Source organism: Anarhichas minor, unplaced genomic scaffold (assembly GCF_050575085.1).
Source record: "Anarhichas minor isolate MPS153535 unplaced genomic scaffold, ASM5057508v1 ptg000010l, whole genome shotgun sequence".
NCBI classification, from domain to species: domain Eukaryota; kingdom Metazoa; phylum Chordata; class Actinopteri; order Perciformes; family Anarhichadidae; genus Anarhichas; species Anarhichas minor.
In genome coordinates this window covers 18,851,300-18,923,388 of record NW_027466456.1, presented here as the reverse complement: position 1 = coordinate 18,923,388, position 72,089 = coordinate 18,851,300, and the positions used below count along the sequence as shown (strand labels likewise).

The 72,089-nt window shown below is 42.5% G+C and overlaps 3 protein-coding genes across 3 annotated transcripts in view; 1 reads left to right on the top strand and 2 right to left on the bottom strand.

Annotated features, from left to right (window-relative positions):
* LOC142947054 (insulin-like growth factor-binding protein 3) overlaps positions 1–13,386 on the top strand; it is a 15,046-nt gene extending 1,660 nt beyond the window's left edge. The window contains exons 2-4 of the mRNA XM_076088702.1: positions 2,176–2,423; positions 4,575–4,694; positions 13,261–13,386. Coding sequence (XP_075944817.1) covers positions 2,176–2,423; positions 4,575–4,694; positions 13,261–13,386 — 494 coding nt within the window. The remainder of the gene's footprint in view (positions 1–2,175; positions 2,424–4,574; positions 4,695–13,260) is intronic.
* Positions 13,387–16,822: 3,436 nt separating this feature from the next.
* Positions 16,823–19,918, bottom strand: igfbp1a (insulin-like growth factor binding protein 1a). The gene is made up of 4 exons (XM_076088701.1): positions 19,537–19,918; positions 19,226–19,395; positions 18,790–18,918; positions 16,823–18,474 (listed from the first exon to the last, which is right to left on the bottom strand). Exons 1-4 carry the CDS (start codon positions 19,916–19,918, stop codon positions 18,364–18,366), a joined length of 792 nt encoding a protein of 263 aa, XP_075944816.1. The 3' UTR covers positions 16,823–18,363.
* An 11,777-nt stretch (positions 19,919–31,695) lies between these two features.
* On the bottom strand, positions 31,696–69,049 carry adcy1a (adenylate cyclase 1a). Its single transcript, XM_076088700.1, has 20 exons — positions 68,435–69,049; positions 66,801–66,950; positions 64,476–64,594; positions 60,599–60,710; positions 54,930–55,057; positions 53,338–53,496; positions 51,612–51,753; positions 50,496–50,651; positions 46,263–46,457; positions 44,843–44,940; positions 44,558–44,642; positions 43,206–43,295; positions 41,174–41,430; positions 40,879–41,005; positions 39,795–39,911; positions 35,003–35,149; positions 34,431–34,529; positions 33,836–33,950; positions 32,498–32,622; positions 31,696–32,025 (listed from the first exon to the last, which is right to left on the bottom strand). The coding sequence occupies exons 1-20, from the start codon at positions 69,047–69,049 to the stop codon at positions 31,696–31,698; spliced, it is 3,366 nt and encodes a 1,121-aa protein (XP_075944815.1).
* Positions 69,050–72,089: the final 3,040 nt, after the last annotated feature.

Below are 72,089 nucleotides of genomic sequence, written 5' to 3'. Positions count from 1 at the left end.
TCTCATTCTGTCATTTTATATAAACTTATTTATATTTGCAGCATCTGTCTAACAGCAGTGAGACAGGTATAAATGCAGGCTTATTTCCAGTATCTCCACTGTTGGAGAGGGGGGGGGATGATCCTAAGCGCCCCTGTTGGTCAGAGTGTGTAAGTGCAGCCCAGTGGTTCCACCACCATCAGTCCCCATGGAGCTCCAGAGCAGCCTCTCCTCCCAGACATTTACAAGCTCTCCTCACCGCAGTTTGTGCTGTTTACCCCTGTCCCATTATACAAACAAATTGCGTAATGTGTTTATCTAAAACGCCCCAGACTTTCTTGAAAGGTTATATAAAAGTGTATATTGACAATAAAAATTAATGCTTGCTGGAATCTTAAATAAGGCCTCAATATTTCTGTCCCTGGTTATGGACATTTATGGACATTTTTGCAGGGTTCAGAAAAAACATGTGGAGGCTATATCAGGTCAAAGATCACTGTTGGTTTCTGGCGCTGTCTTGTTCCAGTTGATGTTGTTGTTGACATCCATGTTGTTATTCTAAGTTCTGGGGAGCCTGGGAGACTGCGGAGCCCAATCACGTCACTAATTGATCAGGTGGTCACGGAGAAAGGGTGGGCTGCCAGCCTGCCTGCCCACACGAGCTACACCCCTGCATGCCCGTCCGCCGCCCTCACCGCAGCTCTCAAACACAAAATCTGCTTTGAGTTAACGTTTTAAAACTGTTTGGGTGTGTGTGAGCCGCTGCATGTGTGTTCCCATCGTCCCTCTGCCTCCTCGGGACGTCTCCAAACTCAGTTAGCACTTCTAACTGTGGCCCCGTGGCTGACCGGGTGGCATATGGCGGGTAGTTTGGTTCTCTCCTATATTAGGGAGGAGTGTTTGGAGCCCCCTCCTCTATTCCTTTCGGTCAGATGTTGCCCACTCTGTCTTTAACGATTTGACTGGAATCTTTGCCAGCACCACAGGCTATTAATATATCTGCTCCCTCGTCTCCCACTTTACCTCTTACTGCCCTAACCTCTTCCTCTTTTAGCCCCAATACCCGTTTCCCCTTCCCTACACCGGCACTGCACAACATGTTCTTCTTTACAGCAAAGAGTCTTGCTTACACTCAGTGTGTCTCTGTGACTATCTCTTGGTCTGCATGCTGTGGAAATTTGTGGATATGAAATCGTCATGTTTCTGTTTATTACTTGGCTTCAGCTCTGGCTCCAAACAGCCCACAAGGCAATGAACTAACTTTGTTTCGTCTCTTTTAAACAGGCCTCTCTTAGGCAGTCAAGACTTCTCTGTTGGATTAAGAAAAGCAGACACTGCTGACATTAAAATGTTTCACCAGAGTACTTAAGTAAAATCCTAGCTGAGAAGTAAATTAAGGGAAAAATGTATGACAATATTTAGGAGCTGATTCCCTGTTTTTGCACCACATAGAGTTTTATGGTAAGATATCATTATAAGCTTTAAAGGGAAAATTTGCCACCTTTTATATGGATGTCAAATCCTTGTTAGTTAATGCAGTTCATTGAAGCAATCAATTCTTCAGTGCGTGCTATATTTACCGCAAAAGCTGTCATTTGACGTAGTTGGAGGCAAGGAAGAACAACATTGTTTTAATTGACTCGGAGGTTCAGCCGGCGGGGATCCTCCGGACGTCAGTAGCTCACGCACAAGCATACCGGCATTTAGGCAGTGCTGGCACGGCTCTACAAGCACGACAACTCAGCTTCCTCTGTTTAAATAGCGCTGAGGAATTTATTGCTTCAATTTGCTACATTTATGATTGGTCATCCACAAAACGGTTGCGCGGGGTAATTTTATGCTTTTACTCCATCAAGGCAACTTAGGACCAGGTCACTTGTCAAACCCAGACGATTAGCCTGCAGAGTCTGTTTTAAACACAGTTTCAGATTCATAAAACCTTTATTCTTTTTCAATTCAGGTCACATACGACAGATAAGTAGAGTGATTTTTATTATCTGGGTTTTCATTTCGATACGAAACACTTTTTTACTGCTATAAATGGTGCATAAACAGAGAATGAGCCACCAAATTTCATGATGTATGTATTATCTTCTACGAGTCGGATGTTAACCTCAGCATTGTTCAGTAAGAATGAAACATCTTAAACAGACCGTTTATGATCTGAAAACTGATGACTCACCTTTACCCCTTTAGAGAACGCTGGACATCAGGTAGAAGGCTGTGCCAACGTGACCGCGACGGTGCCAGTGTTGCCCGGTGTGACGACCGCGAAGGGCGGGCACAACCGGGGGTCGATGGACACCAGGCCTCCTCTGCACAACAAGCTGATCCAGAAAGATCAGAACAGGAAGACCCAGAGCTACAAGGTGGAATTGGTGTCAGGAGGAGCCAATATGGACATGCACAACTTCTCCCTGGAGAACAAGAGGGAGATTGAGTATGTAAGTTACACCCAGCGGCAATGAGAAGTCTGTAAAAATAGTTAAAACGGTAAAGGCAGAGGCATCAAGACAGCTGTATGACTGTGAAATTAAAAGAAATGACCAGCTGGATATTTTGTCTTGGCTTAAAGCCGTTAGCTTGCTAGCTATTTATTCCTCAAGCTTCTTTGTATTTTGTTTAAATTATTTACCATTGGACAAATTTGATATTGTTGGCCTTTCGAAGACAGACATCGTTAACAATGTCATTGAGCAACAAAACAATTTTAGCTTTTTATACAGGACATTTACCTTTGGACAAAGTAACATTTTAATCGAATGAAGTGGCCATTTGAAAACATGATGCTACCCAGGGAGAAGAATAGAACCAGAGAGGCTAAAATGTTCTTTTGCTAGCTAGTAAGTGCTAATGTTAGCTACCTTGTATTATGCACGCAATATTTATCTTATGACAAATTAAAACTTGAAAACAATAGTGTTTCAAAAATGTACATTATGAACCACACGTAACCGCTGAAAAGGAAAGTTTCACAAAGAGTGACTAAAAACTGCAAGTCAGCTATAGCGTTAACCGCGGCAAAGCTTTCATTTGAGGTATTCAGGCCTGTTCAGAGTGAAGTCTATCCATTAGTGCAGCGTCGTGGTTTTGTGTCTTGTCAGGATACTTTCACTGAGACATCACTGAAATTACATAAATTGACGATGTATTGCAAAGTAATTAGCTACATGTACAGAGCTGTGTCTTTGAATTACAAAATAAATGTAATTATTATCAGTTACTGTAAATTTCGGCTTCTAATCAAAAATGTTGGTGATTACAAAGGGATTGCATCCAAATATGTTCTTTTTTTGTAAAGTAATCAGGGGCATTGTAATTAAGGTGACACGGGTTCACAATTTCTCAAGGCCGCCTTACAACTATTGTTAGGTGCCCCTATAAACGTTGAAACAAACAAGCATACAAACATTTTCTATGCCATAAAACATTTTCAAAGCTTTTGTTAATATTAGCTTGGCCCATGTCTTTATTACTATCTCTTTATTATCTATTTTATTCTTAATTACCACCAACCTCTGTCGCTCGGCATCAGCACCATATGCCTTGGAGAGACAGCAGCCTGCAACTTATTCATTCAATTCCTACGAAATGACAAGAAGTCAGGGGAGAGAGATGGGGAACGACTTGCAACAAAGGTCCACCTTGGGCAAACTGCAGTAGACAATTTGAATTGTCACAGTAGAAAAAGCGCAGGTGCAAATAATAAAATGAATCAGCTGCTTTGATGTCAGGGTCCTGGTATTGATCATGCTGGCCTTTGTCACTCTCACTGGAGCACTTAAACAGAAAGGAGGAATCGCTAGTGTTATTAGTAACACCTGTGCTGTTCCTACTATGTCTGCTTGCCATTTGTTGGAATCGAAACACCTACAGACTGCGAGCTCTCCATGGCACATGGTTGCAGTTTGCAAGAATGCATATCACTGTCAACACGTGGTGTGTTTGCAGCCTCGAGCGTGTGCAGGAAAACACAAGACACAAACACTTCGGGGAATCTCTCAGCAAAACATTGCTTTGCAGAGCAATTTGTGGTTAAACACTCCACAGGCTTTTAGGTTATCTACTGTAATTTCAACGACATATTTTTGGTTGTATTCTGTCAAACATTTTGTGCGACAAGGTACCAATTTTCGGACCCAAGGTCTCATTTTCGGACCCTCAGTGGGATCATTCATCACAGCAACTGGATGCTGTTCAGACAAGCAAAAACATTTCAATTTTCCAAAAATAGCAAACTCAGTTTTAGGGACTTAAAAAAGCCGCGCAAGACATTCAAATGATTCAATTTTGATGTGATGTTGCAGCCATGAAATTTATGGCCATCCACGATTTTAATATATCTCTTTATGTAAGTATCAATTAGCCCAAAGGTTGTGTTTGACCAAGCAGAAACCAAAAATATGTTATCATACAGTGTACATGGGGGGGGGGGAGTTAATGGGACATTCAGGGCTCAGGAGGTTAACTTTTATAGACTCTTATGTTCACCATGAACTTATAACTGTAATTGCATGGACACTCCTCATGTTCCTCATGTCCGTGATTGTGTTGGGATGAGTGTGTAACACTGGCCGTGTTTATCGTGTTGCTAGGGCCCGTGTCGGCGGGAGATGGAGAGCATCCTGAGCGGACTTAAGATCAGCAATGTGCTCAATCCGAGGGGCTTCCGCATACCCAACTGTGACAGAAAGGGCTTCTACAAGAAAAAACAGGTGAATGACTCTCCACTCTGTTTCATCGCTCTCTTTCTGTCACACACCTAAACACACACACACCTGCGGACATGCAAAAAGACCCACCGCATGCCTGAACACTTCCAAAGAATCCTCTCCGACTCATCCCACCCACCCACACATGCCCAATCCCCCCCTTTTTTTTCATCTTTTTTTTTTTGCAGCTCGGGTTGCCTTGACAGCCACATCAACACTATATTATCAGAATGGCTAATAACCATGTATTACTCCGGTAAATGCACTGCAGCCGTCTGACTCATGCCTCACAGGAAATGAAGTCGGTCAGGTGTGTTTGTGGGTGTGTGGTGTGGGAGAGTGTGGGGGGTAGGGATGTAAGAATGTGGTCTGGGAGTGTGTGTGGCACGGTAGATGTGGCGGCAGGGGAGTGTATGTATGGTGCTTGTTTGATGGCGGTAGTTTTGGTGAGGGTGTGTAGGTGTGGGGTGCTGTTGGTGAGGTAAAGAAAAACAAACAGGCTACTCACTGGTTTAGTTTTTCTTGTCGGTGGTACAGCAGACTCAGGGCCACCCATAGCCTGCTCATTTGTAAGACGGGGGAAAAAAACAAGGAAGCTAAACTTCATTTGGAGTAGTCCGGCGGCTGATGTGCTGACCTTAAGGGGAGGGAGCGGTGAGGCGGGGAAGGCTGAGGATAGATGGGAGCTGCGGTGGGGCATTGTTGAGACACACGGCATGTCAAATAAATACCACCATCCCATTTCCTGAGGTTGGGAGCCTTATCGGAGGGATTGCACGGAGCTAGAGCCCGTTCTGAGAAATGCATGAGTCACCAAAAAAAAAAAAAAGCCACAAGAACCATGCGTCAGAGACCAACTCGAGCCATAACAGACACACACACATACACAATAAAATCATCCTCTCAGATTCCCACCTCACTCTTTCCCCAAAGTCTCCAAAGTGAGGTTTCATCGCTACTTTCATTAAAATCAGACACTTCGTCGTTCTTTTCCCGGATTCCATCAACAAATACCTACCAGGAAAGCGTCAGCTCTGGTCTAAGTGTATGTGTGTGTGTGTGTAAATGTGTGTGTGCAGCAGTGTGCCAGCCCTTTTCTCAGAGGGCCGGTGGGGTGCAGGGTGTTGTGTTAAATTCATCCGAGGGGATGTGCCTTCACGGTGTGTTGCAGAGATTTATGACCGGAAACACAGCGAAGAGGAGACCGTGTGAACCGTCTAGGGTGACAATACTGTGAAAAGAAGGGAGCAAGGGGGGGAGGAGGTGGGAGAGGGGTCGGGATGTGGGGGTGGGGGTGTGTGGGGGGGAATGGGTGAAGGACTAAGCAGAGGAAATAGGGGCATAACCATACACATGATACACAGGCTGCCTTCGTATCTCAAAGTGATATTCCACCCGAAATCTTTTAATATAAAATGCTTACGAACTGTTGAAAGGTGGCTGGTAAGAGCTGGTAGTTTTATCTTTCATTTTCCAACAAATAGTGCCAGGAGTCAAACAGGGAACTAACACACCCTTTTTACTATACATAAGTCTCTTTTGTGCATTCCTTATAACGGATTAGAAAACAGTAGATAACTGTGACGGTTATCACACAAAGAAACAATAACATGCAGGCATTGTGTGAGAATTGCAGATGCGGAAAATCTTTCTCTTGTTTTTTGGCTATAGTCAAGAATCCAGCTACATTGCTATTGTTTCAATCCCATCCCGGTGACATCAGCAACAAGCACTTCTTGCTTTTACTTTGAATGAATACAGATGTTTTTGCAGCAGTTTTTTTTGTTTTATCAGGGATACTTGATCAGTATGTGATATTAAGTAGTACCGCAGACTCTGCACTGAAAGTCGCACGGCCACTGCAAAGTACTCACTGCGGAGAGGGGAGTCATATTCAGAAAAAAGGTCCAGAGTTCCTAATGAGCATCTTGGATTCCTGGAAAAGAAAAGCATCTGAGGTCGGATTAGATTCATGTTGGCTACTCAATTGGTGATACGTTTTCACAGCACAAGAAAATGATCATAGAAATATTTGCTCCCTTACGGTCCACTCCACATACAATGCTCAGTATGTTGCAAACATACTGTGCTCTGCCAAAGTATGGCTGTACACACACTGCTGTCATTTGTCACTCTTCACATTTGGCACTTGTGACTAATTGAATGTACTGAGCAAACGGGTGGATTGTGGGAAAGCGGAATCTACATTAAGGATAACGTTTTTTTTTATAAAAACACTTTTTAACAACCACTTTTGTAAGACTACAGAGGGTGAGTCTTGATACTAGAAGGATTGATTAGGGGGTGGAATCTTGTTTTAAGGGTCTGCTATCACAAGGAAAAAAAGTCACAGGCATGCATGTGTGTAGGTTTCAGTGTACATGTTGCTGGTAATATGAGTGCCCTAGCAGTGGAGGAGAAGGTTGAGCAGGGTAAGCCCTACCTCGCCTACGGAGAAACCTATTTTTAGCAGCAGTTATATGAATTAGCCCAGTATCCCAGTTCAGGCCACGCATGCCCAACACTGACCCACTCATTACACCCCTCAAAGTCTCACACTCACTTTTCCTCTCTCTCTCTCTCTCTCTCTCTCTCTCTCTCTCTCTCTCTCCCTGTCACTCTCAGTCTGTCTCTCTCTCTCTCTCTCTCTTATTCATCATTTCACCCACCCATCATTACCCCCATTGTGCCCTTTCCTACAGTCATCCACCCGTCTTTTGTTCTGCCTGCCCGCTCCATCATTCGGTCCATCCTGCCCTTCCGCCCACCTGGCTTTTTCCTTCCTTGTTTGGCCACGAATCACCCCGCAGAGGGTTTGTGAATGGGACGACAGTGTCTGTGTCTCTCTGTGTGCTCTTTCAGAGTTAAGTGTGTGTGTGTTGAGAGGAAGAGGAGGAGGAGGAGGAGGAGGAAGAGTCAGTGGGTTAAGGATGTGAGCCAGGTGCCTGCGTACCCTTATCCCTCCTCCCCCACTGTGTCCCGACAGTGCCAGGCCCATAAGGACTGACTTATTGAGCGTGACTCAGAAGGATCTGTGGAAACGTACACACCGACCACAATGGCTTTATAATAACGGGCCAACCTTCGGGGACCCAGACATCTATTTTCACTCTGTCTCTCTCTCTCTCTCTCTCTCTCTCGTTCCGTTCCCTCCCTGGAGTTCTAATCCACCTCGCCTTCCTTCTCACTTGGGGATGTGCAAGTCTTTTTTTGTTTTTTTTTGTTTGCCAAGGCTGCTGCATAATAGTCATATTTGTCATCACCAATGCCAATGCGGTACCTGAGTTACACTGCTGATAACAAAATTATAATTTATTAGAATATAAATATGTTTTCTACCAAACCCTTCTTCTTCAATGCATCAGTGTACAATGTCTTAACAACTTAAATAACAAAAGTTATGATTAAGATCAGGAAGAATAAGTTATGACCAAACATTTAATGTCAACTTGTGATAATGTTCATTGCCTGATTTTACAGACATATACAGAAGTATTAAGGTTTGATACCCCATCATGATTTGGTTAAGGCTTCAGATAATACTCACTTTCATTATTGACTGATGCTTGAATCCAGATTATACCTTCTGGCTGCAATGATTCATATAAAGTAAACATCGTAATCTGACATTGTCCACAAGGGGTTTGCACTATGTGTCGTCTGTGTGAACACACCCAGTGTTGTGTAAACATCTGTATACACTCAACTGTGTATTTGAGGTCGTTATGTCTCAAAGATATCAAAAATAGGGCCTGTCACAAGTCAGCGGATCAGTTATTGATGTCTTCGAATAGTTTTTTGTCCTTATTTGAGAAACCCAAAGGTATTCAATTTAGAATAATATGAAATGGAGCAAATTAACTTACATTAGAGATGCTTTAACTTGCAAATAATTGGAAATTGGTATTTTAAGTTCAGGAATGACTTTGGTGATAATCAGATTTGCCATTGATTAAGTTTCTAGAATCTTTGCAAAGTCTTTCGTTACATTCATTCATAACGTATATATATTGATTTTTTAGGCTTCTATTTTAAAGTTTGTGTGGCCTCCATTCTTCTACAACTATTCACTGGGACTCTCATTAAACTATTTATCAGAGAACGCAATATCCTGTAGCTACTCCCAATGCACTTACACACACACACGCACACAGATGCACCCTCTTACACCAATACATATGCGTGCGCCCCTATAAACACACATTGCATTTTATGAGCTTGTGTTTATCCTGTGGTCAGACTAGGCTCTTGTAAATGTCCGTAGAGCCCTGCGGTGCTGCTATTAGTTATAAAGACCGGCATCACAAGAGCACACATTCATGCGGACAACACACGCACATACACGCCCCATAAAGGTGGCATTATGTGTGTGTGTGTGTGTGTGTGTGTGTGTGTGTGTGTGTGTGTGTGTGTGTGTCTGTGTGTGTCTGTGTGTGTCTGTGTGTGTGTGGGGCAGATGAAATGGGCTTTTTTAGTTACGGCCATGTGGACCACGCAGGGCCACTGTCAGGGCTGTAAGGCTCAGAATGCTTGGATCAGTGAGCACCTTGAGGGAATACTCCTCCAAAAACTGGGTTTATTCTACTCGTCTCACTGTGCTTCATGGAGGACACGTAATGGTAGTCAGCTTCAAGATGTTCCAAAAGCAACCCAAAAGCAACCCAGTTTCATAGAAAAAGAAACAAATATCCATAGAGAATGTTCTGTTTACCGCCATGAGTCAAAGCAACAGGTGGTGAGTGTCGATGAGTAGTCCTTTAGGTGACCAGGAGTAGTTTGTATTTGAAAGGAAACAAGTGTGGAAACAATGTTTACAACAAAGGGTAGAAAAAACTTCTATCAGTCCTTGTCAAGTGACAGCCAGTCCTCAGCAAACGTTTGGCTGTCTTTGACATTCTTGTGTGTGTGTGTAGAGTCAAGCCGTAAAGAAAGGATTGCTTGAGATGACTGCTAATAGTTCTCAGATGAAAGAGAGACTGAGCGGAAATTCAAAGGTAGCCAAGCAACAGGGGAATGCACACATGCACATTTTGCTCTTCCTCTCCCTTCCGCCTCTCCTTTGGCTTTTCAACCCTCACATACACACACACACACACACACACACACACACACACACATTCACACACACATTCACACGCACACACCAAGCACATACAGGACTCCATCATCATTAACCAGAGCAGAGGAACACAATGTTAAGCTCCTCTGCCCAGTCACGTCCACTGGGTCGGGGCCGAAATAGAAGTTGGCCGCAGACTCAGACGATGGCTCCCTGAGGGGTAATGAAGGGAGGAGAGGAAAGAGAGAGAACGAAAAAAGAGTAAGACACAAGAGGAGGACGAGGAGGAAGAGAGGAAGGAGGAAAACCGAAAATAATCTCTTGATTCTTCGTGCGTGAGAATGGGGCATGTTTGGCTGCGTACTTGCACCTAGACTGCTGCGGTAGTTGTTGGCGAGGTATTTTAATAGGCCTCTGTCTCTATAAAGCTGCCTTTGATCATGCACTCAGGCTGCACGTGGATGTCGAAGACGCCGGAAACAGACACCTGGTCACACTCTAAATTCTGTCGGGTCTGTCTGCTTCTGCATCGCTGCGCAGCCGGCTGCAATGCAGTCCGTAAATATTACGATCGTTTTGTTTTTGGCATTTTGGGAAATATCCCCAAAGGGAGTTAGAAGGAGTACAGGAGTGCAGGGGTTCTCCGCCTTTTGTAACTTAAGGCCCACTTCTGATTTTTAAAAGATTTCCGTGGACCACCTTCTCAAATACATGAGAAAGTAAAACATAACGTGATAAAGAAGAAAAAAAAGCAAACCTGGCTGTTAATATGTGTTATTCTCTCAGCTTACCGTTACCCATCACTACCGGCCATTATGAATGAAAATTGAATGTATTCAGGGTAATATTTCCTCCCCACACAATAAGCCTAGAATAAGCTCTTCATACCTACACAGAGAGTGGGTCCTCTTCACGGAGTCCGCCCTGGAATACTGTTCCATTTTGTGCCCGAGGGAACATAAGTTAGTCAACAGTGGCAAAACAAGTTTGTCTCTACCTGATGATTGGAGTGGTGATATTCAAACATAACCCCCTCGATTCCAGTCTTCATGCTAAGCTAGGCTAGTAGTCTCCCGGCTACAGCTCCATAGTTAACGTACAGACATAAGAGTGGTATCGATCTTCTTACGCAACTCTTGGAAAGAATGGGAATAAACATTTAGAATCGATGTTGGCTATTGGTTGAAGATGCAACACAGTTGCAGTCTCCAATGTTGAAGTCATCAATATAAGCCGACACACCAGTGGCGTCTTGACACGTAACCGCAAGTTATCACGTGCCGGTATAAACCAACGTCCTAATTCCCAGTGTCATTGTTCAGCAGCTCTTCGAAAAAAAAGCAGCTGTTTCATCACACTTGCTCCCCAACTCATCACATCTTGGCTGGTGCTAAATGATGCAACGCTGCCTTGTGTGTTTTGCACTTGTGCAAACATTGTTGTGCTACTTCCCAGCTGGTTTGTGGTCTGATTCACAGATCCTCCTGTCCACAAGGAGAATTCTCCTTGAGCATGACACTGAACCACATTGCTCCCAATGTATGGAAATGAGAAAATATAAATAATGCATTGTGGACAAAAGCATCTTTAAATCAATGTGACGCAGTGTATCAGGGTTATTTTAAGCTTTTAAAGGTACAGTGTGTGACATTTAGGGGAACTAAGTGGCAGAAAATGGAAGAGCATATTCATAATAACTATGTTTTCATTGGTGTATAATCACCTGAAACTAAGAATCGTTGTGTTTTCGTGAGCCTAGAATGAGCCCTTCATATCTACATAGAGAGTGGGTTCTCTTCACTGAGTCTGCCCTGTTGCACCGCCATGTTTCTACTGTAGCCCAGAACGGACAAACCAAACATTGGCAAAAGCCTTTTGCGTTTTTACACTACCTAAAGGCCACCGTACTTCTCCGACATCCTTGAAAAGGGACGGGTGAGAGAAGAGGTTATCAGTTGGATGCAATCTGCAACCTCCCCACTAGATGTCACTAAAATCACACAACTCATTTTAACAAAGGACCAGTGCCGTTTGTTAGCCTTCGACAGTCTTGATGCTATATGGATGTGCACTCCTTCCGAATACCTCTCTTCTTACCATCCCTGGCAGCCATTGGTTTCCCTTAATTTCTCTGCAGTTTGCATTAGTTTAGTCAGGGTTAGATTGTCATTGTGCGGTAATGTAGATTAAGTTAAGATTCATGTGAAAAGTCTGCATTAAAAAAAAAGTATTGTGTAACTTACACACAAATGAATGTAGACCGCAAGTGTTGTATCGATTGTAGATTCAACAGTCTGCTAATTCATTTTCATATTGTACAGAAATGGATGGTGACCAATGGCTACCTGTAAGGCAAGTGGTTTACAGTAAATGGGCTAAAAATGCAAATCCACTGGTTTAGTCATTTTCATCGTCAAAGTAAGCAGCTGAACCTCATAGCCGTTGTTTCAATTGAAATCCAGTGTTCTGGTGTACAGAGAAAGGTATATATATTTATGGCCTGCCCCCTGTGGGACATCTGATGTTACTGCATATGTGTGTGTGTGTGCGCGCGTGTGTGTGCTGGTGGGGGGTATGTATATGTACAGTAGATACAAATCTTGTTTGTGTGCGCCTACATGTTTGCTGATGTGTGTTTATGTGCGCTCGTGCATGCGCAGGCCATAATCACCTCCAGATGATTTCTAGTTTCTGCGAGTTTCCCAGAATAGCAGCGCTGGTTTCCTTGCAGCCCTCCAACCTTGGCCTTGGCAAATACTTTAGCAACTCCATGTTTACCTTCACACTCCTTCACTCTCACTCGCTCAGTGAGTTCCTCATTCCCTGCCCCTCTCCATCAAAAATAATCTGCTTTTTCATCGTTTGCCCCCGCTGGTCAGGAGCACATTAGCCTGATAGATAAACAGCTCACAGAGGGGACAAACTCAACGGCATGCTGGTTGCACGTTGGACGCCTGTGCGATACTCCCCTGCTCTGGTCGTGATACATTTATCCTCGTCTTTCACAAGGCGAGCAGCTGCATTATGCAGTGTTTCTCTCTCTGATACAGCACATAAAAGCTGCGAGGCAGCTCCAGACAACAGGGCATTCCTCTCCGTGATCAATGGTGTTTTGTCTTATTAGAGTTCTGCTGAGGCATGACTCGGCCTCCTGACAAGCATCCAAAACCTAAAAGCCAACAAAGAGAGATAGAGTCTTATTAAAATAAACACATGCACGTTGAGGGTTGTGTTGATAAATCTGTGTCAGGGCAACTCCTCACCTTGGAAACGCTAATCTGTTTTTGAGACAGTCCCAAAGCGATAAGTCCTCCGCTACTTTCCAGTATTTTCTTCCGTCGGCCTCTAAACTAAGGATGGAAGTTAGAGCTTGTCAAGTGATGTTTGTCCATGAACTGTCTGTTGCAAACCTTTTTTCTTTTCGAAGTCTGTACATGTTCATCTCTGCATAGCGTTTGGTAAAAGCAAGCAATCGCCATACTAATTATTTTTCCCGACCTGTTTTCGCAGTGCCGTCCATCCAAAGGCAGGAGGCGGGGCTACTGCTGGTGCGTGGACAAATACGGGCAGCCTCTGCCCGGCTACGACGGCAAGGAGCGGGGCGAGATGCAGTGCTACAACCTGGAGAGCAAATGAGGGGACGAAGGGATGACGAGTGGATGGAGAGAGGAAGACAGAGGATGGGGCGGGGGAAGAAGGTAGAAAGACAGAGAGAGAGAGACTACTTTGCCCTTGCATGTAGTTTTATGTAAACATTTGAAGGGGCTCTGGGCCTTTTATTTCAGGTCCGATTTCTGTGGGAGAGTTCGGTAGAGAGCAATGGGGAGGGGAGGGAAAAGGGGTGGAGCATAGCCTCGGCGGCCGGCCGAGTCTCCTGTCCATCACAGCTATCTGTCCTGTGCTTAGGGAACCTTTATCCTTTCTTTGAAACAAAACAAAACAAAAACAATTAAGCTGAAAGCTGAGAGAGAAGGGGAAGAAAGAGAGAATCCTACCATCTGCACTATTCTTTCAGAGAGAGAGGAAGGAGGGACTTTTCCACTCACTTTAAAGAGGACTTGTTTGTGACTGTGACCCGGAAAAAAAAAACGCACCACCGCCGTTTCTATTGTGTGTGTCTGTCTGTGAGTGAGTAACCGAGAGTCTGTGTGTGTCTTAATGTGTGAGCACTTGCATAACATACTTGTGCACAGCTGCATGTCTGTGCAAGATGGTATGCTTTCCCAAAAAGTGTTTATTTGTGTAAATACTGTAAGTCACTAAGCTCAGTTTAGAGTTATCAGACTGCCCATCCCCGGCCCCTGCTCCATTAAAAACAATGCAGAAAAAGTAACCGCTCTCTGGCTCAGGGTCCATTTTGAATTGAAGGATTGTGGGATGGCAGGACTTTGGCTTCTTATTCAGCTCCAAAGGCCCTCCCTGCTGCCTCTGGCTTGTCCCTCGCCCTGCTATAGGGAAGGGGATGGAGGCGAACCATGCAGTTACAGTGCCGACCTTTTCATGCCTTTTCATGCCTTTTCATGCCTCGCCTCCCCGCCCCTTCACCCCCTGTAGTCTTCCAATAAAGGAATACTTCACTGAAAATCTACCTTTTGAGTATCAAATACTTGGATGATACTTGGATGATCCGGCAAAAACAGCATAAAAACATCCATAGAAACGTATGAAACCACTCCTCCAGCAAGGTACACTACACGCAGCAGACATATGAGGTGGCGTTTACTGAAGGAACGGATCGACTGCCGATTTAGATGGAAAATGGGCCAACATATGAGCCTTGTTCCAGTCCTCTAATGAGGCGCTGATGGAAAAGTCTTTCTTCTTTATTGGTTAGTGCAAAACGACCCCAAATAACAGCTAAACACATCAGATTGGATAATGAAGCAAACATGAAATGGCAATTCAGTCAGACTATCAGGCCTCCGAAATATGGCTGAAGGCACAGCTTTCATTGTCGCTAGAACAGATAGCTGTTTATGTTTGCAGTGTAGTTGCGATTGAAGAGAAGTTGTGTATTTAGCCATAATTTGGTGACGATACGAATGTACGGAAAGTGGAGAGGTGGCTAATGCTGCTGCAGTGGTTTGAGGAGTTACCATGGACATTTCTATACTTTTCTGTTACTCTGGGTTTCCAATAGAGTCCACTGTAACTGCTGTGAATCTCCAGTATTGAAAACTCAAAGGATAGATTGTTGGTGGAGTGTTATTATAAGGCGATGACATGCCGCCCTGCAATCCAGGTTAGTTTAGATTCGTCTGTCTTCTGTCTCTTTCCCACAACTGTTCCTGTCCACATCCATGTCCCTGTTCCACTTGAATCCTGCTCTCCTGCGACCTCATCCCCGTCCTTGTCTGCTCCGGTGCTTAGGTCCTCCAATCCTACATGTCTTTACCCCCTGTCTAAAACTTTGTCCTCGTCTGTGTGCCTGATCCCGTCCCCGTCTCCAACCCACTAAACCGCGCTGTTAGTCCCCACTCCAGCACCCTTCCCAGCCTCTGGTCCTTTTTCCTGTCAATGGTGCAACCTGGTGTAGCCTTGTTTGAACGGGGCAAGCCCGTTGTGACCGGCCTGCCCTGCAGCAGGTGCCAGCTGCCCCTATGCTTCAAGCGCCCAAGCACAAGCACTTAAAGCACTTTAGCTGCGCGCTACTCATCAATGCATGCAGTTAAAGACAATTGGACCTATCTGCATCTGCATACCTTTCCTCAGAGGTAATGTCAGATGAAACATTGTGATACTGTAAGAAAACAATAATAACCCAGGGAGGAGGGGGAAATAAAGATTGGGAAAAAAACAACGAAGCTACACCAGGACTTCTGACACCAACCTTAGCGAACAGCCCCTCAGAAATTTTCCATTCAATGCAACTGTTTTTGTTGTTGTTGTTTTTGTTTCTTTGAAAAAATGCTTGTATGATCATATGCCAACAAATCTCCACAAGGTGGACACAGCACCAAATATGCATTCACACTAGTGGTAGGGGGTCTGAGGGAGGAGGCGGGGTTCTCCCTGAGGAGCTTCCTGCCCGATGCTCTCCCACATCCTGTGTAAAGACTTGAAAAGTGGAGAGAGTGCCGACAAAGAATGCTTGCCCAGTAGCTTGGTAGCATGAAATCGGCTGTACACGTCCTTTAATATTGAGCAGCAACTTACAACCAACCTGTTGGTGCTTTATCCCATCTATTCAAAGACTTGATGTACAGGGAGGAACATACATACAAATATGTTTAAGCTATTCCCTCCCTCATATTTGTAAGTGTGTCTTTTTATATATTATTATTATTTCCTGGCCAGCTATGTGTCTGACTAGACATCATGTACAGTACTTAAAAAATAAAATTATTTATCTAAGAAAGAATTATAAGCTGATCCAAACTAGGTTTTCTTATGAACAATTCAGTGACTCACCGATTGCACAGCAAAGTGTATTTGATTCAGTGTATTTTGGGGAATATAATCACTAATGAATGTTTTTTTTTTTTAATGAACCATTTCCTTCTGTTGCTCAGCTGGGTCATTTGTAAGCTCCGTGGCCAACAGGCGAGTTTCAGCCTCGGGCAAAATCTGTGTCAGTCAGGCACTCAGGTCTCTGGTCATCTTAGTTCACTGCTTCTTAAGGCCGGTGAACCTCTCACCTCTCAATAAGTCACTTCTCTCCATGCACACCCAGCCATCCCGCCTCCGTCTGCAGAGCCAAGGTCACACTTCTGTAATGTCACTTTTTATTTTCTATCATTCTTTTTTCCCTGCTGGTCATGCTAAGAATCTCTCTGTTCACGGGTCAATGTATTTTGTTTTTCGTTTCAAGTTTATCCTTCAAAGAGGATTTTATTTTTTTTTAATTGTTCAAACTTTTCATGATACTTAACTAGAAATCACACCGCTATTATTTTCTCTGAGAAATGAAATGATTTTGATTCAAAATATAATTTGTATTTAATGTCTTTTTGTCTTTTTTTTTTTTTTTTTTGAATAAAAAATGAACACATTTTAAGATGCTGTCCCTGATGTTTGTTTTCGTGTCATCCGAGACTTTTTTTAAATATCACTGGGAAGAATGAGGCCTGTGCTGTCACCAATAGGACGGCCATCTCAGCTTCATTTCTGCAGGCGATCGGGACTCCTCTTGAAGTCCTTGAATGCAATCGGGCTCCCCTCAGTCTTGGAATGTGTCAATAAGGATAAAGCAAAGGTTCAATTTGTAAAGAATAAAAATAAATCTGGTGGTGCCGGGCAGGCTGGCAGTGGGCACAAGAGGTTGAGGTGAATTCCTGTGCCCGACCAAGGCAAACAGAGAGCGGGTCAAAAGGCAGCGTGGAGCTGCATCTCCCCGCGAACTGTCTAAAGTTAGACAAGGACCTCCGCTTTAGATCCCCGTGATAACACTGCACACAAACACGCCGAATATAGAAAATGTGGTGCAGGGGTGCATCTACACACAGACTTTCATAATGTCCTGATGAGGCTGTTATGATTCTGATGTTTTGCCACCTATGGATGTTTGTGCACAAAGTAAACCTGTCTGAGGTGAAAGAGAGGCCAGGAGCGCATAGCTGAGGTTAATGTTTTTATTAAATATATCACCTTTTTTTCTTTTTACATTACATCTCAATTACAAAAGTTTACATACACACGTGAGCAGTTTTTCACTTTGGAATAGACTCACACAAACAATAATTCTTTCTCCAACAGCAGCATGTAGATGAAGAGCAAAGGCGTCCCACGGCCTGGTTCGCCGAGGGACTCGCTCTTTGTGGTCATGTGTTCTCGGTCAGAGAGAACAGCAACATGTAAAATAAACTAGCAAGTCTTTTTTGACAGATACATCGACACAACTTACAGCAGACACATAAATATTGGAGGTAGGTTAATGTAGAAATACCCGTCTGAGAGGCGGCGCAGGGAGGCACTGCCTGTCATGCAAACTGCAACCCCATGGAACCATGGGAAATGTTTTCTGAGTACTATTTAAGGATTCCCGACTGAGAGTTTTGCATTCACTGACAAGAGCTGATCATGTGTCAAATCAACAACAACAACAAAACATAACAATGGCAACAAGGTGAAAATGAATCATAAAAACAACATTTAGAAATATTTCTAAATGACATTTGGTAACTCAGTGCTTTTGTTCTTGCTTGGTTCATCACAAACCAAACCTCCAGACAACTCATTAGTGGAGTTACTCAGAGCCAAGATACATATGTACACTTTATACACCCATAAAAAATAATAATATAATAATAACAATAAGGCAAAAAAAATGATATAAATACTCATAAAATAATTACAAATAACAAATAAAATGAAATAAAGTTGAAATAAATAAGGCTGAAGAGTAGAAGTGTATGCATCAATATTAAAATCTTCTTTTCAGAAAAACAAAAATAGATATTTTTTTCTCTTTGGGACGGGTGTTTGAAGAGGAGGGAGGTTGGGGATCAGGGTATAGCTGGGACCCGAAGCCCCGCAATGACAGTGTACCTGAATTAAACACCACCATGGACAAGATCAATAAATAAACAGCTATCAAAAAAGGAAAAATCAGTGGCTTACTTCTTCTTTTTTTTTTTTTTTTTTTTGTGAGATCTAACTCAGCGGTTGGTCTCTTTAAGGGCACTCGGCATCTGCAGCCAGGTCAGTCGAACCTAAAATCTTCTTGCCGTTCCAGGGGTTCACACACCAGCATCGACCCCTCTGTCCATCCAGAGAGGACTCGCACTGCAGAAGAAAAAGAAACAGGAAATCATTTTATTCAGCTGCTTGAATTTTTCATTTTATATGTCATACACACGTGTATGGCAATGCAGCACTACCTACAGTATGTAACATCACACTAAATGAAACACACACTTAAAACACCCTGCCTGCAGCACACACTCACTCACACACTTGTAATACTGTGGTTGATAAAAATCTTGCCTCACACACCACACACACACACACACACACACACACACACACACAACTTGGTGAGATTATCTCATGCTGAGTGGAGTTATGAATCCAATACACACTTTAGCTAAAGATAAGTACCTGTTTGGGTTTGTAAAGCCCGTGTTTGTCACAGTTGGGGAGGTAGAATCTGGTTAATTTGTCCCCTAATTTCTGCTGAGATTTGGCAATCTTGTCCAAGGCTCTCTGCAGCTCAACATGACAGGGCCCCTGTTGAGAAGACGCAGGGGAAAGAAGGGTTTAACTGGGCTCTTTAGCCGACACACAGAATTAATAATGAACACTGCTTCATCATCAGCAAGCACGTGGGCTGGCATCAATATAAAACTTATAACAACAAGCATCCCCCATTCCCTGTCTCCCGCATCATCTACTTCAACGGCACGCGAGCTCCCCCTAGTGGTGCACAAGTCCCCTCCCCAAACCTCCCCAAAACTTTTAGTAACATACAAGGGGGATTTCATAGATTTCACACAATGATAGGCTACTGGTACAGCGTTTTTTGAGGGGGTCTCACCTGTTCGACCAGTTTCCTGCCGATGGCGATGAGTTTCGCTTTCATGCTCTCCTGAGCGTCGGCAGCAGCCCTCGGGTCATAAGGCTTACTGTGGCCGGGTAGGTAGAGGCTGGAGCCGGGGTCCGACGCGATGGCTGCGTTCTCCATCTCGGCCTCTGGCTCTCCCTGATCTTGAGAGAGACATTGAATGAATGTAAAGCGGGGCTGACTGGAAGTAACTGTAATTATACTACCCAGGTGTATTTTTTGGGGGGGGGGTTGCAAGAATGAGGATTTGCTGGATGTATAAATATGGAGCTTTATAGGCCTACCTTGTGTCTGGGTCTCGGGGGTCGGCTCTGGCTCAGTGCTCTCCGTGCACACGGCCTGTCCCCGGGTGAGGGAGTGCAGCGGCCGGGTGTCGCCGGGTCTCGGGGTGCACCTCAGTCCGGAGCCGCACGGCGACGTGTAGATCCCGCACAGCTCCTCAGCCTTCAGGGCGCAGGCGAGGCAGCATCCACAGCCGGGTTCCCGCAACACCTCGGCGCATTCGGGCGCCACTTCTGGACACTGGCTCAGCTTCTCCGGAGAACACGGGGCGCATCGGATCGGCTCTGGCCCCACCACCGGGGACCCCAGCGTCCCTGTGGACAGCACGGAGCACAGCGCTGCCACCGCGACGTGCCTCAAAGATAATCCACCCATGGGCAACATAGTGAGCTGGAAACTAAATATAGAATATAAAATGTAGAGCAAGGCAGAGAGGATAATCAAAGGTAGAAGCCGGATTCACACACGGTTCTTGCTCAGTTCTGCCTTTCGTTTGATTTTTGGGAAAATGTCTAACTGTGCGTTGCGCGCAGCCGTATTTATAGCCGGGTCCTCTGTGAGTGTTTGACGCATCGGCGTTATGAATGATTTCTGGAAAGAAGGTGTGATGATACGACGGGCTCCGATTGGCCAGCCAATGTCCGGTCAGGCAGCTCATTTGAATACAACAATCACGTCAATATTTATTTTGGAACAGGCAGTGCTTGCACGTATCACTGGTGAGTGACGACACCAGTGTTTGATGTTGCAATCAAGGACCACCCCCCCTTTTCTTCTCACGCTGGTGCTACACTTAACTACTTTACCCCACGCTGCCACTCTCTCTAGTAGCCTAACCACAGAGGCGGTGCGTTTCTTTCTCATTGTTTGTTTTAGTTGAAATGAAAAGATTCCAACATGACGTCACTCAGTTGCTGATTTTAATCTATTTCAAATGTGAAACAGTTCCGTGTTTTCTGCTCTGACACGAACGAGCTCCTCTCGCGAGGAACAACGCTGCCTATTCATAACGCTTTCTTTATTAATTGTCCTTCCCGTACTTCTTACACAACTTGGAAGTAAACTAGTAATGCGCGCACATTACGCACGCCCACGCTGCGCGTGGAGAGGGAACCAACGGTTCCAATTTGACACGGGAAAGCACCCGTGTATTGCAGAGGGACAATAAAACCGACTTTTTAGGAATAGCTGCGCAAATGAGGCTCTCCGTTTACGCCACTGAGTCAGGGGGCTGGGGACTCTGGCATGTGATCCCTCTGTCCCTTTGCGCGCGCACTGAAGCCGGCTTTTGGGCTCAGTCCACGAGATTTCCCGTTGTAATTACCCGTTTCCTGGGATGATTATAGGCCAAAGCTTTGAATGGGGGCTGCGCAGACGTGTCCACAGACACGTCCCGCTGCCTTGCCACTCTCTATGGGGCTTTGATGGTCCCACGCTTGGAACAACACGCGCGTTTTCACGGCTTGATGCAAGGCATTTCGTGTGCTGTCACCGCTGAACCCAGGCGGGCATGTTGTAGTGTTCCCTTCATTTGAAAAAGGACACCGAAAACTCAGAGCAAATCCCTCCTTTAATCCATCCTCTCTTCATTAGTATATTGTATACATTTTCACATTTTACCTCGACTTTTTTCTGATGCAATGGGCTGCATTGTGCGAACATGCAATTGCGTTATAGTATTGCATCATCTGTCAACTGGCGTTAACGGTCAGTCTCACGTGATGCTCAGATTCCTCAAAGCCCCGGGCTAAATAATGCTTATAGTGTAATGTGATGTGGCATGAGAGCGTTTTATATCCCCCGCCCCCTTTTTCCTTGTTGTTTTTTACCAAATCAGCTACAGATCAGTTACAAACTTTTCTGGTGTAAAATAAAAAAAAGGTTTGCAGGAAACATAACTCACTTTTGGTTCGTAGGTTTGTCTCCAGAAATATTGTATGCATCATTTCCCCCAAACTCACTCTGATGTAGCCTGTTTGACACTCAAATGTAGAATAAAGTTGTGTGGGTTTAAACACATTGGCTTCACAGCAGGCAGAGTTTGTAAAGACTGGCCTGAGGGACACTGAGGTTAAAGGGATTTGTTGTGTCCATTCTTTCAATAACTCATGTGATGTGTGCACATGTGCGACAAAATACAGCATGTCCTACAGGATGGTTCAATGTTTATTTTTTCTCACTCTCACTGAACAGGAAGTCTTTTAATGCATAACTCAATGTCCCCATTCTCATCATGAAAACTGCGGGAGGAAAAGGTACTTCTGTTTCACAGACAGTGCCGCAGGAAGTATTTAGATACTTTACTTGAGTAAAAGTAGCACTACATCAGTGTTAAAATACTCCATTACAAGTTAAGGTCAGCCAAAGACTGCATTCAAAATACTCCTTAAATTAAAGTAAGGAAGTATTATCAGAAAAATGTAAAGATTTCAAAGTAAAAGTACTCGTAATGCAGCATATATAATATGTATAGCCATGAAAATACTCAGGAAAAGTATACCTTTAAGTCCTATTTAGGTTAGGAACAGTACTTGAGTAAATGTAGTTAATTACATTCCACCATTACGCTCTGTAGTCTGCATACTTTCACTTTTACGTATAGTTAAATGTATATTGTTGTTAATGCAGTACTTACCCACAAGTAAAACATTGAATGACCTTTACCTGTAAAGAAGCATCTTTGCATTGTGTCCCCGCTACTCATCTTAAGTAAAGAATCCAAAATACTTGTTTCACCACTGCTTATTCCATTAACGTGTTAAAAGTTTAAGTTTTACAACTTTCAAACATTTCCTGATGTGCATGCACATCTGTTTCAATCTGTCCTCCGTTGAACTGTGAAAGTGGACTCCTAGGAGCTGTAACGTGGATTGGGCAATACATTTTTTTGTCATTTCACGCAGATGTTCAACTGTATATTTACATAGATGTATCTCCTTAACCCTCTTTGTAAGGCCTCCACTCCTGTGTGAAGCTTGTCTGCAATATCTTATGATATGACCTCATATGGCTGACTGGCTGCTGCTGTAAAGCACAGCATGGGATCGTCTGGGAATTAGCAGGTTGATGTAAAGACGGAGAGGCATGAGGGATTAAACATGTGAAGTATTCTCATGGAACATGTGGTTTCTGGCAGTTGTTGTTTTTTTGAGCTGTCAGATGAGAGAGGCAGAGTGGTCAAACAGAACACAGTTATCTCAGGTCAGGAACAGACCTACTTTTTCAAAAACACATGTACACAGCTGGATCAAGACCCCGGCACAAAAAGCAAAGCCCTCGAATGGCTGCTGCAGGGTTTGTGTTTGGGAGAGCGATGATAAGGGGGAAAGGGGGCGGGGGGGGTTCCCATCTCTTTCAGATGTCACATGATGGAGATCAAACAGCGCTTGGCATTGAACGTCCCAAGACTGGAATGTTTACCTTTGACAAGAGCACCGGGAAAAACAGTCTTGTTGTCTCAGGAGCTGCTCACACCCACCCACACACACAGACACACACACAAATACACACCCTTCAGGTTCCATTTATGGTGATCTAAACCTTGCCCTTTAGAGGGCGTCAAAAGGGGGATACCTTTGACAGATGAGCTCAGAAAAACAGAGTTCTTTGAAGTCACACCCACAGAAAGAATGCATACCTGTGTGAATAATAGAGGCCGACACCCAGAGGCTCTCTGGGGTTAGGGTATATACGTATGTACTTCCGTCACTCGGAAGGAGAGGTTTAACTTCTCGTATTACACCTTACTCAACGCACTCATGTGTAATACTAGAGAGTTTATCAAACACGTCTCACAGCCGGGACAGAGGCAACAGAGGGACGAGGATATAAACGCAGACAATCAGACAAGATAGGAACACTTATGTTATTGACTAAAGCAAACAAATGGAAGCTTACAGTCAGGTACAGGTTCCAGGGTCAAGGTTTCAGGCACAGCTACAGGTACAGGTTCATGTTCAGGTACAGGTTAAGGTTCAGGCACAGGCAGAAAGGCAAAGGTACACTTTCAGGTTCAGGTACAGGTACAAGTTCAGGTACAAGCACAGGTTCAGGTACAGAACCTGCATGAAACAACAATAATAATCTGACTGAGGAAAATGGGCTGGCATGCACTGTACTGACTAATGAGGGAAATGGAGAACAGGTGAGCAGGGGAAAGATCAGGTTATGGGAATGGCAGGACAGGAGGTGAATGCAGGGCAGCAGGGAGTGGCTCGATGTGGGAGACAGATGACTGTGGCAGGTGGAAAAGTGTGTCGTCTCTGGTCCCAGGACACGTCCGTGGCGTGGTCTGGATAACCAGTGTCCTCTCCCAGGGCTGAGACTCAGCAGCCAGGAATGTGATGTGAGTGGGCACAGTGACGCTAATCCGCAGCAAAGTTGTTCTTTTTCTTCTTCTCTCCTTCTCACAAGATTTCCTTAATCGGATAATCCATGTCTTATTAAACAGGCAGCGCAGATCATAGAACGAGGTCTGGGAGAAAAACACTAAAACAAAGCGGGGGTCCGTCATGGCCGAGGAGTCTCGGGACACTCTGCACTGCTTTAATATAGCGCAGCGTCTTGGCGTGTTGTATGATGGTTCACACGTGTGTTTGTGTGTGTGTTTCGGTGGGTTTTTCGAATAAGTGTATATGTTTGTGAGCTTGTGATTGTACACTTGTGTGTGGGAAACCCAGGAAATCCAGGCTCCCATGCGCCAGCATCCATTGTGTGGAGTTTCCTCCTCTCTCTGTGTGTGTGTGTGTGTGTTTAGCTGCAGTGCTTCCCTCTCTCGTTGTGGCTCTAATGAGAGGTAGAAGGAAGTCCGAGCCAGAGGATTGCACTTGGCAAAGTTAACTGGAAACAATCTCATGAATGGGTCAGGCGAGCTGTGTTGGTAGGATTTACCAGAATTGTGTCCCCATGCAGGAGAATGGAGGTTTCCATCCAAACTCACTGTTGCTTTACTCCCTCCCTCCTCCTTCTCCCCTTTCCGTCCATCAACTGTGTGTCTGAAGATCCTTTCTTCATTTACAATAGAGCAGTCTGTCCAGCACATCCACATCAAAGGATGCTGTGCAGTAAATAAAGGCTGGAAGATCATATACAGTCAGGGAGTGTTACAGTCGCCACCCTGTAATGTTGCCTGGATTGACTCCCCTTCACTTTCAACTTCATTGTGCCCGAGAGGTCCAGATAATTGTGCAGCATGGACTTACAGTACATGCAGGAGGAATGTATTTTTTCTACTGAAGAGTACATTTTGTACACAGATCATAATAAGCCCTTATTGTGATTCAGATTAACGTTTTGAGGCCCATCAAAGGTAAAAAAAAAAAAAAAAGAAAGAAAAGAAAGTATGTTCTATGTCAGTTCACTCACATGACAAAAATACTTATATTCCCTCACATCTGCTGGTTTCTGGTTGTGTAGATAGTTTTGGTGTGTGCTTAAAATGTGAGACTTCTGATGCCTAAATATTTTGCTTGTATGTTAAATCTCTTCTGCAAGCGAGAACCGGCCAAGACAGCATCATAAGAAGCTGGAGACAAAATAATACAAAACAAAACCAAATACGGCGACAGATAAAACAATAATAAAATAGTTTCATTATTAGGAATAGAAAGGAGTCATTTGTCGTAGAATTTAGTCTGGACAGAGGTGGTTTGTTTGGAATACAAAGCCCTATGTTGAGACAATTGTTAATTTGTTAATGTTTAACACACTGTGATAAACAGAGTTCAACATCCGGGTACATCATGCTAATTCATACATGTATTAATGCACAATAAATCACCGCAAATCAATCTTAGATTACAAGATTACAAGATTAGCAACGCCTTGTATAAAAGAAATACCTTAATTATACGTTCTCTATAGGAGATGTAGAGCAAATCTATGATTGAGGGATTGCTTTCGAACAGCTGTCCACATTGCAATGGCTGAGCCGGCGGCTAGCAGGTAAAACAACGGTAACAGTGCTGACGGAGCGAACAGTGTTTACCTGAGGGGGAACCTGAGGGTTACGCGATGACGGCGTTGGTCGTGACGGCGTTATCAGCTGTACTCAGCACAGAGCAATTAGTTGTATCATTACACAGCAAATAGTTGTTTGCTTCTATATTAATGCTCTGAATAGAACCTTAAGCCAAATACCAAGTATTTATAAGAAATAAAAGCTTAAATTGTCCTCCCGTGAATCGTGAGAATATTCACAATGTCTGTAGGCTTCCTCCTTGCATTAGAAAATCACATCAGCTTTGTTTTGTCTGCATTCAACACAAGCTGGAGTCGAGTGAGCTGAGACTGTAAAATATTAAAAGGCATATACTGCAGTTTATAAAGTGCATCCAAGAGTGAATAATGATTCTTTTGTTTGGGCTCCTCAGAGCGTTGACAAAAATGTTTGCAAAAAGGAACTGGCATGTCATTTTTTCAATACCACAAATTCCACTTGCCTCCATTGTATTGGGATGGAGACAGACATCTCAAAACCGGGGAAAATAAACCCCAAAAGCATCTGTGTGGTGAGATTCCAGCAGGGCTCAGAGGAGACATATGTATTTATGTAATTGTAGCAATGGGACATCGCATATCTGTCTGCAGATGTCAGTCTGTAGGTCAAAGCTGTGTTGATCTGTTTTTCACAGGATTCAGTTTATGTCAGGTCATCGTGATCTGCTCTGTTTCGGGAGGTTATTATGACATTTTCCGTGTGAAGAGACCAAACATGCAGGACCTGTAGCAGCAGGTTAGTAAGGGTCAATGCTGTTCTTACAGAACATGGAGTTCATTGACCCTGTGTGTATCTGTGTTGATGTGCTTATAGGGAAAACACAACTACAAGACAGAGAAAAACACTCTTGCACTGGGGAAATCCTTGATGAGGAAACATTCTCATGGGAGGATGTTTTTTTTATCAACTAATCAGAGGGGAGCAGTTTGTGTTTTGGACATTTGTTGGAGACCTCTAGGAGACGTTTTGTTTCTCACTTTTTGCAGAAAACTCTGTTTTGACACAAAAGTTCTTGGACGAACATTTCCAGTTCTGTACACTGAAAGCATTTGAGCGCTTAATCCTTGCATATGGATTTGATCAAATCTAGAAAGCAATCCTTCAGGATGAATCATGTGCATTAACCCTTAAACTGTGCTCTGCGCCTGGCAGTGTGATGGCCGTGGGAGACTTAATGACCAAATCTTTCCACCGTTCTAAAGCTTGTTTGTTTTGAAAATGGTACCAAAAAGCTAATCGTACTTTTGAGTGGCAGAATTGTCTTCTCCTCCTCTTTCCTAGCTTTGTCAATCACCACGCGGACCCATCAGATTTATCTTGCGACCCATTCTGGGGTCCTGCCCTCCAGTATGGGAACCACTGATCCAGGACATCTGGGCATCTTTATTTTCATGGCGAGAAGGTACTGTTTGTTCTCAGGTGAATGCTGCAGACGTAATACATGTTTGATGTTGAGCTGAATGTTCAACACTGGTTTGGCCTCGCTCGCACACTAAAATGCACTCACTTAAACACGGACACGAACAGAGATAAACAAACATGCATGCAGCTGAAAAGCATATACAAGGTTATATACACACACACTGTAAGCAGCGGGCTTGTGTTTTCCCCCCCCACACTCCCAGGGTCCAACTTCCAGTAGAGGTTTACAGTAAAGGATGTTATGACACACAGGGTCAGGGTCATTGTGTAAGCAGTGTGAGTCAAAACTCGTTGACGAGAGTCCCAATAGTCTGCGTCACTGCTTTTTCCACTCGGCAGCACCTGACTCCAGCTGCTGATACCACAGCTGTAAACCAGGCCAGAAAAAGGTCGGTTCCCACTCCCTTCTATCAGAGTGTGTCATTGGCACTCCTGAGCCAGGCATGTCTGTTCGTATTGTGTGTGTGTGTGTGTGTGTGTGTGTGTGTGTGTGTGTGTGTGTGTGTGTGTGTGTTAACCATCTGCTGGCTGTAAATGTCTCAGTTATCAACATAAAGCAGAGTATTGACGTCCTCTGAAGTGATTTCACGCAACCAGCATGAATCACAAAGCCGATAGAGGAAGGACTGGCTCATCATTTACTCGTTGAAAAACACGACCCCGATCGTTTTGCGTCAGGGCACGATCTTGTTGTGTTGCCATGACAATCTGTCACTCATTATGCACTGCATGCCACAGCCCTCCCAGCTGCTTCACTCTACACACACACACACACACACACATACCAGCAGCAAACACACACACACACACACACATTTTCACATCGCTGATGAGTGTTTGGAAGTCGGTTCTTCCTGCGACAGGACTTGAAACATCCCTTCGCACTCAGCCCGACACACAAACAGACACAATGATAAGGCCCCACGTTTGTTTTGCTTTCTTTTTCCTTCTAAAAACACCCCCGTTAGATTGTTAGAGTCCTCTGTTGTGTATGTGTGTGTGTGTGTGAGTGTGTGTGGGGGGGGACAACATATACAGAAACATGTATAACCCACACAGAGGTCCGGACTGCTTTGAATATTTAGGGGGGCCTTTTAATTTCATGCTGCTCTGCCCTTTTTTCCGTCCATCACCTATCTCCCAACAGACAGAGATGCCTTGCACGTGCACGTGAGGTTTAAGGGCTGCAAGTGTTGGAGTGCTTAGTGGTTGAATTTTTGAGCAATGTATGCACTGTTTTGTCCATGATTTCACAAAGTGCTGTCCCACTCACACACTCAGACACTAGCAGGTGACAGGTGACGTCAATTAACTGGGGCAGTCCAGAGCAGGAAATCCACAGGTGTGATTAATTACATGAATGATTGCCCCAATGAGCCAGTGAGCCCCGTGATTAATATTATTGATTGCACCTTGACTTACTTTAATGGAAACATCCTTCAGTGCTGAAATGGTGAGTTTTAAACTCTTTACAAACTTGCGTTGTTTGGTCAGGCTTTGTTTAAACTTATAAAACCTTAATTTCAAGTGTAGTAGAAACATGAAAATGACACTATATATGCGAAATCTGTGATAAATGTGCGTAACATGTCGTTTATCAGGCAAGCAAATGTCAGCTGCTTGTTCCAGCTGCTCTGTTTTATTACACGACTGTTGGCTGGATAAACTTGATGGGATTACTTTCACTTCCGGTTTTATTATGTTATTATTATTTATTTTACAAATTTTGTCATATTTTGTAGACTTTTGCAGTTGTAAATTTGTCTCCATTAAAAAGTATTTTTCATAAATTTGCATTTCTGCATGAATTGTTTTTTCTATGTTCCGTGTCACTTTTAACTTCCACTTTGTATTGAAGCAAACATTAATGTTTTTGTCTTTTCTTTCTGTATAATGTAATGTAGTAGTTACATAGTAGTACTATGTACATAAAGGGTATTATTGGTATTAGTATTATTATGAAATTATGAATTGAAGATTTATTGACAATAAAAAAACGAACCTTACTTACAGCCTTCACATGTACTCTATTAAAGGAGGCTACATGTGTTTGTTTTCTACTCAACACCTGTCTAACATTGAATTTAACAACAACTCAACATTCTTATCGAGCCCTGAATATCAGAAATGGGAGGTTGACACAGTAGTGGTCTTTGTTATCTGCACATATCGTACAGTATCTGCTCTCTATACACACACACACAAACACTGTCATGTTTTTCTGGTAGCAGACATGTCCATAACACGCTCGTGTAACACGCATAACACGCTCGTGCATGAGGCTCCTTCTGAAAAACAGGCTGACATTGACCCCGATGTTGCTTCAAACATCTTACATCAGCTACTCTGTTTTTCAACTGTTGCTCAATGTTTTAACTGAGTTTGATGGCCTCTCCATATGCACTGTACAAGTGTGTGTGTGTGTGTGTGTGTGTGTGTGTGTGTGTGTGTGTGTGTGTGTGTGTGTTTTGGTGAAAAAGAGCACAGGAAGAGCGCTTTTTACTCCAGGAGACACGTCCCCGCTGGCTTTATTTTTATAATCATGATACGTCCATATCATTGCAGTGCAAACACTTAGTATAAAATATCGTCTTTAACAAAATGTACATTCACATAAAACATCTCGATAAATACATCTTCAACGAAAGAACTTGACAAATATCGGATCATTCATAATATATCTCTGAAAAAGACTCTACAATGTACAATAATAGCAAGTAGTACCTACATATAACAATTGAAACCCGTATCATACAGTATGAAAATATCCAATTTACAGGAAAAAATATTGTACATAACTCCTTTCTATCTTAAAGCAAGTGTATAAAAATCCTCATTTTTAATCTCTTAGAAACTCAAAGTAAGCATCAAAGCTACTATATAGACTTTAAATCTATGTTGAATATGATAAGAAGTACAACTACATTATTTCAGTCAGGTTATGGTGTCCAAATAAATCTCTCCACACTTGCCATCATTTGATCATTGAGTTACAAAACTGTTAAAGAACAGCTCACACAGTAAAAATACAGGCATTCAACAAAAGGAAAATCCACAATAACCGTAGCCACACATTCAGTTGTGCTACAGCTCAACACCAGCACGTTTGATATGTTTACGAAAATAGGTTGGCACATTTGAAAACCTGCTACCTGTTGACTACAGCAGGAGCGGGGAGGAGGAGGGAACCCCGGCCTGATGTCAAACCGTCCTGAAAAAGTCCTCGAAAAAGATTCACACGCCAAGCTCATGAAGAAGACACGGGTCAAAAAAGCACCTTACATTCAAGAGGACCGCTACCGTTAGCGCATGCATGAGGACTACATTAAAATAGAGTCACTGTGTGTCCGCTGCTCGGCCTGTATGAATGTTTAATCAAAGCATGCATGTAAGAGCCACAGGCTTGCAGGCAGTGCATGCTAGAACAGATTAGAGGAGAGTTAATGGCTGTGGTAAGCCGTACTGTGACTAGCATGCTATACCATAAAATAAATCATCTGATTTTTGTATGAGGAAGCCAGACACGGAGGTTTGGTTGTCTCCTCATAAACAGCAGTTTTCTTCTCCCGACCAAAGCAGCTTTTAGTTCATAAAAATAGTAGAACAGAATATCTTAACAATAGAAAATATTTCTTAATAAACACGCACGCAGAAAAAAAGGTTTTTCCTTTTTTGAATAGAATTCCACGAGGAAGGAATCACACTCGCACAATTACAGAAAATAAGTTTTTCTAAGTCATGCTTCAACTCCACGGAGATACAGACTGGTGTGGCTAGCTATGCACACTCTATTGGCTACATACACTATCAGGTCAAAATAGGGTCCAGCTGGTTTCATGCAAGGGGCTGAGATAGAAGACGAACCGCTTTATTGCTACACTTTGACGAGGAAGAATCTGGAAGTCAAGCATCACAGGGAAACAGACAGCAAACAAGACTGAAATGCAGCAGTGGCATCATGCACTTAAAGACACTGAGCGGCTCGGCTCGGGGATTCAAGAGATAACCTCATGTGCCGTCGGAGGGTTAAAGTGAAGGGGCATAAACGTCCAGGTAATGATTGAAGGCAATGCCCTGTCATATTTTTGGTAAGTTGATACCGTTAACTGCCAGTTACAATTATACATTTGGCTTCATCCACTGTAAGAACATATATCTCTTGGACAACAATGCCCCTGTAATTCATCTCAATTGGCGTCCATTAAATCAAGAAAGAATCTAAAAGGCAACAAAAAAGATGGCAAGAAACTCATTGTGAGGAGTGGTCGCTAAGGCAACAGCACTGATTTGGTTTTTTACTGTGAGAAAACGGTCGGCCCAAGTTGTTAAAGGAATGTCTGGATGTGGTTGTTGCGTGCTACACTATAACACTAAAACAGTGCAATTGTTTTTTTATATTGATGTTGATTTAGTTATTTGTAGTTGTGGAAACAGTTTTGGGAGTCACCTTGGCCTTTGATTGGTTACAGAGCAACGTGGCTAAAGCGTCCTGTGCCCTGTTCACGGCACCCTGCGGTGTGAAACAACAAACAGGGCTCCAGTATGGAGGGAGAGTCCGATTGAGGCCCCCCTCAGACTCCAGTCCTGAACGCAGTCCGGGCCCGAGTCCAGGTCTCCCATCGGACGATCAGTGTCTCCGCTGCCTCCCACAGACAGTAGGTCGGCTCTACGTTTTCCTCTACTGCTGTCACCTTCACTCTCCACTTTTTGTTTTCCACTATCCCCACGGAGACAGCATCCGTCACACCGTTGCCATGGGGACAGTTGGCAGGTACCTGGTGGTGCTGGTGGAGGTGGTTGGTTTGGCCGTGCTCAGGCTCGGGGTCCTGCTGGTAGCGTAGGTAGTCACGGTGGGGGCGGGGCTGAGCCTGGTGCACACGCTGCCCTGGGTGAATGCGCTGGACCGGCGCTCGGCGTTGCCGGACTGGTGCTGGATTTGAGACAGCCTGCTGCCATGCCTGCGCCCCTCCAGGAAGTATGTAAGCATCTGACCTTTGCCCTTCACGCTGACCTTGCCTCGGCAGACAAAGTCGTAGTGGTCTGTGATGAGACGATGGACGTCTTCTGTCACCTGAAGAAGAAAGATTTTGGGACGTGGTTTCTCTGTGTTTCTCATGATGTTTTACAGATGTCAGTTCTTCATATTAGGAGACTCAAATAAGCTGCATTGATTTCAATTAAAATAGTGTACAGAAGGACTTGAAGTTGTCATGTAGCCTACCATATTCATTTTCTTTCTGAGTGTAAGATAAGAAGATAGCCCTCTTATGTCTGTATGCTAAATATAAAGCTACAGCCATGAGACGTTAGCTTAGCATAAAGACTGGAAACGGGGAAACAGCTAGCCTAGCTCTGGCCAATGTATCGTGTTTGTACATACACAGAAATCCCTAAAACCACAATTTATTTTCTTTTTCTGTTTGGTTGTTTTTCTGTTTTTCTGCCGTCCTTTTGAGTAGGTCTCTTTTGAAACTGATTCTAATCTCTATCAAACTTTTTCCTGCGGGAAGTAAAGAAGAAGGCAGCGGACTGCTGTACTGCACCTGTATCTTTCCTGGTACTCCAGTGCTGTCCATCCTACTGGCTACGTTCACTGTGTTTCCCCAGATGTCATACTGAGGTCTTCTGGCTCCAATGACTCCTGCCACCACTGGTCCCACATTGATACCTGGACACATGAACAAATCGCACCCAGAGTTTAAAAAAAATGAACATACGTGTCTATGATAACTTTTACTCTCAGGAGGGTCTCCTAGTGTTGACAGTTAAAATGATATGACATTTGAAAACTCCTTTCAAAGCTCTCAGTGGTGTTTTCGAGACAAAGTAGGCATATAACAATTTGTTGCTTTGTGTTTCTGTAGTTTTGAAACAATGAAAAAAAAAAATACTGTTCCATGCTCTCTCAGTGAGATCACAGTAAACTCCTCTAATTTTCATCTGTTTTTAATCATCCAATATACATTTTTGGGCTATTTTGTCATTAAAAACTGAAAATATTGAGCCATGTTGCTCCTTCAAAGCCCAGCATGAGGAGCAAATGCCGCTTTCGGTGGCGACTTTGTGTGCGCTCAATTTGACCGAGTGCATTTGGCATTTATCTTTACCATTCTTTGTTTATTACTAAATCACACGCAGGTTAACACAAGGTAACTTTTTTAATAATAAATAGCAAATATGTGTATTGTGTAAAATTGATGCACACCCAGATTCATCTGTTGGGAGACTGATTCTTTTTTCTTTTTGGTATCAATCCTATTGATGCTCAAAACAAGACGAAGCATCGGAAGCCCACTTCTACTGTATCTCCATGGCAGCCGCTGTATTCTAAGCCTGTCTTTAGTATTGAGAAATAAGTGAGTTACATCACTGTAACGACATGTCATTAAGAATCAATGGTATTGCTTCATCTTTACAGCCACAGTTCTACAGGTTTAGGAGGTTGGAAAGCAGCAAGGCACATGCAGACGAAGTGAAACTAGGCCAAACTTTGTTTTTCTGCACTTACTGGAAATCCAGCACTACGCAGATTATCAAAAGTTGCGTTTCTGCAACAGGGGTTCAGCCAAGAACGCAAACACATGCAGTTTTTGCACATGGAGCCCCACAGTCTGCAGACAGGATGCCACTATGTACACCAGGCTACCCTGGGATTAAACAAGGGCTCCTGTTGCAGGCTCCCTACAGGATACCCAACACAATGGAACCCAGAACGTCAGGGCTCGCTGTGACGAGCTTCCCAGAGGGAACACTCTCCGAGTGATGCATTTCCTCCCAAACTTACTGGCAATGAGCGACGGTGGTGTCCAGTGCAACAGGTCCTCGCTCCAACGCCAATGTTTATACAGACCATTGTGTGCATGTGTGTGTCTTTCACTCACCCACTCTCAGGACAAAGTCGTTGTAAGACTGGTAGTTGATGGCATCCAGGACGTCAAACATATCGATGGCAAAATCTGCCACTGTGCATACATGTGAGGTGATGGACTTCTTCGCCTGTGAATCAGAAAAACAGACAAATGTCAGGAAAACACAGATGAATGCTCAAACAAGCATGCTTACATCCAAGTTAAGAAGCGATATTACCCCTTCGGTTCTGTTTCCCTGATGGGATTTTACACATTATCATCTTCGGCCGCCACAAAAGCACACACCAGGGTTTTTCCCAAAAGTCAAACCACCTGTTAAGTTTAAATGGAGTTTTGCAGGCGTTGTAGAAAGAGCTCTTTTGTTTGTCAGCTTTGCAGGATTTAAAGAAACTTTATGAATGCAGAATATGCTGAGCCACAGAAGCCGTTAATCCCTCGCAGAGGATTTGTTGAGTGAAACGTGACAGCATTCTAAATATCAACGCACGGAAAATAGCTACCTGCCAATATTGGGCCTCTCAAAACTTCCGCTTGCATTCTGAACGGTCTCAAAACGTGCTAATACCCTGCATACACACAGGATCAAAAATAGCTGCTGCATGTGTACCTTGGAGGGAGTTGTAGGAACCAGCCCTACTGCAGCCATGTATGTACTCCCAATAGTCTTGATTTTCTCAATTTCCCTGTAGCAGTCTTTGTCCATCAGCTGGAGGGGTGAAAAAAAAGAAGAAAAAGGGGATGAAAACAGGTGGAAAGCATTACTACAATAACACATTTCAAATCAAATTGCAGTAAATTGTCAGTTTAAGTTCGTATATATTATAGGTTGTGTTTGGCAAACAAATCCAAATGCAATTTGAAATGGACTATTTTAGGGTGTTTGAGTAAATTGATGCTTGATGTTGTTGATGATAGATTCAAGCAGGCCAAAAGTCATCTGTAAGTGATTCCTTATTTTCAAGAACTTTCCCAACCGCAACCATCGCTTATTATATTGCATCAATAAACACAGTGCCATTTAAAGCCATGGCCACAATGTCATCTTTGAAAATTATGTTATGGTCATATTGCACCGGAGCTTCCCCCCAAATCCTCCAAAGGCAGAGCAAGCAGACTGCAGGAAAATAAAATCTATATATGAAAACTGCAGATTTACGATGCAACAAAAAATGTACTCACCTCATCAAAGTCAGCGATGATCTCATTGAGCAGCCTGAGGCACTCGACGCCCATGTTGTTCCCGTCCAGCTCAATGTAGAAGTCGTTGAAGTTGGCGATGGAGGCGAACAGCACTCCAACCTGAGCGTAGGACTGGTAGTACAGGTCCTGGGGGTGGGGAAAGAAGTTAAGTCAAAGCTGGACTGCACTATACTGTGGGGAAATTACAAGGCATTAAAGGATCTAATTTATTATTTGGTCAAGTTCTGAGATATGTGTCTTTGAAATGTCTGCCTTCACACCAGTACAATGGAGGTGAAGAGTCCCTCTTTTAATCCGCAGACCTCACTGTGAACAGTTTTCATATGAACTACACTTTCCACTGAGGAAATAGTCCACTTAAAAAATGGACAACACTGTGTGCTATGGATTATCCAGCCTAACAGGGAAACTGTTTATGAAAGGATGCATTGATGTTGCATTTTTTTCATTTCATTTTTCAGTGCTGTGAGCATCACAAATACAGTTGTATTTACTTGTATAGTACAGAGTCGGTGCTTGTGTTGCTCTTTGCCCATATGATTTTTGCCCATGTGAGTACCTATACTCCTTATTGCACACTATTGACTCCTGCTGAACACCTCCAAGTGACATTTATTTGCTTTCAATAATGGAAAATAAATTCCAGAAAGACTGCCTCTAAATGCCTTTAGAGGCAGTCTTTCCCATTGTATATTCTCTTTAGGCCTGTTAATAATGTAATGTAGTTAGTCATTAGTTTAATTACCAGCAACGTAGTTTTGTTTTCACCTTATGAGCCTGTGTGTGTGTGTGTATCATCATGCCAAAATGTGGTCCTGGAGAAACCCAATGTAGCAAGAAGTACCACAGAAGCAGTTTTGAGTACATCACCACCCGTTTATATTTCTCTCTGTCTGTCTGTGGACAGATTTTGTCACCATAACAGCATCACAATCCTGCAAGATGCAGTCACAGAACTTTACAGGTGTGCGATCGGAAGATCAGCAGTTCGATCCGTAGCTCCTCCTGTCTGCATGTCAAAGTCCTTGGGCGAGATACTGAACCCCAAAAATTCTAGCGAAGGCTGTGCCATTGGTGTGTGAGTGAGGGTGTATGAGCATTAGAATGGATCCTGATGGGCAGGTGGCACCTTGGTAGGTGGCATTGTATAGCAATTGAGATCAAAATGAAGGTCGAGTTTGAAGACGCGTGTGGTCCAAGCAAGGCGGCCGAGTAGGAGGGCAGGAAGCGGCGAAGGGGCCATTGGTGTGATCCTTCGCAAGATTGTCTCTGGTTATAAAAAAGGCTTGTATTATTTAGCCATATATTGTGCACCCGAGTTCCAACTGTGACACGGTAAACTCCTTGTAAATTTACATGATTCAAGATTCAAGAGAGGTTCAATGTTATGTTGTTTCTGACAGCAAAATCGCAGTTGTATTACCAATCAAGTGCCAAGTCATTCGGAAATATAAAACAACATAAAACTACCAAAGACAACCTTTTGGGTTGCAGTTCACATACTGGCTGAGGTTGTGTATGTAAAGGGCACAGAAAACCAGCATGTTTGCATGTGGCCAAGTTGTTCCCAATGCTGCAAAACTATTTTTAAATCGCTATGTTGGAGCGGTGAAACTTTGAATTCCAGGCAGAAGAGTCCCACTGCGCTGTGTTATGAATACAGTGTACGGGTGAACTTTAGCCCAAAAAAAGAGAGGAAGCCTTTCTATACGCTGTAGCTCTGAGGGGTCACCAATGTGCCGGGAGCATACTTCCTGGCCCCAGTGTGTACTAGTGTCAGCCTCAGATGATCCCTGCACCGTCTGATGCGCAGCCCGCTGATTGTTAAAGGATAAGACCGGCGTTACTTTGTTATTATTTTTAGCAAATCCCATGACAAGACCAAAATCAACAATGAATTTAACCTACTTACCAACACTGTCTGTGAGGCCAAAGCCTTTATGGCTTATGCCTCCGTGCTAAAGAGCTCCGCTGTCGTTCAAAGAGATGTTGAAAACAAACTATACTGTTGCAACTGGGTAACATATTCTTTGATAATGATGATTGTGTCCATTGTAGTTTCTTCCTCTCAGCTCGTCATTGTTAGCATGGAGCCATGTCTCAGAGCAGGCTCAGTGACGTCTGCTTAAGGTATAAAAGGCAGTTCTGGAGATATACAATAATAATTGAAATGAAGAAACATGTCATCCAGTGCATAAAGTATTGCTCTTTCATGTATTTTTGACTAATAAGGGACTCATCGGACTCAGATGCACTTGTTGATATAATCTGTGGCTCTGCAGGGGTCACAGTCAGCTGTGAGTAAATAACTCTGGATGATGTCATTGTAATGTCATCAGGGCTATTTTAGTATGGGATTGTAGACTTTACATTTTTAACAGAAGAGTAACAAACATAAGGGCATGGAGTTTGAAGAACATGGACATTTACCAGGCAAAGTAGCTGTGGTGAAACGAAACTGTTCGGGGGCATTTTGGTAAAAGCAGGATCCTGTATTTTCAGAGACTCTATGTTCTTGCAGTTTTTAAGGTCATTATGCAAAGATTTCCCCATGATGTTTTTAAGTATGCTAAACATAATGAAATCTGGCTTGCAACATCAAAGCTGTGTCCTAATAGTTCTCTTCTGTTTACACAAAGTATGCAAAGTATTACAATTACACGGTCTCCATGCAAATGAACATAACCTTCACGATTACATTTCCTGCTTTTGTAAAAGCAGACTCGATAATATAAACCGTAGGAGATAAGGAAGGAAACGCTGCATATTTTAACTTTTAACATTAGAATGTGAGTTTGCTTCCACTTTGTTGCCCCTTGACATTCATTTGAAAATGTCTCCTGAAAGGAATTATCAATCTATTTTTATTTGGCACAAATTTACTGGTTATGGGCCATCAGCTCCATACTTAATGTTTCCGTCAATGTTGTATGTATACTATGTAGACTTTACATATTAAATTTGGATACGGCCATTGCACCTAAAAATATCGCGACAACAAGTTTGCAGCGTAACAAATATGGACACAGTTTAGTGTTTACAAACCAAACTCGTTCTGTTGAGGGGCTATAAATTTCCTGAGAGGATGTACGTTTTCATCACTTCCTGAGAAAGGGAGGAGGGGGCTGAGGAAGGAACAGAGATCAGTGGAGGGGATGTATATAAATCGGTGGACACAGACACACAAGGGCTCACACTTCCACTTCAACATCGCAAGACATGGTCAGATCAAGCAGTACCGTAGTCCTAAACAGCTGGGATATTTCCCACGTTAAGACCCCAACCCTTGGAGGGCATTTCTTTGGGATATGGGAAGTCCAAACATGTAACCTGCTCCAGTTTTAATCAGCAAAATATCTACTTATCCTTCTGCATCATTCCCTAAAAGACCTGAACCATAAAGCTCATAAGATGGTGATATTAGATTTCCTACTAACCAATAAGCACAAATTTGGTGTTTCATGCTTTTAAAGACCCCTTGATGTGTGGCTCAAAGTGCTAATGGTTAAATTGAAAAAGTGAAAAGTTGAAAAGTGACACATTTTTGGTTTCACTGCTGTATGATCTGGCAGTATAAGTTGTCTTTAAAACCAGCGGCAGTATGTATGTGCAAAACCAGCGGTAATGAGACTGAAAAGGTGGGACTAATTAAAAATAATGATCTGCATGGGTTGTCCCCGTAACAGCCATGTCAGCTGCTGATTTACTCATGCATGTCATTACTGTTTGCAGAACTTTATCATCCCTGAGATCCAGACAAACGACATGTTTAGCTGCAGCTGCTGCAGAAGTCTGAGGAGAAACACTTGCTCCATCTCATTTCACTAAGAGGAGGATTACACCAAATCCAGCTCTGTTTGCCTGAAGAAATGTGTTGTTGAATATGAGATATATTTTTCATGTAGGGATAGAAGATGTATTGGATCATTTAGCAGGACTGTGTTAAAAAAGGAGCGCACTTTATCGCAACTACAGGAAAAAAAAAACTAGAGCACTGGCTCAGTAACTTTATCAGGCCCTGTAAAATATTGATATGTTTTCTGGTCGGGTTTAGTGCTTGAAAGTGAGTTGAACATACTTGGATTCCAGTATGTAATGTCTCATTATTATAAAATGTTACAATATTGCTGTAATATTAGTATTGAAATGTTTAAATTAATCCTTATTTATTTTAGTTATTTTTCTTAATCGATCATACAAAACATAAAATCAGTTGCAGCTACTTATATTATATATTATTTTATTTGACATATATTTTTTTTATCAGTTTTTGCTGTGAAATCAGATGCCCTGAAGTACACATAACCGTTGAAACAACAGAAGTAGTCAATGTGTAATTAGGGCTTGCTGCACATTGAAATATTGTCATTTTAATGCTGAAACAATGTTAATACTGTAGGTCACCTAAAGCAGTGTTTCCATTGCGGAGCCAGGATCTCCCAATGGGTCATACGATGCGTTTAATAATGGGTCATGAGATGAGTAGTAGTCAAATAATTTCAGTTTTCAGACTTTTCACTTATATGTGTTTTTCTTCTTGTGTGTAACTGTTTTGAACTGCTCGCAACAGGACATCGCTCCAGTCAATGATCTTGAGCTTTAACCTGCTGTCTTTTCACCTTTAAATAGCCAAACTAGCACTTCCTGGGTGTATTAGGAAAGACTAGAAAGTCTTTGCTGGTTTCAGAGGCCTTAGCTGGTTTGAAAGGCAGTTAGCCTTCAGTGTGACGATCCATGGTGGACGGGCCTGGACTTGTCTGTGGATGCTCACCATGTTCCTGGGGTTCGACATGAGGAAGTGCTGAGCCACATGAGCCGGCAGCAGGTTGAACAGGATCCTCTTGTTGTCCAGCTTCACCTTCTCCATGTCCCCTCGCTCCTCCTCCGCCTGGATCAGCAGTTAACACAACACACAGGTGGAGAAGGAGAGGTGAGTCCTTACAGAGTGACAAGGATGTAGATCCAACATGAAACTGATGATCTACTGTCCAAATACAATTGTCCCACAGCTCAGAGGTAGATGTACTTGCTTATCCTTATCACTAGAGGGAGATAATGATTTTCAAACAAGGCAAATGTTCACTGTCATTCTTAAAATAGAAACATTCACACAGACATGATCCACACAAGACACACACACATTACATTCCAACATTGAATCTCAAAACCTTTGTTTTGAACAGCTGACAGTACAGAGACAAAAGTTCAACCGTTTCCATCGCAAAACCATCTCGTGTCTGTATCTCCTTCGTTTTGGTGAATTTCTTTGGTTTCATCTTCTTGTAATAATTACAATAGAGCTAGGTGATTATAAAAAATCTAAAATCTAAATAAATGAATACATGAAAAAAGACAGAAGGACCAACAAAACGTTGCACAGTTTGATATAGTCAGTTCCTAAATACAAACGTTTTCACCCAGTGGGGAGAATCTGTGTGCATAGTTACACTTATAACATTAAAAATAAATCCTCACACCATCTGCATACTTATGTGTACAAACACTCACAAGGTCTAAATCAATGCTGTAATGACTGGGGAGAAGAAAAAAATTATACTGGTCGACATTTTCTTGAAACAAGAAAATAAAAAATAAAGAATAATGACACTTGAGTTGTAAGCTGTAGACAGGAAGAGCTGAATATCAAATTAACACCTCTACAATTAACAGCCAACCTGCCCTACGTCCTGAGCTACTGCCATCCTCTAAATATGACTTTATGACCCATTTACAGACAAACATGATACTTGATAAGAATAATATCTGCAGTGCACAAGGACAACTAAATGTACACACACAAAGCCGTATGCATACATGAGCAGTAACAGGTGTGCTACATGTCCATACAAACACACCCGTGTTGCCCAGAGATAGTCGAGCCGCAGCTTCAGGTCCAGCTGTCTTGAATGCAGAGCGAGAGCTCCGGAAAACAGCAAGGCAGCCAACACAGGATCATAACCCCGCGAGTGGAGAAACCCTCCTCTGGAAGACACACAGAGAAACAAAATGGGCTGTTTGCTTTTTTTTTAAATTCCCTTAAATTCCAAGAGGAGAAGAAGAAAAAAATATACGCTATATTAACAACATTGGACCACAAATACACACATATTTTCCACATCAAACTACACATCACGTGCAGCTCAGTCTTACCCCACGGCTTGGCGATAGCCACTGGTCTCCATGACGACGGTGTAGGTGACAGAGAGGAGGAGGAGAAGGAGGATCTTGAGGAGCGAGGAGACTCGGACGTAGGGGACAAGAGTGAGGGTGCCGGCCACGCAGGACAGCAGGGAGTACGCCATGTTGGTACAAGCTCTGTCCGCTGCTGTGCTGTTGGAGTCTGCAGGGAAGTCCTCAAGTGAGAGGCTGGAGTTCGTCCCAACTCTCTCCCAAGGAACACATCCCACCTGGGGGGGGGGGGGGGCGAGATGACAAGGAAGCGGGTTACTTAGGAGGACAATCACGGATATATGTAAACTTTAAACAGTCGGAAACTGTTCATGATGATGCAATGAACTGGTAAAGATACACAGCACGGTATGCTATGCTGAAGAGGTGGATTTAATGTCCTAATAATGAAAAGGTGTCCTGAATGTGTGCTGAAACGATAATCAAGCGACAAAATGAGTAGTCGATAACTAAGTAACTGTTTGTATCATGAGTTATGACACAAGACTAAAAAGCAATATAACGTAGCCTATGTAACATACCATTGGTTGGACAAAACTAGAACTGGAGGTGTCACTTTGGGCTCTGGGTAATTGTGACGACAATTTTCACTATTTTCTCTATTTTCACAAACCAAACAATCAATCAATTGATGGAAAAAGTAATCAGCAGATTAATGCATGAGTAATAATAATTAAATGACATAATCTAGCCTAAAATAGTATAACAATGACAGGGGACATCAAGTAGCTAGGCTGTAGGCTCACAGAGCTGCTAGCCTGGCATGGATTTATTTGGGTTTTTGACCGTTTCTTTCACAAAACAAGCTGTTTAAGGCATCTCTTCAGGCTCGGGTTCATCTGGTTCATCATTGACATTTTGTGTACTTCATTCATTAAATAAAAAACATGCAATGATTAGATTAACCGATAATGAAAATTATAAAAAGGCTGTGGGATCATTTCTTCACTACATCCTTTGCTTGATACTTCATGTATTTTTACACCCACGGTAGTCCACACAAAGGCACACATCAGAGGCTGACCGAGTCCTGGGACCGACGCTGACACCAACCAATTTGCGTTTGAAATATTTGAATGGGTATTTTACACTTGAATAATGCATGTTTTATTCTTCTGAGACTCTGCAGCACCATCTGCTCGGCTGTGACTCTGCCACTAGTGCAGAGACTTGAAATGACAATGAAATGATGGCACTGTTTCCAACTCTGCATTATGTACTAAATTGTTTCATTACCATTATTTTCATACAGGCCTTTCAGCCATTGTATGGTGATATCAATAGTTTTAGTGTTTACCATTTACAAGCAATTAATAAATGATTTGGAACGCGTTGACAATGCCCACTGATATCCCAGGCTTTCGTGATATTCTGGTTTTGGATCATATTAACGATATAACGTTTACATAAAACATAAAGAAACCTGTTTTTTCATATCACTGCATGCATGACTCTAATGGGTTTCTGATCATCTACAATGGTGCAGACATGTCTTTGATTGAGATCGATATGAGCCGAACACAATGAATAAGGTAATACATGTTTTATAATGCACTATAGTTGTAAAGCAACATAAAAGTATCTTTTAATCAATCAATCATGCTTTTTTTAGTTTAAGTATATCTTCATCTGACACAAAAAAGCCATGACTTAAGGTTCACATGGTTACATTCTCTGGAGCATTCGACTGTATCTTGTGATCTTCCTCAGAGACTTGCATTTGACATCATATTACTGAGGGCACAACTTAGCAAACGGCATCCACTCAGGAAGACCATGAGACGTGGTTGAAAGCTGCAGAAAAAGTTCAATCTAACTTGAGTAAAGGTCACTAATGAACTGTCACAATCTACTGTATATTTATTTTTACCTTTTTATTGTCTTGTCACTGTAGAGTGCTTTGATTTGATTTTTTTTATCATGTTGTTCTTCACAAATAATCTTAAATTTAACTAAATAGTATATACTGTACATGTGAAAACTTAAATCTTACCACACAGGCCTGGGTAACAGAGTAGGTGAGCAGAACGAGGAACACACACAGCACTGTTCGGATCTGGATGGTGAGGCAGCCCGGTTGGCACTAAAACCGGAGGAAAGAGTAGGGGGGGGGGGGGGGGGGGGGGGGTAAATGAAGTACACGTTTATCTGCCTCAATAGCATTTTGGACACATCATTAGCCAGGAGTGGAAATTAAATGAGCGCATTGTGTGGTGTGGCTCATTATGCGCAGGCCCATTAGAGGAGACGCTTAAAGGATATGATGACAGTTCCATGTAGCATGATACCACAGAGTCATATGGAGAGCATGAACGTGAAGTCAAAGCATAGAGAAGATGTCACAGTCACTCCAACCTGACTGGCAAGTATACAGTGGCGGAAGAAGTAAGAAGTAAGCAGAAGGAACAAGTGTGACTGAAGTAAAGGTAGCGATACCACAGTGTAGAATACTTTGTTATAAGTAAAAGTCCTGAATTTAGTTTGTACTGTATGTGCTCCTGTACTTATTTATTATTTTCATCATATTGTGCATTTTGTATAACGGCTCATTTCATAATAAAGTGTTTTATACGATTATAACTATTAAGGCATTAATGTGTACTTCATTTTAATTGCAGCTGGTGAAGGATGAGCTAATTTTACTACTACTATTCTATTTTATAATAATACATCATCATTTATAGATTATATTTGAATAATGTAATACATTTAATATATTTCATTTAGTGTTGTAATATGGCAACTCTAATCTAATCTGGACTCAAAGGTCTACTTACAACATTTTCAAGGGCTTTTAACTTTTTGAGTTTAGAATATTTTGTCACATAACGTTTTTGTGATTTTGAACAGACGCACAATTTGTGTTTTAAAGAGTCTAAACGCTTTGTTTAGTGTAATGTAGTGCAGAGACGATTAGTTAATCAATATATTAGTCGGTTTACAAAAAACTATGGAAAACGAATTGTTTAAGTCATTCCTCAAGCAAAAATGCTAAACATTCACTAGTTTTAGCTACTATAATGTCAGAATTGTAGACTCCTTAATCGATAAAGTAAATTAACTTGAGTTGCAGCCCCAGTGTAATGTTATCTTCCTGGTGGGAGCTACAATACTCATTTATGTGTGAGTAAACTACATTTCTGGCAACGTGTCAACATCCACTACTGATGCACTGACTGGCGTCTTTGTTGTCAATGTACGAGTGTATTTTGTTCTCTTTAACCATTGAGAGCATCTGTTTTGCCACTCCGCTGTGTCAAAGAGGGCGGCATCATGTGAACAAGGTGCCAGCAAAGAGTCACGTTTCCGAGCAGCATCCTGTAGGAGGAGGTCTGGGAGTCTTACCTGAACACTGGTGAGATGCAGGTACATGACACAGGCCACGTGGAAACACACACAGAGCAGCAGCAGCAATAGCACCAGCATCCCCCTGAGAGAGGAGAGGAGAGACCAGAGTGAGAAGGGCTTTCCCACTTTTCCACTGACTGCTGTGAAAACACCTTCCTTGTATTATTGTCTCACTACACACTAGTGAGATCGATCCAATTACGCTGCAGGAACGGAGAAACTGCAAATGGGGAAGAGTGCGTGTTTGTGTGTGTTTGTGTTTGTGTTTGTGTGTGTACGTACTGTGGAATCATGAGCAAATAGATAAGGCCAAACAGAGCAGCGAGGATCAGAGAGAGAACCACCGCGCTGATGAAATGGTCGTCGTACACCTGGTGGTACTAAAGGACAAAACGGAGAGAAAATGTCAACATAAGAAGCATTCACCCATCCGAACTGTCAGATGGTTATCTACGGTAAAAGCAGGAGCAAACATCCTTTCCCACGGTGAAGTGTGACATTGTGCACGACCTAATTCTTCGGTCGTAGAGTGTGGTTGTGCGCTCCAGGGTATTTGCGTTAGGGCTGCAGCAAATGTGCATGAGGGGGGTCTTTGGAAGACATTTGCATAAAAGTTAACGTCAACCGTGACCGTCTTAAATGGTCTTAGATTTCGAGGCAATTAATCCATCCCTTGGTTGTCAAGATATTTACAACGGAAGAGCCGTGGCAGCGGACCGACCAACTGACTAAAGAATTACCTTTCCTGGAGCCATGTGCAGGGAAAATGAGAAATGATAACGTCAGCAGGGCCAAGCATGTGTTGTGCTGGTTCAAACAAGACATTAGGGTTATTGTTTTTATCTTGTATGAGTTCAGATCTCCCCACACAGCAGAGCCCTAGAAGTTATTCTTTATTTGTGCAAGAGATTAAGGCTTTTATTGCAGCAAATAACATTTAATAAATATAGATTAATCAGCTGGATGTGAAATGATCTAACGTTCCCATCAGATCTAGAATTATGATGTGCGGTTTGATCTATATTTCTGGGACAACGAACGTGTCCTGAACTATGACTATAAAAGACGTTTTTAATCGTTGCGTGGGAGCAAATAAACACTAATTTGAGTTTTAATTTGTTTTCCGTTGGTGGCATTTATTTTTCCTGAAGGGAGAGACTTCTGAAATCTGTTTAAAATGAGTTTTTGTGTAGGCATTGAATTTGTCTGCTACCAGTTTGAACGTCTAGATTACACAAAGACAAAGACATACTGACACACACACAGACACACACACACACACACACACAGACACACACAATCCCGGCCCTCTTGTGTCTCCTTTATGGCTCTACCCACGCACACACAGGAGAAAGATACCACGTGTGCCGCTCAGACGTTCCCAAATCATTATCTGCACCCCCTCCTGAGAAGGTGGGTGGATTCCTCATACACACGCACACACACACACACACACACATACACACACACATACATACATCACAGACAAGAGGCGTGGGAGAGAGGGAGAAAGGGGAGAAATTAGAAATCAGAGACTGTGTAGGGTGTTTGTGAGAGAAGAAGTTGGGGGGAGGGGGGTGCAGTCACGAAGCAGGTTACATTCTGTGTGATGAGGAAAGTACATATTTGTTACATTTTGTAAACATGAATTCAAGTTCTCAAGGCTTCTCTGCAGATGTTTCGGGTGTGTGTGCGTCCTCACCCTGCGCTCCCTGTCTCTGCTCCTGTAGAACAGGGTGATGTAGTTGAGGTCTGTTGTCTCGGACTCAGTCTGCCGCGCTTCGATGAGCCGCCCGATGTAGCGGTTGACTCGTGTTCCCGGGGATTGCTGCACGGCCGCGGCTGAGAAGGACGTCCGACTCCTCATCTTCTCTGACGCAGTCCGCATGGCCCTCCGCTGTCAGACACCGAGAAGACAACCCAATAAGTCTCTGCAGAGGCGAGGCCTGTGTGATGTGTTAAAGTTGACCCGCGTCGTGAGGCATACCAATGCAGGGTGTTCTGAGGTCAGCATTTTACCACTGTGAGATTTTGTCATAACTTTACAAAGACATCAGAGGGAACAAGATGAAAAGCCTGCAGCCACGCCGGGCTGGTCCTGTGAGGCTATGAAGTGCGTTATACACCAAAAAATATATATAAATTATTTGATCACATATGGACAGAAAACTTTAAACCTCCTTACCATAAGTAGGTTGGAAAAAATGTCAAGTTTGTCTTTGGAGGGTTAGGATTTAAAAGTGTAAGTTTATGATAGTGCTTTGAAAACACAAATAGCAGCAGGTACAAATACACTAATACAAATACACTAATGGAAACATATGTACACAATATATATATCAGCCTTTTTCACTGAAGATATTTTGATAATTGTGACAAGTCACAGTAACAAAAGCACAGATGTAAATTAAGGATGACTAATTACTGGCTACAATCAGGTATAACACATTAGCCTGTAATTACATGGTGAAAAGGATAAAGCCTAATAAAAGAGTCTAAATCAATCCAATCAGTAAAGCAAGAATATAAAAATATGTTTAAATGACAAAAATAATTACAGGCTCAGCCAATCTGATGTTTTCAGGTGAAAAAAAAAGGAAAAGTAACCCAATCATGTGATTCAGTAGTTAAAACACCAGGGTTGAAAGATCTAATCAGCCATAACTGATAAGATTTTAAATTAAATTTTATAGTGGACAGGGGGCTAGTGCAAGGAGGCAAAAATGTGTGCATGAATGGTGTCGTTCCTTAAGTCTGCACAGATGTTTATCAGTATCATTCTGCACAAATTGTTGTCTGGGAGATTCCAGAATAGCACATTTCTGTTATCAGGATAATCGTGCATGGACAACTTTCCTTTGGAGCGGATGCAGATGTCCAATAAATTTAATTATAATGTACCTAAAATCTGCACAGCAGCCCAAATGGCTCTGACACAGAGTCTTAGCTGCAAAAGCGCAGGTGTAATCAATCATATTAATGATGGTTCTGTTCCATTTATGTGTCCCAGTCAGCAGCCAGCATGACCAGCAGGGCCCTGACTGGTAAACCTAAATAGACAGCAGGACATGATTCATTTCATCTGTGTATGAGGGCTCAGTCACACTGAGAAGTCTCTGAATGAAGCCAGTGCAATGGACAACTCAGTTCGCCTTTGTTTAATGTTTATTACATTGTTTGGAACTAAGTGGGGAAAGCACACTAGCAGTATAGTAGCTGGCATCAGCATGTTACGCTTCCCAGCCAGCTTAGCCTTGCATTATTCCTAGGTCCTTTTCCCCACAGTGTGTAAGTGTACAGTATACCATATGCTGTTTTTTAAATAAGCTGTAGTTTGTCAGCCTCAGGTGTTTTTTAGACTGAGCGAATGCTAAAAGGCTAGCAAGTCAACATGCCTACAGTTAGCATACGGCATTTACCATGTACCATTTGATTCTAGCACGTTAGCTTGGTGTAATGCTAAAGTTTCGTTAGCATGTATCATATTTAGCTAATTAGTAAAGTAGCTAATGATTAGAAAAAAACGTTTTAGTTGGCTTGTTACCATGTTACAGTAAGATAAGCCCATACTTTAACATGGGCAAATCTAGAATGTCACACTAACCTGGTAACATGCTATACAATTTGAATTAATTCATGAACAAGAGGACATTTTTATATTCCTCAGTTAGAAAGGTCTAATTTACAATCTGAATGAAGTATGAACTTGCCAGCTGCTAATTAAATTTAATACTAATGTCATAACAAACTGAAGTTCCAGGCAGTAATTATTGAGAAAATCAAATTTAGGCAGATTCCACTGTGGTTTGATTTTTATTGTGCATTTAACAGTAATTGAGTTTTGGGTTTGATGGAGTTGGCATAAATCATGTGGATGCGTCCTGGGGATATGCCTTTCATTAATCTCAGTTGTCATGACACATGATTAAACTAATAAAATAAGGCTCAAGTCGAAAATAACCATAATTATCTGTGCAGCAAACTGTAAAGAGCGGCACTCTAGAAGTATAAAAAAGTGCATTATTTATTATTTTGTCTGTATGGGTGTGTTTTGTTTTAACTACAATTACTTACTTGTTATTCATATTTAATGTCATGTTTGCCAAGTTTTAGAAGTTTCTCTTTTTTTTGAGAATGTTGTGTTATTTGGGATGGGAGGAAGGTTTTCTTTTTGTGGATGGTTTACTTTTTTCTATTTCAAAACTAGTGCAGTGCCCGTTCTGCTGATTGCTTGACCTCTGGTATTGCTGCTCGCCGCTTTCTCGAGAACCGTTCATCCAAACAACTTCACACTCGACACTGCACCTCCTTGGGTCCTCAGCAACACACACGGCAAGTGTGAAGTTTGTCGTATGAAGGGTTGTCAAGAAACTCTAAGGACAGACAGATAGAGACTCCTTCTATTTTAGTTAGATGCATACTGTACGCTGTACTTATTTATAGTTAAAGTTGTTACTGTAGCTATTATTAGAGCGGTTGCCAGTCAGTTCTCTGTCTCACTTATAGGCGTTTGACAGCTGCAGCACAGTATCATAAATAGAATGTGAAAATGTCTTCAAATTTACATCCGCTACTACAAAGTGAAATTGAAAACAGCTCACTTAATCAGCCAGCTGCACTGGAAGTGATGCAGAGGTTGTAACATAATTACTGTTCTGGTCTTAGATACTGCACATCAATCTTAACAGGTAATTGAGACTCATTTTCATCTTTCAAGGTTGAAGGTGATTCTTGTAAAAATGCAAATGTTCCCGGTGCAGTATTCCTTGTTTCAGGAATTGTGTTGAACAGGGTGCCATTATCTTGAAACAAAACAGAATAAAGTAGATTGCTGCTCTAATGTCAAGAACACATCAATTTTGACACATCCTGAAACAAGCGGATTTGTAAACACAATAAATAATTGCATCTCATTGGTTGATTTTTTGGCTCACTTTAGATTCACAAAAGAAATGAAGACTGCAGAATGCATAGCATGCACATGAAGCATTTAGAGGCACCTAGTGTGCACAGGGGTTGAAGGATGCAAGTGATTATTTGTAATACGAAATACTAACAAAAATATATATTCACATGCAATTTCTGGACAAAGGATTTTGGTCTTAAGAAGCACCTACACCACATGTATGCCATACAGCTTGCCCCATGAAAACAGGTTTCACTTTTCAACAACTACACCACGATGAGTAATATTCTTTTTGCCCAAATAATTATCCCTGTTGTAAATTCCACTGTGTCACAATGCTAGGATTTTGGCTACTCGGATAATCATGTAACAATGTGGCTAATGCTATTAGAGGAGATGATACAGGCTGTGGGTGATTACCAGCAGTCATAGTGAAACCTCGTCAGAATCATGAAGTACTAATGCCTGGCCAAGCTCACACAGTTGGGCGGATTATGGGTAGCAGGCTATTTCTGACAGGCAGACCCTGTGAGTCCACGACACCAAACATCGACCACCAAACATCGATAGACTGAGGAACAAACCAGCGGCACTGTGACTGACTCGAAGCAAGCAAATATACTCAAAAAGATGATGAACGACACGTGAACAAGCTCAAATGAATGCTCATATACACATGCACATATCAGCTCCACATGTACACACACACACTCAGCCAGTGCTCAAACGTTGCTCATAATATCTATTGCACTGGTTTACTTTTCAACAAGTAGTTGCAGTCATACTGTAGGATCTATGACGCTGCAAAATCTAGAAATCCAGATTACTGTGTGCTTGTGTGTGCGTGTAGCAGATTAGGAATCCAAGCAGGATTTCACTCCATCACAAATGGACACACAGGATTTCTCTTACTAAGTAACCCAGATCTATTTCTATCTATGCTGCACAGTAGTGGTTCACACATGTATGCAAACGTAAAAAAAAAGTGCTGATTTTCTATGAGGTACAGACTCTGTACCTGTTAAATACCTTGTCGTCATCGTCACAGTTCATGACGTTGGAGAAGGGGATCTCGGCCTTGAACATCTTCCTACAGTGCATCAGCTGCACCAGCAGGTAGCACACCGTCTTGAACTTCATCCGCTTGGCTGGTTTGATGTCTGACAGAATAAGACCGGGAAAGATCTGGAAGTCAGGAGACGAAGATAATGAGATGAACAGGAATAAAAGGAACAACCTAGATATTGAGAGGTACGGGAAACATTTTAAGGTTTTATTTTGCTCCTGGTAACATATATTATCTCCTAACACACTGTAAACAGTTCTGCATTCAAGGCAGGTTTAGAAGGCAGACTATCAATTTGTTAGAGACAGAATATACAAACACACAAATTATAGGAAAACATGAATACTATAGTCTGTATGCCTTTATACTTGACATTCATTAAATAAAATTATCTAATTTTGTGTTTCATTCAGCTAGTTTGCCTAATTTTACAAGCTTTAGATATAAAACTAGCCCATACTTTGCCACTCAGTACAACTAACAATTTTTTCAACAAACTAAAATCATCAAATAAAGTAACCTAACAGAGTTCGCCGAAGCGTGCACTGCTCACACTACTCACACTGGTATGTCCTTTCAGTATATTCTAGAGGTAAAAACCAAAGAGTAGGACAAGTGGAAATGTTGCTCTTTCTATGGTGCTAAATTACAAATGTTCACTAAATGTAACCTTAAAACTAAATATTCTCTCTTTTACCAACAATCTTGAGCTCAAATTTGAATGTGCTTTTGGAGAATTGTCTCATTCATGGAAATAAAGTAGGCCTGAGTGTGATTTTTACAGTACAATGTGAGTGTGCATCTTTAGAAAAACCTGTATATGTCATGTGTTTATTTGTGTGTTGCTCACACGAAGACCGTAGCTGCAGATTTAAAATGCCAGCCATAGACACACACACACACACTCTCTCGGCTCTTGTGCACATGTACAGTAAGTGGTGCGAGATAGTGATCCTTGCCAGCTTAACGCATGGTCCGCCTCCCTCTCTGCATCAGAGGATTAACTGTTATAACACTGATAGATGTGTCACCTCTGGAGCAAGAGAGAGAATGCAAAAAAGAAGATGATAGTGGCGTACTTTGCGTCTGTGTGATGGCACGATGAAAAACGTCTCTATGTTGTGTTTCTGAAGGAAGGCGTGTCTCTCGTGGCCGAAGCCCGGCTCCACCTCGTAGTCTCCGTTCAAACACTCCAGGGTGGTCCTCGTGATGTGCACCTTGCTGAGAGCACAAGAAGAGCAGAGGACGCAGGGCAGTTAGTGAGAGAAGTCTGACTCTAAGGTCTCAAATCATTATCACCCTCATTATTTTCAGCGGCCTAATTCTTCAGAGCAAAGACATTTTCATCCCAACGACTCATTTAATCTGATGACGAGTCCTAAATTTCCCTTGAAACGGGACCAAATTGAGCCAATGAGGTGATCTCATTTCATTGCTTTTTAAATGCAAATCAGCTAGTTACTGTACATGAGTTTTACTGAATGAAGTATTAATTTAATACTAGTGGGCTTTTTTATTTTAAGCTGCTGTCCTTTAAAAAACCTAAAAAAAATCATCCCAATAACCTTCTAAGACCGAATATGAGATAAGGTGACTATTTTATCCTTATCTATGATAAAAAAAATCACATAAAAAGAGCAAAACCAACTATGAATTAATCCTACTAACACATATAGCATCTGTAGCCAAAGCCTAATAGAGCTTATATCTCTGTGCCATTAAACTTCATCGCTGTTAGAAAACCTGTGCCACTGCATTTGGATAACATATTCTTTTTTGCATGCGCAAGTACTCTCTCTCTCTCGCTAATGATTATTAACGTATTGCTGATATAATTCGGTACCAGCTGACAACAAGAAATTGCAGTACAGAAATGCCAAATCATCAAACAATAGTCAGGTGCCGATAAGAACATTGTTTGCTTCCTGTAATCATTCGCCCCGTTCGTACTGTCAGTTAAGAGATCCATCGCTAATGTGCTTCCAAAATAAGAGACAAAATCCAAAGTCCTTCTGTGAAACAATGTATTGGAAAATTCAGCCCAAGCTCAATGATATCTACTGTCTGATATACTGTTATTGGATTTTTGTAACGCACTAGATTCTGACTTCTATATCTCATAATTGGGTGAAAAAATCGGATAATTATTTCATAATAACAAAAGTCAGGATTATGACATCCTTACTACAACCATGTTTAACTCTTCGTACAAACTACAACGTCTGTATCTGAAAACAAGTTCATAATTAAGAAAACTATCTCATAATTATATGAGACAAATCTCATTGCAATCAGATAAAAATCTAGTAATCATGAAATCATAATAGAGATGATATCATAATACAGATTCATAATTACAAGATAATGTATCCAGTTTTTTTTTCCTTTGGTAAATGCAATGTGCTTCTATTGAAAAAATATGTCAGGCTGTGGCTAAATGGACAATACCAATACAGGTGGCTCAATTCATGAGTTTTTTGTCTTTTCAGTAGATTTGTTATATATTTGATTAATCAATAATGAAGTCAGGTTTATACTTTATGCTGAACATATTGACAAGTCTATGGAAAAACATGTAGTATTGCTGTATGCAGAAAACTACATTTCCCCATCTGTTACTGTGATTAGATGCACACATTATAAGTCTGTATTCTATTTTTGTTGCTGGGATGCTGTGTGTGTGTGTGTGTGTGTGTGTGTGTGTGTGTGTGTGTGTGTGTGTGTGTGCGTGTGTGTGTGTGTGTGTTCGCTTGCACTGTGACTGCTCAGAGTCCAGTTTCAGTGGGTGTAAGAGTCAGCACTGACCCAGGTAGCCCTCCAGCCTCCATCTCATTTGCCAGCGTGACATCGTTTGACCAGACGTCATACTGCCATTTCCTGAGGCCCAGAACACCACACAGCACCCGTCCAGTGTGCAGACCAACACGCATGTTCAGATCCACCTCTGTCGCCTCCACCACCGATCTGCGGGGGGGGGGGGGGGGGGTTGTTTGTTCGCAGGATGTCAAAAATCTTTGCTCGTGTGGACATTTAGGCAATGGATCAAAGAACAAGTATTAGTTTAAGGGTGCTGCTCTGATACCAGGTGTGCATCCAAGAATGTGTGAGAATCCAGGTCACCGTCAGATGGAGGGTCCACTGCCTTGGCCACAACCACGTAATGAGCTGTGAGGAGGTCGTGGTCATTTCATATATTTATGTAAGATCAGGTTGTTTTTACTACAAACCTAATTACACTTCCGTCAGCCTCAATTGTAATTACCATTTTGTACTAATTAGAAAAAGTTTGCATGCTTACACACTAAACTAAGATGGTGAACATAATAAACATCATACCTGCTCTCTCTATTGTTTCTGGTTTCCTTTTCTTCTTCAAAAGGCCTTAAAACTCTTTACTATGTGGGAGAAAAGCTCCCCATTTTCAACAAAACATACAATTTGTTAAGTCAAGGTAGCAGCTCTGGTTTGCCTGCTGACTCTATAATGCATCCTCAAAATGAAACCATTCTGCATGTACGTGTGTAGACCACCTTCACCTCCCCTTGTTGTGGTGCACAGGGGGTAGAGCGGGGCTCCTCCTCTCCAGTAAATCCCCACACAAAGCTCCGCATCACCAGTGAAAGGTCAGCCACCATGTTTGTGTATATGTTTACAGGGTGGCGGAAAAGAAAATTTGGTCTGCGCATCAGGCTGAAGGAGGGATGTTACACACACACTCTCACGCGCACACACGCGCACACACACGCATAGAGACAGAGGGAAGAGTGTGTAAGGCAGCACCTGTCTTCTGAGATAAAGGACTCCTACAGCAGCCTCCATCCACTCAGACAGAGCAGCAGGGGAAGAACATGACAGGCAAGGACTCACACAAGGGAATGAGGTAAAGGCTGTATGTGTGTGTGTGTGTGTGTGTGTGTGTGTGTGTGTGTGTGTGTGTGTGTGTGTGTGTGTGTGTGTGTGTGTGTGTGTGTGTGTGTGTGTGTGTGTGTGTGTGCATGAGTCAACATGCAGCTGGGCGGTTGAGGGTAAGCATGTGTGATTGCAAATTTGTCACAAGTTGAATTTGTCTCAGCTTGTAGAATATCTGTTGTCAATATTAAGACTTACCTGTAATGTAGGACCTTTACTTGTAACATAGTATTTCCACACTGTGCTGTTACTACTTTTACTTAAAGGTTCTTCGGGTTCTCAGAGCATTATTATAGCATCAAATCTGCAATATGAAGCTATAGTGGAGTCATGTCTACTTGAGCAGAGAATGAAGTTGCGCTCCCTCTCTGTGTGTTGTAATCCAAGCTCCTGTAGTGCCGGGCCGGCTGCGCGTGCCTTTTAGTGCCCAGATGCATGTTGTAGAGAAGACATAGGTGTGTGTGTTTATGTTGGTGCGAGTGACTCACGCAATTGTGTCAATCATGTCCAGACCCATCTCCACACAGCAGTGGGCGTGGTCTGCCTTGGGTTGGGTCAGGCCTGACACACAGTAGTAACAGTCCCCCAGGATCTTTATCCGCCTGCAGTGATTCTCCTGCAGACGGACACAGAGAAAGACACGGACAGATGATTATTTGAAACAACGTTCCGGAGTCCACCAGATGGACTATGCTAGTTGGAATCAGGGAAGTGGTAGCCACTCTTTTTTTTTTCTAATCATTCATTCATTCGACTAATTAGCATGCTAACACACAAAGCTACGATGTCGTCCATGGTTAAAAATGATACCTGCATAACAGAAGCATGTTACCATTGACATTGTGAGCATGTTAGCAATATGCTATTAGCATTTAGCTAAAAGCAGCATTGTGCCACTAGCATAGCTGAACTCCTGAGTCTTGTTTTAAACAGTAGACCTAATAGTCCATCATAGATTGTAGGATCCAATTCTCTGGCTTTGGATTTGGATCTGGATCGCAATTTTTATATAGTTTTAATGCCTTGCCACAAGTCACTTATTATGACAGGACCATTGCTATTTCAAACCTATGCTGCTGATGAAAAGCAAAACTTGATGACTCCAAATAGTTTCTCTTGGGAAAGAAGCAAAAGTTTGAAATCATGACGCAGACCATTTTTACATATAGCTGAAAGTTGGTCATGCTTGAGATTAAGAAATGTTGTACTTTTACGCAGGAGATCTAACTGTACAGCAACTGCGTGGATACATCTCTACTCATGCAAATCCGACGTGTGTGCTTGTGCAACCATGTGTATGTTTGCATTTGAGGCCAACTCTAATTGCTCTGACATGCTCTGGGAGTAGAATCCCGCCCACACATTCCCAGACAGATCAGCTATTTGTCACAGTGCACATTGTGCACGAACTCTGCAACGAAGACAAAAACACCAATACACACACACACACACACGCACACAGACACACCTTTACAACACATGAACACATAAACAAACATACCTGCAGAAAACAAATCCCAAACACCAGCATGGTTACATGCAAACACACAGTACAGGTATTTTGGTTTTGTTGTACACACACAGGGTTTCCATTTGGCGCTGTGTCATCAGAAAATCGTAATGGAAGACCCCACAAAGCTTAGCCTGCAGGCAGCCTCTGAGTGACAAATACACACACACACACACACACACACACACACACACACACACACACACACACACACACACATACAGAGGATTCAAGACAACTGCAGGGTTAGAGGCGGAGATGAGACGGGGTGCTCTGGTTTTCTGCTCATGGGAGCAGAAAGATGCTGGCGTGGGAGGATATGAGGATTCAGAACGTGGATGATTATCCCAGCACTAGGAATAAAAATGTGTGTGTGTGTGTGTGTGTGTGTGTGTGTGTGTGTGTGTGTGTGTGTGTGTGTGTGTGTGTGTGTGTGTGTGTGTGTGCATGTGTGTGTGTTTGCATGTGTGTGTGTGTGAACAGAAATGAGAGAGAAATTATCATGCCATGTCTCAGGAGAAAGGTGTCTGTGTGCGTTTTTGGAGACATATTTGGGATTTTGAACCAGCTAATAGGTGACGTTTTGCCTAATTCGGGGAAAAATCTGTGTCATCAATTTGGCTTGATTCATTAAGCCAGGTAAATGCCAGGTATGGTTGAGTTAGGGTGAGCCTCCTGGGAATAAATGTGTTGTGTAGCATAGAGCAGTCAGACGGGCTCAGTAGCTGTGACAGAGCCGGTTTAAAAGTGAATTTCTCCCTCGCTAACACGACAGGGTATAAATCTCAATTAGGATGCAGCTGCAGCTACACACACACACACACACACACATGCACACAATATATCCTCATCACAGGAGTTCCATATAATGGCTTTCTGAGAGCTGGCGCACTGATAGAAAGCCACATATCACTTTGTATCTTGCTCCCCCCCTTCTGTCTCTCTCACCCCACGTTAAGCCATGACTGATTGCTGAGATGCAGAATGAACTCAAGAGGGATAATCCTGCTGATCATGTGACTTTTTTGTGTGCATATGTGTGTGTGTGTGTGTGTGTGTGTGTGTGTGTGTGTGTGTGTGTGTGTGTGTGTGTGTGTGTGTGAGAGTAGACTGTGTAAAGCGATATCTTGGCCTGGTAGAAGAGGATAGACGAGTGGCATGCTGAGCGTTTAGTGCGAATGGGGTGTAACCAAAATAATTGGCCAGATTGACTTTTATATATGATCTGAAGACGCTGATCACAACATAACAATTTGAAATCAATAAAATCCCTGTACAATGACTAAAATCTCAAATGAAAATCCGAGGTTACTTTCAGAGCAATTCAGTTGACACACTTTCTAAAGGGGAGGGGAAGTGTGGGCTGCACTTGATAACTGTAGATGCTAAATGCTTGAATCCTGTTGACAGGATTTTTTGATAGTAAATATTCGCTAAATAAAGTGTACCCTAAAGTTGTTGTGTTTAAATGTAACCTTGTGAATTTAATGAAACACTGTAGTGCTTAAACAGTTAAAAGATGTTTTAAAGTTGCTTAACATTAGCAATTTGTCCTTAAAATTGTAAATATAGTTTTAATAAATTGTCATAATTTATATAAATATCTAAATAAACAAATAACTCAAACTCCAAATCTGTTGTAACAAAAGCAAGGGAAACTTCAGCCGTGTCAGTACTGTTTTAGCAATTTGGGGGGCAGAAGAATTCCACAGCTAGCTGTTAAACACACATCCATGACATACAATTGCTTTAAAAAGTTGTTGTGGTCAACATGCTCGCAAACAATTACTGTACCATTTTACAAATCCAGAATTCCTAAATTTGGTCATTTTTAAAGATGAATTCATCTACTTTTAGCCACAAAGGGGCAAAAACACATCAAAACAAACTGACGGATAACATCCAAAAGTATCATCCCACTGTACTTGTGTCTCTGTATCCAGCGGATGAATTAAGTCCAATATTCACTATGCTTTTAGCTCTGGTTTGGTCTCCACCAACTCCTGAGGAAACATCTCTTCAGCTGCTAAATGGTCCGTTTTCTTTATCAGCTAGTTTGTCTGTTTGCTGTTGGGCAGGTAGTCTACAGTGGCTTATCAGAGCTTGTTAACTGCTGATTCTGGAAACAAGGTTGCTGAGAGCGCCGAGACTGAACCATAAATGTGCAGTAAAATTAAAATGTGGAGCTAAAAGATGCTAAAAATGCTCCGTAGAGAATTAGGAGTTATTTATAATTTAGATATAGCTAAATATTGTTTCTAGACCAGCAACAATTTGTAATTTTCATTTCCCCTGGTTCACTTCACCACAGAGGCCCATCTGCTCGCGCTACGTGTGCGTCTGTGTTTGTGTCTATTGTGTTCGTAGTTGGAGAAGCTCAGCACGACAGAGAGAGCAGAGCGGGATAATAAATTACATCAAAAAATGTAAAAGCACTAATAAAAAGCACCCTAACGTCGGGGCTTATCAATACTACGTTCTTTAATTATCCCTACCTTCCAATAATGTAAATCGTGTCCATTCTGGGCTTCTGGACATGCCGGTGCAAGATGGCGGACTCCGTAGAAGAAGACCCGCTCCCTACGTAGGTATGAATGGCTTTTCTAACAAAAACATAACGATTCTTATAGTCTCAGGTGATTATACACTGATTACAACATAGTTATGCATATTATATTCATAACTATCATCCTTCAACATATGACAACCTGTTATGATCACGGTTACACACTTGACTGTAGGTCACCCGATGATAAAAGCTGAGCCAACGCCATCTGCTGATGAAAACCATGAGATATAGAAAGTATATAAAAATATTCTGCTTGTTATTATTTGCTGCACCTTGTTGGTTATTTAAATGTATGTGTATGCGTTGAGGTAGTCTTAGGCCTAGTGTACTGCCAAACTATGATGATAAAACTATGTGTGTAGGTGTAAATGTGTGTGTGTGTGTGTTTGTGTGTGTGTGTGTGTGTGTGTGTGTGTGTGTGTGTGTGTGTGTGTGTGTGTGTGTGTGTGTGTGTGTGTGTGTGTGTGTGTGTCTCATGCAGTATTAATATTATAGTATATAACCTATCACCTAATCTTGTTTCCCGGAGAACAACGCTACACAGGCTTACTGACACAAAGTGCACTGTGTGTGCTACCATACACACTCTCTCTCTGTCTTTATCAAGTGCAGTAGTCCCAATAGTGCTCTCTCTCTCACACACACACACACACACACACACACACACACAGAAACACTCCACCTCCTCAGCCCTTATCTCCCCTCTGTCCAAAAATCGGTTCACTCATCTCTCCCGCTCTTCCAATTCCTTCTCCTTCTTGACCTTCATCTCCTCCTCCTCCTCCTCCTCCTCCTCCTCCTCCTCATTATCAGTCAGCCTCTCCAGCTTTACTTTCACTATAGGATCAATATATGCCTTTGCATAATAAATAAGCTCCAGGGCTAAATAATACATTTCATTTTCTTGGAGGCTCTTTGTGTGGCAGAGAAACAGCAGGCTGACCAACTGTTTGGTGTCACTTGCCGCCAGCCTGCCTCCTCACTGTGATGGCTCAGTGACAGTTTCATAACAGAAGCTGATTTCAATTGATCTACTTTCTTTGTAAGTTGCTCCCTGTTGTACACTAAACTCACTGAAACCAAGACCGAATACACTAGAAATCGCCAATATAATATATATCAGTATCAGCGTATTCATCAGCTGGTAAGTTATTTATCTGATAAGTTATGTATTGTTGTATGCACCTTCCAACAATGGAAACAAAGGAAAAATTATAATTTAAGACATTAAGTAAGTACAAAAATAGGTTTATGTTTTTTTGTTAACATTATGACATACTGTGTTCATCAAAGGATATTAATTCTTTAATACGCACAGTTAAAGCCGCTATTATCTGTATTTGTGATGCACTAGACAGAATGATTATGTGTAATGTGAAAGGGTTGCTGTTCTGCACTATGTGGTAAACATAGAGGTTAAAGAGCCAGATACTTCCCTCCAAACACAGAGCTAAAAGGAGAATAAATATTGGACTTACATTCATCCGGTGGACACAAACGTGACTCTAAATAAATGTTCATGTCACTGCGTTTGCCGAATATGTAAATAAGCAATTGTTGGCTAATTGTTCGCCATATACACTTTATAAGGTGATACTTTGTTCAGCTTGTAAAGCTGCTTTAAAGTTTAAGAATATTACATTAAAGGGGACATATCATTTTCAGGTTTATGCTTGTATTTTGGGTTTCTACTAGAACTTGTTTACATGCTTTAATGTTTTGAATAAAAAAACATTATTTTTCTCATACTGTCTGTCTGAATATACCTGTATTCAAACTCTGTCCGATATGTTCTGCTTTAGTGCCTGTCTCTTTAAGCCCCCCTCCCGAAAAAGCCCAGTCTGCTCTGATTGGCTCTCCAGACAAATATGGCGCCCCTTTGCAAAGGTGGTTCTCAAGTTTTTTTTTGGTTGGAGATATTCCGATGGAGTGCGATTGATTCTAATGAACCTGCATGCGACATAGAAAGCGGAGCCAAATCCATCAATTGTTCCTGAGGATCATTTATTCCCTCCATAATTTTCCTCATGAAGCAAATGAACTGAGGGGTAACAGCGAGGGTAAGGGAGAGCACTTACTGTAGCCAGTTCATCAAACTTCCCAAAGAGTTCATTGAGCAGTTTGACCAGTTCCTGAGCAGTACACTGAGAAGCCAAGCTGGTGAAGCCCACAATGTCTGCAAACAGGATGCTGTCAGAAGAGAGAGAGACAAATTAGAATCTGATGTGAAGAGCACAACTTGTCCTGACAGCTGATTTCCTTGTGTTCTACAGGAAGGAAACACTCTTCAACTGTCAAAACACTAACAAAATAAATTCTACAAAGCCAGAGAGGGCATGTTGACTACACAAACAAGTATTTTAAATACCCACAGATCACACCGCAGCAGAGACATTTGCTAATAATAATCAGATATGAAGCAAGAGCACCATAATCCAATCCCTGATAAGTGAAAGCATCTTTTAGGCCAACCACTAAATCAATTACAGAGCTAAATGCCTGCTGCTGGCTAGCTGCTGTAATGGGGATGAAGAAGGCGTTGAAAGCTATTTAGCCCCTCATTCATTTGCTGAGAGGCCAGATGGCAACAAGGTGTTATGGATCTTATTGACTCTCAGTCCAAAGTAAATCACTGCCTCCAGTCGGGTAAAGGCATCACTGTGTAGAGCTGTGTGTAGAGCTGTGTGTAGAGCTGTGTATGATTAAGAAATATGTCATACTATGGCTGATATGAGACCAAAACAACACTTTTTTGATGAGTTACTCAGATATTTTCCCTAGAAAACTGTTACTTTCACTAAAATTGTCCATTTGACAACAGACATAGTTTATTTCCTTTCCCCAAAACAAAACATTTGTGTACAATTGACTGCTAAAAAAGATATATATGATTTTGTGGTCATGAATTTTTAACTCAATGTCCTACTCAACGTCAACTAGTTTTTTCAAAAGCTATTATCCACTATCAATCACTGAAAAAGAACATGAGAAGCGGTTGAAAGCTCTTGAAAAAGCAGACCTTCAATTCGCCAATTTTTGTTTTGTTTCCGTATACTGTGGAACACTGTAGTACTGTGATCCCAACTCGGCGACGCATGATGGATGTAGCAGTGCAGTGCCCAGGATTTACGAAGAGGTGAAAAAACATGTCAAAACATCGCTCCCCCATCGTACCACTTCCATACAATCTGACTTCTTTTGCAACCGGAGGAGTCGCCCCCTGCAGTTCAGTAGAGAGAATGCAGGTTTTAAGACGTTCACATTGGCTTAACTCGGCAGAACCTGAGGTTGCCGCCTGGGAATGCCTCAACAACAATTTGAATGAAAACCACAATATTTTGTACAGACATGTATGGCCTCCAATGGATCAATTGTAATCACTTCGGTGATCCATTAACTTTTTATCGAATGCCATCATCAGGTCAGAATATTAATAAGTCCAGTACATTAGTTTATGACCAAATACTTGCAATGGCATGCTAATGGCATTCCCATCAGCCCTTCTTAATATACCTCTGTTTTAGTGCCAGTTACCAAATGTTGGCATGCTAACATACATGCTTGTGTTTTATTGTGAGAACAGTCTCGCTAAATGTTGTCCAAACCCCAGTAACCGCACATGAAGTTTGTCTCAATAATATAGTCTAATAATGGAAAAAAAACTCAAAGAATATGTAAACAAGGTGTAGCTGACCAGACATTCAATGCCAGCTTTCAGTACTTGACACTTTTTGATACTCGTTGTTAGGAAAACATTAATTTCTGAGATGTAATAACCAACAGTAGCATAAAGAGGGCCTGTCCTCTGCATTCAAGAATGAGTTGCTATGCTCTTTTTGGCAGCTCAAGATAGTTGCTCAGGAGCCTGATGTATGCAAAGCCGGGATCACGACAGCTGCTCGACAGAAGAGCTCTGTTCTGTGATTTGTCTTTGAATGGCGCTGTTCTGCAGGTCGTGCTGGTGGGTGAGGAAGAGAAGGCGAGAGGAGGGCAGGGTGGGGGGAGGCGGCGGTGGAGAGGGAGAGCATTGCAGTGGCAGAGCTAAATAGGTATGGGATCAAACGTTCTCAGGGCCACATCAAAGGGGGGCCAGATCAGGGAGATGTCATGCCCCTGCTCAGCGAACTAATGGTGACATTTTTTTTTTTGTGTGTTTTTTTTTACCCCCACATGTCAACGGGTTCATGTGTGTCTGTTTGTAGCAGCTCCCTGGAGACGGGCGGGAGCTGGCTCTCTGGGTGCAGCAGCGTGACGTTTGGCCGTATGCCAGTTCAGCAGCAAGGCGGGTGAACGAGCGGTGGTGTTCCCGAGCTGTGTGGGAGCCGAGCGGACAGATAGACGGAGAGAGACGGAGAGTGGAGAGGACTGTCTCTTGACAGGAGTGCTGTTGACATGCTACCTAGCCCTCCACTCCCACACTCGGCAGCACTGATACAGCTCTCCATTTCTCTTTCCTGGCTCGTTGGAACGTAATCAGCTCAAAGTCGGGCCAGGTTCTCACGCTCTGTAATATTTTCCTCATTACAAGTGCAATAGAGGTGGCTGCTGAAAAGGCTGATGGAATTTACAGGGATAGGGCAGCAAAACTTCTTGCTTCAATTGGTTTCATTCTTCAACAAATCAACTAATTAATGTGTTGTTTGTTATATCAATTTTTTTTTAAAGATTTCTCAGTTCTCAGAACCAAAGGGAATGGCTTCAAATTGCTTTTTTTGTGCAATGAGCATTCAAAAACCCAAAGAGATTCAACTTACTGTACAGTGATATCAAACTGGGATAAATCAGCAAAACTAGAACCTGTGAATGTTTGCAGTTTTTTATGCAAAATCAAATCTGCCAGCAAAATGTATTAATAATTAGCAGTTGTTTTCATCATCAAGTGGTCGATTAGTTAATGATTAGTCAACTAATTGTTTTGTCTTATATAGTGAAAAAATGCGGATTTCCAACTCCTAAAGTAACGTCTTCAAATTGCACGTTTTGTCTGATCAACAGTCCAAAACCCAAAGACATTCAACAATGACATAAAACGGAGAGACCTTGCATTTGAGCTGCTGGAAACAGCAAGTTTGTTCTATAGTTGAGTTTACATGCTGTCAACTTCTGCCTGCTGCGACCAAAAAATGATGCCATGAAAGTGAGGAGAGTGAACCAGAACTAAGTTACAACTGAACTGCTAAACAGTGAGCTGGAACCAAAAGCTCCATTCAGACCTTGTTACCTCCACCAAGGAGGTTATATTTCCGGTTCGGTTTGTTGGTTTGTTTGTCTGATTGACGGATTACGGAAAGACGACTGGCCTGATTGTCATTAGACTTGGTGTAAGGGTGTGGCATGGGCCAATGACGAACCCAATACATTTTGGAGCGGAGCGGAATCACAGGACGAATACACGCATTATTTTACTAATGATCTGCGCTCTCCGAGTGCTCTTCCAGTTCTCTGTAGATTCATCAAGCGACCCCTGTCACGTTGTCATTTCATACATTGTTATTATAGAAATATCAATTGCAGCTTTAAATGTGTTGTTAAAGTTCGGTTAAGGCACGAAGCTGCTTCTGCTCAATATTTCTCAAACTTTTGGACAAGGTGAATTTGCTGCAAAGAGCCTGTTTCATCAGTGCATTTTGGTGAAAATGGAAAACTTGGTGGTAAAATGTCACCAGTGTGCTTTATAGTCATACAGACGTCGTATCAGTTTGTCACAAAATAAAAAATAGCCATTTGCATCTCACAGATAATTACACTGATACTAAGTGAACCTTGAGTTAAGAAAATCGCTGGTGGTAGCAACAGTGCTTTGTCCGTTTTCTCTTTCTCTTTAGGTATTTTGATTGCATATCTGCATTAATGGCTAACTTTAATTGGTCTCCTTGGCGTCACAGCAGGTGCCTTTTGGATCAAAACACTCTCCGCACACCTCTGCTGCCCACAGTTGTCATGACACCTCCGTACCTGACATTGTCATGACGTTGGATGTAGATCTTATGAAAGATCCGTTCAGGCGGCTTCAGGAAGTCCTCCTTCATCTCCATGGCAACATTCCTGGGCAGAAGGCTCATTAGCAGACGTTCCTGAGGAGTGTGTGTGTGTGTGTGGGGGGGGGGGGGGTTAAAACAGAAGAAAAGGCATCGCGACGACTTTTAACTGGGAGGACATTAATGTATATACTGTGTGTTTGTATTCATGCAGCTGTAAGCACACAAATATAAACAATCTGCTCTTTGCTCAGACGTAAACAGAATTCCAATATGACGGAAAATAAAAATTTCTTATTTTATCAAATATTTTGATGATCCGTAACTAGATAGGGTTATTTTTTCAAGCTCGCGCATCAGCATGTTTTTTTTTTTTGTGTGAGTGAATCGTCTCAGTTGCAGCAGCACAGAGTACTCTTGAACGTCTCGCAGGATGTCAAACGATTGTGAATGCACAATGAATCATCAGGCGTCTCTGCTGAATAGCTGTTGAGAGGCAGGTTATAAAAGCAGCCGGGGCTCTCATGTGTCTCCCTCCAGCACTGTTTCACATTAGACATCCATTCACACAGCTGCTTCTGACCCGTGAGTAAAAAACTAAATTAGAAACAGCCATCACACTTCCCTGTTGGAGGCTGTGTGTGAAAGTGGGTTTGTCCATATGTGCTCATGTCAGGTGTAAAAGTAATGATAACCAAAGTGTGAAGGTGTGGTTGTTTTATTGAAATGATTTATCTCTGCTTTATTAATCTCTTCCATTCCTCCTCCCTAAACGTGTTCTAATTCTCATTTCTCTGATCCGCCCTCGGCTTAATTCACCGTGTGCTCTGTTTGACTATACGGCTCTCCTCATAGTGGTTTATTAATGAACCACTGGCTCACTTTCTCTCATTTCAAAAATCCAGATTCCCTGTCCTCGGGATCCATTCAAGGGAATTCCAACAAAAACTCTGCATCTTTGAAATGAACGCTGAACTGAAGGAATCCAACGTGCTTGCACAAAGTGGGAAAAATATACTTAGTCGAGAGGTTGTGGAAGGTTTTTTGTCTTTGCTCTTGTCACAAGAAGACCAAATTAACACATATAATTTAACATGTTTTTAATGCTTACATTTTAAGACAACATGGATGGGAAGTCCTAAAAGTACTATGGATGAAGCCTAAATGACAACAGTCTCCATGACAACCGAGCAAATGCTGACCGTGCGGTACGGTTTAAAGGTTCAGAAAATACTAGCAAGTAAACCTTGTGTTGGGATTGTTTTGTTGCGTTCATCTTGGCCAACCTGTTTTTATCAGAGATGTCAGCGTCTCTTTTTCAACAATGTTACATTTTGGAACAGCGGTTGTGTTGTTTCCTGAACGCTTCACGTGAGTAAAGAGGAAGCTAAGAGTTGCCTCTGCGCTCTGACCTTACTATTAAACTGAGAAGTCAATTTACCACCTAGACGCCCAGCACGCAGCCTACACATGTTGAAGAATCAATACAACCTATAGATCCAACTCAAAACCCGAGCAACAGCCGAGTGACAACCAGAGACCTGTTTGAGTAGTGAGATTCAAATCCGGGCCGTTTGTTGGTGGTCACATAAACAGCAGCCTGGATGCAGGCTGTTGGCTGGCTGTTGATGGATCCCAATCAGGGGGTCTGTGTGTGTTCCACTCACCCAGATACACTGCGACCTTTACTGGAGTAGGGGGGGCGGGGGGGGGGGGGCAAGAAAGCAATCTGCTTGTGTAATTACCTGTCAGAAGGGAGCCTGTTACTGCTGCGGAAAACACAGCATATCATCAACTAATCCACAAAGCACAGCTGCTGTGTGTGCGTGTGCGCTCACCAGTGTTGTGTATACCGAAGGTGAGACGTGTATAGAGGCATATTACATACATCGGATGATTCATTCTCTGTGTAACAACTGGTGTAGGTTGGTTTCGTACCGGGTGGGGGGGGTGCGGGTCATAACAAAGTGTTTCTGTGTGTTAAAGTTGCCTGATTGTTCTTTTGTTAAGTCGCTGTAGGTGCACGCACAGGGGGGTGGAACGTGTGGCGCTGGTGCATGAGCCACAGTAATTGTTCCTTCCTTAAATAGCCGCTGTCATAGTTACTGCGTGCCTGTGGGCAGGTTGTTAGAATACATTGGCATCTGAAACCTTTAAAAAAAAAAAAAAAACACTTCTCGAGAGACTGTGAAGATCTCATGAACATATGCCCTCAAGGCGCGATTAGATTTGTGCACACATCGTCGTCTTGCTGTCTGTTTTCTATCTATCTGTGCATGTTCGTGTGTTTGTGCAAGTTCACCTGCTTCTCATTTTCATCCTCCAGCTTCAGCCTCTCCTCGATGGAGTTGCGGGCTTGCAGGAAGACTTTCCTCTGGGTGCGCTCGGTGAGAATCCTCACAAACACCCCGGACAAGTTGACGCTGGTGAACAGCACCGCGTTGGCCACCAGCTGCACACAAACAAGAACAGACATGCCAAACAAAGCTGGCAGCATCTACATCCTGCATGTGAGCCTGAGGGAACACACATGTCCATATGTGCATCTCTGTGTGCAATCATACATTCTGACTGGATTAGACTTCACAATCCTTGAATAATCCATAGGATGGATTAAATGGCGAACCTCCAGGTCAGCACATTGATTACAACATGAATCGCACTGCGGGTGTGACCTAAAGAAACAATAGCCATACAGTGGAAATGGCTACCAGAATAAGTACATTATTGATTAATGATCCGAAACTATTGGTCGTGCCAAACACTTCATTTTGAGGATGAACTCTGTAGCCTTTCTGTGGGGTTGATTCCTAAAAGGTCAGGGGTGAAAGTTCACACTTCAATACGTCACAGCTGGATGGGTGATGGATGACACACCACATCATTAACTTAAATAGGACTTCACTCCGGTTCACACGAAAGCAAAACCGAAATAAGGAAACACTTCCACAGATAGCGCTCCCAACCAAAGGATCTGGATTCATGCAAAGAGGACGCAGAATAAACCTGAGGGGTCGTGAAAGGATTAACGGCGGGGGAAACCATATTTCTGTTACACAGAAGGATGTTGCAGTTTTCAGGTTTTTAAAGCTCAAATATAGAAAAAGATTACCCTTTGGATGAACTAGGCACATTTGTTGATTAGTGGTAGCACACACTGCAGAATCACTGATTTAGTGCATTTTTCTTACTTTTTTCTAATTCACATTTTCATTTTGTGGATTACTTGATTATTTTGACCAAAATGTCAAACAAAGCAATTTGAGAAGGAATAATTGGTCTTTGGTGGTCACTATCCAATTCAACTTGTAATCTGAGGAGGGGATGCAAGAAGGGGTTATAGCCAAAACGGTTGGGAACTACGGTTTTATAGGACCAGAAATATCAAGATGTTACATAACTCAGAAACTATTTTTAACCATATTTGTAAAAATAAAACACAAAAAACAACACTAAAATTATTACTTTAACCTACAATATGGGGCACAAGGAGCAGTCAATAATAAACACAAAGTTGTGTAAGCGGCTCCGCAGGATCCTGTTTCAGCACCGGCAGCTGGACAGCTCCTCGTCTGCTTCATTACTGAGGTGCGCTAAAGGGAAATTCTCTGCTCGCTTCCAATTTTACACCTACAGTATCCTGCAGCTGACATCGATCACTGGGGGTGTTTTATTTTAACCTTTTCTTCTCCAGGGGAAAGTCGGATGAGTAAGCATGTTGTTTAGCTTCACCACTTCCTACTCGGAGTTTATACTGTGGTCTTCACTGGAGAAGTTGCTCAAGGGTACTTGGACTGTAGTTTTTGAGTGAACGGGTGACTCAACCAGCTACCTGTTTAATAAGATGACACCTTAAGTGAAAGAACCGTATAAGGCATAAGTCAATACAGTTGAGTGACTTAAGAGCTGGACCAGGATGCATGGTGCAGCACTTACCGGTCTCCACAGCTTCTGTTTCCTTCCCGTGAACGACGTCGCTATGACAATGAAGTGAGACGTGGCCAGCATCAGCCCGAACAAAACGGCAAGCAGCGTCCGCACCGGCAGCAGCACGTAAGCCACGAGGGTGACCAGCATGAGCTGCCACACACCTTGCTCAGGGGCAGCGGCGCTCAGCGGCTCCGACGTACCGAGCGCCAGCGGGAACGGACAGCAGAGCAGCGCAAAGGTGAAGCTGAACAGCAGGGCCAGCTTCGCTATTTGCTGCAGTTGCGTCACCTGTAGGTACTTGACGTTGGTGACGATGAACAGCGAGAGGAACACCACGCAATGCACCGGGTAGGAGCCCTTGGACAGGGTGAGACGCGGACTGGACAGCAGCTCCACCAGCGAAAGCGACGACGCGGCCACGATGAGCACCGCCAGCGCTTTGAGGGTGGCGGTCTGCTCCAGCTTCAGGTTGTAGTTCTGGAAGAGAGTCTCAAGCTCCTGGCTGTTGAACTCGTCCTCGCAGGTTATGGCGCCCAGGCGTGCGCCGGCCGGGCAGTGACCCTTCCTCCGCCGGGTCTTGACTGTTTCGGAAGGCACCTCCTCCATGTTCCGGCCATTCATGAAGCGGGGACGGCGCACGACCTCCTCAACTTTTCGGTTCCTCGCCTCCGTCCGGGAATCGAACCGGCACCCTCTCCCAGTTCATGCGTCCTGGATGTCCGAGGGTCGGGCTCGGTGTCAGAGGGGGAGAGGGTGGCAGCGGAGGGAACAGAGCAACGCGCGCCCTATCCACAGGTTGACGATTGTTGGTGTGTCGTCAGAAAAGTAGCCCGACCAATGTGCATCACGCCTCGCTCTCTCCCTCTTTCTTTCTCTCTCTCTCTCTCTCTCTCTCTCTCTCTCTCTCTCTCTCTCTCTCTCTCTCTCTCTCTCCCTCGCGAACCACCTGCGGTGCCTCACACAGGGTTACCGGTGATCCTGCGCTTCAACCGGACTCATTGGATGGATCAAGCGCCTGTAAGATGATAATCAAAATAGCTCACCACGAGACTCGGCGAGCGCTGCTCAAACTCATTTGACAATATTTTTCCTGGTTTACTTTCTCTCCTTCTCTCGCGCACGTACACACACACACACACACACACACACACACACACACACACACACACACACACACACACACACACACACACACACACACACACACACACAGTGAATATTATACTCTGAGCTGTGTCCTTGTCCCGCTTTAATTCGTTTCAGTGAAATGTCAGTGGTTGGGTGAAGACAGAAGCAAATCAGCGCTGGTGATTTCCCCTCACAGTGTCTGCAGTCAGTGCTGATGTAGTTCCCTGCTAAAAATAGCCCAGCTGCACCGGTGGATGGTCCAATATAGCAACACTTTGGTCTTTCCCGCATTTCTTCCCCTCATATATTTTATTGCAAAGTCAAGTGCTCATTTCGCGCAGAGAATTAACAGGAAACAAACCTAAGAGAGGGATCGTATATAATCGTGCAGGGAGGCTAAAAATAGCCCTCTTCTCGAATTAACAAGGAAAATGTATGAGTAATGGCGTGCATCTTAAATTGTGATGCACCATTGTTATGATTGAGGGCATGTTTTGTGCATATTTTAATATTGTGCGCGTGCATTTGTGCATATAATAGTCTGTGTGCATTTATTTGCAATATGTAGGTTTGACTTTGAGTTGAAACTTGAAAACCCACGCGGATTTAAATCCGGTCGTTGCAGAACAAATACTAATAGAAAAAGGACACATCAGTATTAATAAAAGAACTGTGGAATAAAGTATGGGAAGTGAACTAAGGATGAATAGTCTGCAAAATAGTGGAAGCTGCAGTAGAAAAATGCAATAATTGACATGAAGAAAAGTAGAAAAAAACAAGCATCTTATATAAAAGTATAATGATATCCAAAAATGAGCTTGTATCAAAATGGAGATGAGTCATGCAAAATGGGTAGTGTTTATCATTTTCTGGTTATTGAATATGAGTTTAATTCAAAATTCAGAAGTTGTAGAACAAACACTAACAAAATAAAGAACTACTTCAATAAGAAAATATAATAAATATAAACAATCATTATAGAAAGAATAAATGTCAGCAAAATAGCATAAATTACAGTAGCAGAATTACATCATCATCATTGGAAATGCAGAGGAATAGGCTGCATGAGATTAGAATGTGTAATGAATAAGAATTACACATCAAAAGGGAGTACATTTTAGTTGTAGTGTAAACTAATTGGTAATATTTAGAGCAGAGGTCTTTGGATATCACATTAGCTCACCTGACCACTCATATATAATGGGAAGTATTTACGTGCATGTACACAATGAGCACATGTGAGTTATATGTAGACACCTTAACATTCAACTTAATGTCTACATGCAGACAAATGACAATGTGACACATTCATGTGCATCATTTGGTCTTTTCAATGTCATCATCACAGCTATATAATATATTAAGGCTATATGGAGGAAGATTATGCAATAGTAATATTATGTATTTCAATATAGCACCACATAAAAGGGTTTACATATGTCCATAGTGATTCGTAATGTATGCAAAGATGACCTCCTTTAGGGGGCCCGGGGCATTGCTGGACCCCTACTAACCCCTTGTTTCTCCATTATTCCTATAATGGAGTATCACATGGCCCCAGGTTTGGTGTGTGCTGGTAATCTGATTTAATAGTAAGGAAACATGCATTAGTATCAGTGGAAATAGTCTAGTCTTAAAGGTCAATTCCGAATTTAGAGCATAAATAGGATTGAGGAATTGCCTCCAAATGGCTCTCAACATGGCGGCGGCTAAGCCGGCAGCTAGCAGCCTACAGGGCCAACAGCAGGAACAGTGCAAACAATGGCAACAGTGCTGAGAGAGCTAACAGTGTTTACCTAGCTGGGAATTGGATAGTGGGTGTTACGCGTCCGTGATCAAGGACCTATAGAATCTGTCTGTTTGATTGATTGGGAAAAATAGACAATAATTCACATATTAATACAATCCTTTATCAGTGTTAAACATAATTGACTCCTTCTCACAGCTTAACATAAATAATGTTTTGGTGGCCTGACCCATGACCTTGCTTTTTGTAGTCACGCGTGTCTCAGATCGCTAAAACCTCTGAGGAAGTCATCAATGAAGAAGTCAATGTGAAGCACTTTGTGCGCCGTAAAACAAAAAGTCTCTCCATGCGCACAGTCAATTACTATGTGGTCAATATCCACTATCGCCCAGCGTGTTTGAAATCAATAGGGTGCAGAGACGAGATCAAGAAGAAAGACGTCCTGACCCCTACGTGAGGGTAGACCAATACGATTTATTCTAATGGTGAGAAGAGCTCACCCGCTCTCTTTCTAAATTCCCTGCACTGTCGTACATTCAGTCTGAAGATTTCAAGCTCAACGCTTGTGTAGAAATTTCTCCGTGGACTTACATGCCATTGAATATGGTTGATAAGCTGCAAAGATATGTTTCTTATAGAGTGCAATTTCTATTCAATTTTTTGTATTTAGCAGTTAATACAAAAATGAATAAGTCTAGCAGGACAGAATCATCAACTGAGAAAACATAAGTCATAGTCTTGCTTTAACCGACTTCATCACTTTTGTTAATTGGAGATTGAATTCAC

What these genes read in the sequence shown, in the direction of transcription:
- igfbp1a (XM_076088701.1), bottom strand. Translation starts at nt 19,918, where the DNA reads ATGTTGCCCATGGGTGGATTATCTTTGAGGCACGTCGCGGTGGCAGCG. An exon ending in CCCCGAGACCCAGACACAAG is followed by an intron (nt 19,396 to 19,536) that starts GTAGGCCTATAA and finishes GTCTCTCTCAAG; the next exon opens with ATCAGGGAGAGCCAGAGGCC. An exon ending in GCAGGAAACTGGTCGAACAG is followed by an intron (nt 18,919 to 19,225) that starts GTGAGACCCCCT and finishes TCTTCTCAACAG; the next exon opens with GGGCCCTGTCATGTTGAGCT.
- adcy1a (XM_076088700.1), bottom strand. Translation starts at nt 69,049, where the DNA reads ATGAATGGCCGGAACATGGAGGAGGTGCCTTCCGAAACAGTCAAGACC. An exon ending in AGTTTGATGAACTGGCTACA is followed by an intron (nt 55,058 to 60,598) that starts GTAAGTGCTCTC and finishes GTCCGTCTGCAG; the next exon opens with GAGAATCACTGCAGGCGGAT. An exon ending in GGCTATCGCCAAGCCGTGGG is followed by an intron (nt 41,006 to 41,173) that starts GTAAGACTGAGC and finishes TGTGTCTTCCAG; the next exon opens with AGGAGGGTTTCTCCACTCGC.